Source organism: Pinus tabuliformis, chromosome X (assembly GCF_031772625.1).
Source record: "Pinus tabuliformis cultivar Carrire ecotype Pingquan chromosome X, CPIR1, whole genome shotgun sequence".
In the NCBI taxonomy this organism is placed as follows: domain Eukaryota; kingdom Viridiplantae; phylum Streptophyta; class Pinopsida; order Pinales; family Pinaceae; genus Pinus; species Pinus tabuliformis.
The window spans coordinates 759,171,298-759,243,386 of record NC_142308.1 but is presented as its reverse complement, the minus strand read 5'-3'; the positions used below and the strand labels follow the sequence as shown (position 1 = coordinate 759,243,386).

Sequence of the window (72,089 nt, the reverse complement as noted above, 5' to 3'; positions counted from 1 at the left end):
TTTGCAGGATCTTGGTGTAGCTGGGCCAGTGAAAGAGCAAGGAGCTGGGAGCAAGCAGCAAGGAGAGAAGATTGGATCAACCATTAGCGAAAGACATCGGTTAGTGGATCTCTTTCTCCCCTATTTTACTTTCATAAAGAAGAAATCTTAGATAGCTTTGCTTCGATTGTTGCTGAGGTACTATCACCCTTAGAGTGGGATAGGGTCATTCCGTATTGGATACTTTTCCCAACAACATTTATCCTCTCCCCCTGTGGTATACACAACTTGCCCAAATGAAACAGCAAATTGTTATGCATGTGATAGTCATTTTCCTCTACATGATTTCCTTTACTCAAGTTAGCATACGCATCTTTAAAGTCTTCATCAGATGCATATTGTTCTATGTAACTATCATGTACAATGGAATCATTCTTAAGTAAAGTAACAACACCAATAATAGGCCTTGAAAGCATATCAACAACCTTATTCAAAGTACCTTTCTTGTACCTTATTACCAAATGGAACTGTTGCAAGAAGCCCATCCATCTGAAGTGTCGTGACTGTTGTAACTTGCTTTGTGATTGCAAGTACTGTAAGGGTTGATGGTCGGTATGTATAACAGTTTCTTTGCCCATCAAATAGTGTTTCCACTTTTTGACGCTTTGTACCAACGCATACAACTCCTTATCATATGTAGGATAATTTACAACAGCACCATTAAAAGTTTCAGAATGAAAAGCAATAGGCTTACCATGCTGTAGAACAACTGCACCCATAGCATAATCACTAGCACCAGTTTGTATCTCAAATGGCTGTCTCAAATCCGGTAATGCAAGGACTGGAGCTGAACTAATCTTCTCTTTCAAAGATTCAAAAGCTTTTTGCTGCTTGCCTCCCCATTGGAAAGCATGCTTCACACTTGTCACTGCATGCATAGGAGCTTCTATAGAAGAGAAGTTAGAGATAAACTTCCTCCAATATTGAGCTGCACCCAAAAACTTCTTACCTCTGTTATGAATTTGGGAGTAGGCCACTTCACAATAGCCTCAATCTTAGCAGGATCAATTCTCAAAGCACCTCCTCCTACTATGTGTCCCAAATAAACCAAAGAAGTCTTTCCAAATTCACACTTTGACATTTTAAGAAATAACTGATTCTTCTTCAAAACATCAAGTACTTTTCTAACATGCATGACATGATCTTCTCTAGACTTGCTGAAAATTAAGATGTCATCTAAGTAGACAATAATGATATCATCAAGAAAAGGACGCAATACATCATCCATTACCCGCATGAAAGTTTCAGGTGCATTTCACAAACCAAACGGCATCACAAGCCACTCAAAGAGTCCTTGTTTGGTTTTAAAGGCTGTCTTCCAAATGTCACTTTCTTCAATTCTTACTTGATGATATCCACTGCGCAAGTCTAGCTTAGTGAAATATCGAGCATCTTTCAGCTGGTCTAGCAAATCATCTATCCTTGGGAGTGGGTAACGATTCTTTACCGTTATCTTATTCAAGGCCCTTAAATCAACACACATACGCCGAGTGCCATCTTTCTTTGGAATCAATACAATCGGTGACCCACATGGCGAAGTACTTGGCCTTATGAAACCCTTGTCCAACAAGTCCTTGATTTGCTTCTTTATTTCAGCATTCTCCATAATAGACATGTGGTACATGCCTATGTTTGGAAGAGGACAATCTGGATGCAAATGGATTTCATGCTGAATCTCCCTCTTAGGAGGCAAACCTGTTGGCTCCTGAAACATCTCATGATATGCATCAACTACATCATACAGATCTGATTTAAGTTTTGGATCACAATTTTCAAATGACTCATGATTCACATCAACCTTGGGCTTAATCATAAGAAGAACAAAATTCTTACTTGAATTGACCAACCTTTTTACCTGTCCTGCATTCACCATCACTATATTTGTCTTCTTGCGATGAGCTCTAACAATGAACTCCTTGCCATCTTTGAACAGATGATATTTATTTTCATGGCGATGAAAGATAGCTTTCCTGTCAAATAAGTAAGGACTTCCCAAAACAATTCCTGCTATATCAAAAGGTACCACATCAAGTTCAACTGTGTCAATAAAATGTGCAGTAATTGCAAAGCGCAATGTGCACTTTCTTGAAACTTGTAAATTTCCATCCTTGCAAATCAATCCAAGTGGATATGGCTTCGGATGTGGAATGGTCTCAAGTTTAAGCTGCTTGACCAAGTCCTCTGATATAAGGTTTGCTTGTGACCCACTATCAAAAAGTGTGTCAATTTTAGTATGTTTTGAAATCACCCTTACATGAAACAGTTCAATTCTTTCTTCCTCATTAGGAGCTTGTACATGGCAGTTTTAGGTACTAGTGCTGGCTTGAGTTTCAATTTCTTTTCCCTTCAAGTTTTTCAAACCCATGGCTGCAATTTTGGTTTCATCACCTGAATCTTCCCCTAAATCTTGTGGTGTAGATGTAGTAGCAGCAGTTTTCTGTTTCCCTTTGGATTTGTTAAATTGAGGTCTTTTTTCAAGATATAATTTCCAATAGTTTTTCTCCTCATGGCCTGGTTTAGAACAGTGTTTACAGATCACTTTCTCACTCTCCTGTTTGACAGATGCATTCTTTTTTCTCTTTCCCTTGGAGGCTTTCTCTTTGTTTTTCCCCTTGGGGGGCTTGTTTCTACCCTCTTCAAATGTGTTTTTTCCCCTTGCCTCTACATGGGTAGCTTGGACACAAACCTCGTCCAGGCTAGTAGGGTTAAACATCAAGATGGTGTGTCTAAGGTAGCTATGAAAGCCACCAATGTATTTCAGCAAGGTTTCTAGTGTCTGCAAATCTACCCCTAACAAGAGAGCTCTTCTCCTGAATTCTTGGGTGTAGTCTTGGACACTCTGACCCTTAAGTTGTCTGAAATTTTGCCAATTCATAACGGCTTTCTGCATGTGAGCAAGAGGATAAAACTGTTAATTTATGGCTAACAGAAATTCAGGCCATGTTAAGGTGACCTTACCAAATTTCTTGATCTCCTCTTTAGTCTTGGCCTCCCACCAGACCAGTGCTGCTCCATCCATTCTCGAAGCCAACTGAATCTTTGTGGCATCATCATGCATATTCTGGATCCTCAAGTAAACTTTCAATTGCCTAATCCAGTTGTCAAGCTTTTCTGCATTCACTTCACCATTAAACTTGTGGAGGTAAATCCTCTCTGCGGATAGAGACGATCCCTACTAGCCCAGACCGGGTCTAGCAACAATCACACAATGCTATCACGCAAGTCCCTAATTGCAAATACAAAGCAGATGGTGAGAACTTACTTGGATTCCAACGCTAGTATTCGTAGAAGAGATGTCGCCCTCGTTCCTTTTCCTTGGCCGGTCACGATCCCCACGATCTCTGCGATTGGACACCTGCACATGCAAAGAACAACACGAAAACAAGCGTAAAATCTAGTATATGCAATTATATATCAGTCAGAAAAGATATAACTCAACATCAAACATGAAACAATGAGAGTGGAACCATAATGATAGTCATCTATTATTAATAAATAACAAAGAAGAATACAACCATTGTTCTGACGTCAAATCCTCCTTTGGCTGGGTAGTCAGCTACACAAGTCTTGCAAAGCTTGTTGGGATGAGGAACAAGCCTCTCTCTCTTTGGGTAACAAGAATCTCCTTACTTAGATTTGGCCTTATGGGTGCAAAGAAGGCTCTTGCAGCTTCAAACTCTCTATCACTATGCTGGGACCAGAACTACTGTACCTAGCTTGCTCAAGGCATAGAGGCAAGCTTTTATAGATAGAGAAGAAGGAGATAGGATCAACCACATTATTTGTGGGATTGGCTTTATCACTTGGAAACTTCCATGAAAGGTGGCAAACCACTTTCCCTTCTATGGAGATTCGAAGCCAAACCATCCTAGCTCAACATAGATTCATTTGGTGAATGGGTTGAAGAGAACCTTCGGGAGTTTGGTGGTTGAAAACTTTACTCAATTCGGTTGGCGCGAGTGCGACTCTGAGACAGAGCGCTAATGGCGCGCCCTTTTTAGAGGATTTCCCTCATTGGCGCGGGCAGTGATCAGAGGACCCGCGCTAATGTAAAAAGAGTTGTTTTCATGGAGATTTTGCAGGAGATGTCTTCAGGGCAAATGAAGCTCATACTTAGAGGAATATGATACAAGTGGTTTCAGGTCATGTCACTTCTCACAGGTCCCGGAATGAGTCCTCCAGTGGATGGGAGAGGGGTAACAGGGACGGTGACAAATTGTTGTGTAACAGATGCCCCCTAAAGCATGAGGCCTGAGAGAGAGAGGGGTGAAATGCTTTACAAGAACATGCACGACTGAAAACACGGCCGCCGGAGAACCTGCGTAAAGAAGTACAACTGATAGCTCAAGTACATGATGTATGTGGTATGGGCACAGCCATCCATAATAGAGTACATAACGATCTAGATCCAAGGTATGGACGCAGCCATCCAGAGAGGATCGATAAATAGACTCAGGCATGGTCGTAGCCATCCAGTGAGTGAGTCATGTAATGATCATAATAAGCCACAAATCGCAGCCTGGATCCCAATAGACAAAAGCCAGGGTCTTGCGCTCCATCTTGACCCGAACAGAGTACAAGTTCAAGCATGCGAATACATGAGTTGAAGTCGAACATGCATGAACATCGTCTGATTACCAGTCAATAATGAAAACTGTTAACAGACGCGAGAGGTACCACCAATAATGACAATGGTCCTCAAGGTACTATAGGTACAATCTACGGTGTGTGAATCAATGAGCTGGCATCGAACACCCGTAGAATCATTCGATCGAAGGCCAATGATGAAAACCTCTCGTCGAACACGAAGAACCTGCCATTGAGGCATGCAGGCTCCAAGGCACCAGAAAGGAATCTCTAGATCAACTTCCTGGATAATGAGCTGAATTCGACAGGAAGTGACCTTGATCAAAGGTGGGCCATAGTGTTTCCCACGTCATTGACACGAGACAGAGGAAAGGTGTTGTGGTGATTCAGAATTATGTGAGGTATCAGAGGGAGGTTGTAATTCTGCAGAGGTCAACTTCTCTTGAACATATTGGCGGCACGATAGCAGACTTGGCAGTATTTGACATCAAATGAGCAGAGGTCATGGTGACAAGGCAATGAGTAGATGAGAGGTCAAATAGGATAACCCAAACCCACGGAGGCTAGTGTAAAACAAGATGAGATGTTCCCACCCAGACACGAATGCAGACTAGTGCCATGTTCAAGAGCGACATACTGCCGACACGACAATGATTATGGATCCATTTTCCCCACCATTGCTGGCGAGTACCCCAGTTATTTTTAACAAGCTTGATGGGGATAGCATATGCTTGTGGGCGTCATTATGACGGAATCCGATGTCATTAAGTTTTAACGAGTCTAACAAAGGAAGAACTCGGCGTCTTTTCCTGTTTAGAGAGTCTGAAAAGACAGCAGAAAAGTAAACTCCAGGGGGGTCCTTTTTCGTAAGGTTGTGTCTCTCGAGCCCGAAAAAGTATAAAACAATGCTAGAAAGAACCGCCCGACCATTACGATCGAGGAGTACTTTTCATGAGTAGTGATATCTGTTAGACTCCGTCTCATGTCAGAGATTGATTCTTCTTCAAAACAGGGTTTTGAAGAAGAAATCATTTAAATGTTGCTTTTTAGATTATGTAATTTGTTCTTCAGCTCTTCAACTGGCAGCTACTTCAAGCTCCTACCTCTGTAAAAGCACAAAGAAAACAAAGCATACATCAGATTCTACTGTTGATGAATTTGGTCAGGTTTTATCTTCATATGGTTTCAACTATCATGGCACAGAGGTTCCCTACAGTGGCACCCTTGGTACAGAGCTTACTTGTGAAATATTCATTGGTCCAGTTTACTATCAACGACTTCGTCATATGGTTTCAGATAAATTTCAGGACAATGTCTTTGTGCAATTATTTTGCTCTATCCAGTATCGTGTTGTGAAACAGAATGCTGACGATGCATTTTATGAGCTGCAAAATCCTCAAGAATAAATTCAAGCTTATGTGTTTGATGTGGTTCGAGCAAATGTTCCAAAGATGAATTTGGATGAATTATTTGAGCAAAAGGGCGATGTTGCCAAAGTTATGTTAGAAGAGCTTGAAAAAGCAATGGGGTCATATGGGTATAACATACAATAGATACTTGTGGTTGATATAGTTTCGGATCCTTCAGTACAGAAGGAAATGAATGAGATCAATGCAGCTCAACGACTTCAACTTGCAAGTGTGTTGGATGAAGTTAGAGAGGGGTCGCGTGGGGAAGAGAATTCTTCTGGAAAATTGATGCTGGAAAATTGATGTTGCAGATCCAGATCTTGATCAAATATTCATAGCCTCATATACCCTTCTCGCAGTCTATTACAGTAATCTGAATACATTTCTCTATGGGTTACATATCGCTTTGTCTAAATAATTCAGTGGTTAGATTCATAATTTGTGGATCGTATTGCCGAAAGAAATGGATCGCACCATAATTTTGACGCATTTTTTGTGGCTTGTGTAACTTGGATTGCACATTACCATGATTCTGAGGCAATATTTTATGAAGCTCACTTGCTCCATCTCCATCTCAGTTTGCTCAATTGCTTTCTGTCTTGGCAAATATATATGATTTTCTGCTGCCATTATTAAAGAATGGTTTTACTTTGATAATGGATAATGCCCTCAAAGTCTGCTTCTAATAATATGGAGTTTCTCGGGCAACCACGCTTGAAAACTATGGGTGCAAGAATTGTAAAATGTGCTTGGCAGTTGCTTCACATATGCTATCTTCGTAAAACATTCGGTCAGGACGATTATCAGTTTCCAACTACAAAGATCTTTCCAGCACAAGTAGAAGATCCAGTTGTTAGAGGAGATATTATAATACAAGTAGTTGGCGAGATGGCGGCAGGAAGCTCTGGTGGACTTGATGGTATCATTCGAGAGCATTTGAATGCTCTTTTGAGCTGCATCGATACCACATTGCGTTCCAACAAGGAATATTTTGAGGCCCTCTCTGCACGTATGCATAATTGGAGGGACAAGGATTGTTATTTGAAGGATTGCCCTCATCTGATCGTGGTGGCCTGCATTCGGAACGCGCAAAATCAATGATGAGATATCCAAGACAAAGTAATAGATAAATTGCAGAGAGGATCGGTGCGCGACCCGTCCACAGCTGTGCGCGACCCGTTGGGTGGGCGCGACCCGTCCAGGGGGTCCCAACCATTGCAAAATAACACGGGCGCGACCCGTTGGGTATGCGCGACCCGTCCAGTTCTGCACGCGACCTGTCAAGAGCTCACCCAGCATATACGAAAGTGGCAGTGACTATGCTTGTAATGAAAGCACTTAAAGCACAGGGACACCATTCAAAACCACCTGCAAACACCATTCAAAAGATTATTGCATTAAAGGAGGCGATGAATGAGATGGAAGATCACCTTCAAAAGTTAAATGTTGCATTGTTGAAACTTCGGACAATTTTTATATCTGGTCAAACCCAGGTTACCAATGAAGTTGTATTGTCACCTTTGGGAATGGCGGCAGTGCTGATAATATTCCCATTCAGATATGTGTCTGCTTTCATTCTGCTGGATGTGTTCACACGGAAACTTAAGTTTCGTCAAAAGATGATTATTCAGTTCGAAACATTTCTGAAAGAGTGGTGGTGCTTCCTTTCCGTGCCAGCAGTGAGATGATAATGCAGTCACAGTCACATACACATACACTTGAGGAGGATGGTCGTCTACAGGTCTTGGAAACTTCAATCACGAAGGAAGGATATAATCATTCAGATTGCATCAAAATTTGGTTTCAAATAAATAAGATATGCCCAGTTTGTAGTATGGAGGTCTCGAATTGAACAAATCATTGACATGGACAGCTACATAGTTAATTTAATACTTTCAGGATATAAGCTTGGCTATACTTGTGATTTTATTGGTAACAGCGTCCATTTTTATTAGGATATTAGGACAGGCTCTTCTGCATTGATTATCAACTAGCATTTGCACCATATGTTGCAAAGGAAACGCCGTAAGGCAATGATATAAAAAACAATAGCATAGAAGAAAGAAGTCAAAATTTTATGCAAATGACATAAGAAACAACAGCATAGAAGAAAGAAGTCAAATTTTTATGCAATTTTGTTTCTTTACCGGTGTTTATTTGTTATCATCAACAAATGGCTAGATCATCTATTCATATTACCAAGTGCTTTCAGTTCATAAGGTTTATCCTAAGGTCCTTGATGGATGCCAATACTGTCTTCTGACATTGCTTGATGAACATTTGACAAAGGATGAGAACAATGATGTAATTGAAATTCAAAGATTATGAATAAATAAGGAAGACCTTTATATAAGGGAAATTAACTCAATATGTTCATTTTAAAGATATGCTATCACCAATATTAATATTCATTAGGTTGAGGACAAATAGAAAATTAGCATTAGGTTTCTAACATCCAAATTATCTCACCATTGTTTGAATTAAGCACTCCTAGTGATAAAAAGAGTGAAAATATGTTAAAAATTGGATTCTATGAGCTTCTAGAGGCCATTATGTTGTCAAAGATTGCCCGAGGTGAGAATTAATCAAGTGTCGGATACCCAAAAAATCAGCCATTGGATTTAGTAAACTACAAGTAAAGCCTGTTCAAGGTGTAAGATCGAATTTACCATAATGAGCATAGACAAACTAACTAGTGGACAGGTAGTGAAACAAACTATGTGCTTCTAAAGGCATTATGTTGTCAAATATTGCAGATGCCCAAACATGAGAATTAAACAGGTGGATGATACTAGAATTTGAATGTGTAACATCAAAGTTCCAAATGGCTAGTTTATAAAGAGAAAATTAGTAAGAAAGGAGCAGGGTAATCTTATATAATTTCATTGGCTTCACATTTGAACATTATGTTGTTCTGAACCATGATACCCTTAATTCATATATTAATTCAATGGAGTTGCCCTCTGTCAGGCTTGCCTGTGCATGTATTTATTTATGTGAGGTTGTGGCTAGTATCACAGTCACATGTCTCTGCCTTTCGTTTGCATGGATCTATGCTGGGCCCTGGCCGACCAGTAGTCTGCTCTACTTTCCATTGGTGCAACAGTGAGACAGAGCCTTGAACAAAAGTTCAGTCTGGTAACGTAATAGAAAAGGCATATGTTCTTGACTTAAAGGGATGACCGGTTGGTGATCTCATATGTCGTTTTCCCATTTTCTGAGCATTCACATCCACCACTTCTTTAAGTATCGCTTGTGTTACAAACGAAAGTTAGATTGCTTCTTTGTGTTGAATGATCCACTCAGGAGATTAATTTGGGTGTTAGGATGTTTAGCCAGTTTATAATTGAAATCGTGTAGAAAATTAATGAGAATTTGAAATCACTATTTTATTTCTGAAACGAAAAAACGATTTAAACACATTAATTTTTTTCACCATATTCTGATGAGAACTGGGCCGTCGGGGCAAAATTGTAGTTTCAATAGATAATGCATCTCCTCAATCGCGTAGTCTAAACAGATCACAATTTTGCTCGAAAAAAATAGAAATTCTAATATGATTTTGAGAAAATCTCACAGAATTTTTTTAGAATCTCGGATACCACTGTCATTTTGTAAAACATTCTCCTAACACCGTCTACCAACCCTAGCTTCCCATAGCTAATTGTCATACTTGCATAAGTAATTGTATCTGGTTCAAGACCTTTGGCTTGCATGATCATGAACATGTTGTAAGCTTCATTAATCCTCCCAACACTACCAAGTGCATATATAACAGCATTGTAAGAAGACACATCAAAATCCAACCCAGAAGCTCTCAGTTTATCACAAGCTTCCAAAGCTTCAGCATGCATCCCCACTGCAGAAAAGATTGTCATTCTCAAGGCCTGAATACCATGTGGAAGCTATACAAGGAGCATAGATTTAAATTTCCCAAAAAAAAAATAACCTGTTACAATTTTACAAAATGTTAAAAGACACAACAGCATGAATACAGGGTATGCCAGCTTCCTTTTAAAAGTTGTGCACATGAAATCGAGCTCGAAACCAGATCTGCATAATCTTATATAATGTGACCATGATCTTGCAACTGATGCATGAACTCCCTCTCCTGGGTAACAAATCTGGCTAAAGCAAACTTCCCAGCACTTTTATAGGCATCTATAACTGCCTTGAACATGAATTCGTTTGGCTGAAAACCCTTCTGTTTCATTTTGTAAAACATTCTCCTAACATCGTCTACCAACCCTAGCTTCCCATAGCTAATTGTCATACTTGCATAAGTAATTGTATCTGGTTCAAGACCTTTGGCTTGCATGATCATGAACATGTTGTAAGCTTCATTAATCCTCCCAGCACTACCAAGTGCATATATAACAGCATTGTAAGAAGACACATCAAAATCCAACCCAGAAGCTCTCAGTTCATCACAAGCTTCCAAAGCTTCAGCATGCATCCCCACTGCAGAAAAGATTGTCATTCTCAAGGCCTGAATACCATGTGGAAGCTATACAAGGAGCATAGATTTAAATTTCCCAAAAAAAAAAATAACCTGTTACAATTTTACAAAATGTTAAAAGACACAACAACATGAATACAAGGTATGCCAGCTTCCTTTTAAACGCTGTGCACATGAAATCGAGCTCGAAACCAGATCTGCATAATCTTATATAATGTGACATGATCTTGCAACTGATGCATGAACTCCCTCTCCTGGGTAACAAATCTGGCTAAAGCAAACTTCCCAGCACTTTTATAGGCATCTATAACTGCCTTGAACATGAATTCGTTTGGCTGAAAACCCTTCTGTTTCATTTTGTAAAACATTCTCCTAACACCGTCTACCAACCCTAGCTTCCCATAGCTAATTGTCATACATGCATAAGTAATTGTATCTGGTTCAAGACCTTTGGCTTGCATGATCATGAACATGTTGTAAGCTTCATTAATCCTCCCAGCACTACCAAGTGCATATATAACAGCATTGTAAGAAGACACATCAAAATCCAACCCAGAAGCTCTCAGTTCATCACAATCTTCCAAAGCTTCAGCATGCATCCCCACTGCAGAAAAGATTGTCATTCTCAAGGCCTGAATACCATGTGGAAGCCCACTTTTACGTGCAACATCGAGCTGCTCTACTGTATCCCTTGGAATGCCTCCTCTCTTCAGAAGAATGCCCAGTGTTTTGTATGTATTCTCATTGGGTGAAGCCTTTAGTTTTAACATTTGATGAAAAACTTCAGCAGCCTCTCTCAATCTTCCATCTGCAATGAACATGCTAATGACGCTATTAAAAGAAAGAACGTTAGTAAGAAATCCCGATTCTAACATTTCCTTTGCAATTTCAGTGGCTTCATTAAGCCTTCCATTCTTTTTGTATAAGGACAACATCATGAAAAAAGAAAATTCATTTGCCTACTGCTTTTCCTTCAAGACTTTGAATACTTCTTGTGCTTCAGTCACCATATCAGTGCGAGCATAAAGGTCAAGCATACAGCCTGATAAAAAGGCATCTGGTTCAACACCCAATTTCTGTATGCGTTTGTACGTTTCTTGTGCTTCCTTCAAAAAACCACGTTTACTATAAACCTTAATCAAAGAACTATACACCACAGAGTTCCCTGCAAAACCAGCATTTTGCATTATTTGAAAGTAACATACAGCTTCTTCCACACATCCAGCTTCAGCAAATGCATTTATCAAGGCACCATAAACAAAAACATCTAGCTCCACACCTGCGTTAACCATCTTTTCAAACATCTTCTCTGCCTCTGCAGCTCGACCCGATCTTCCATAGGCGGCAATAACAGCACAAAATGATGAACCCTGGAGGTTGGGAGTGGATCATAAGCTCCCGGAAGAAACTTGGAAACTGAGGAGGCCAGGCTATAATGACACGGGGTAGCAGACCCCGCAATTACAAAGGAAAAGAACATATAGTAGGTAATGTTAAACGTATGTAACTGGTAAACAAGCTGCAATTATTAAACGGAGATCAGGTTGGCCGATACCACATATCCAAATCGAAGATTTATAACTCTTTATAACGTAGACAACTCCTTGAAATATGTAAACGATATAACATACGGGCAAACACAAGTAAGCAAGGAATTGAGTATACATCACATTATTTTCTGAAGATATAACCGAAGACGCAAACCCCGCACTGGGTATACATATTTAGCAAAGATTCAAAAACAAATTTAAGCAAATGGTGCCGTCGACTGCTGGCCATGGTAGCCATATCAAACCGCAGAATAATTAACCGGCACAGCTCTATAAACCTTCATCGTCACAAAAGAGAATAACAGGAAACTACATAATTTCATAGCAGAATAAGCTCTGGGTAATATCTGAAATGATAATCACATCGTCATAGCAAAATTTATTTACATTTGGGAAAAAACCCATTAAAAGCTCTAACCCTCTTCTAAATTGAGCTTTTTGGCTACGAAACAGGCATCCCATAGATGCAGAGAGCCATAGCCACGCTTTAAGTTTCCCCTCCAACCAGGGCAAGTTCTTACCCATAACTGGAAACTCCGCCACTGTAGACACGTCGCCCTACCAAGCAGGTTGAGCCAGTTCTGGGTCCCAATGTCCTGCGTTGCATTTCAAATACAGGAAAACTGATTAGGGTATCTGATAGGGCTTGAACGCCTACAGTCACGAAGAATAAGGAAATAAGAGCAAAGAACCAGCTGAAAGATAAAACCAAAGCTTTTTACCTGTAAACATTTCTGATCCACCGCCAGACCATCAAACAGGACCTTAACTTCAGCATAAGCAGTTTCAAACCAAAGAATTCTTCAGGCTGCCCGTATAACAGGATCAGGAGAATTTGCATCTACCATGTAGACTCTGCACCTTTGCAGATTTATGATTATCGCAGTAAAGAAGAAACAACAATTATTTTAATATAATACAATTTCACAGTCAGCCATATTTTCAATATCCTGACTAATTATAGTAAGGATATTTACAAATTCAAATAAAATTTTGGCCCCACATTGTAATGTACGACTCTGTGTATGTATGTAATTACAAGGGTAGAAGATATCAGAAAGCAAATTCATATGGCATTACTTCTGTCACCTGTGAAACACATTCATCTGTCTTTCCTTTCAAGCATTCCTCCACAGTAGCTCTTGAAGAGATCGGTAATTGCTCACATATCCACTCTAACAAGGATTTTTTATCCTTTGCAAAATCCCACATATACCAATCTAACAGTTTTGGAATAAGGACCTTCCTCTCAGCAGTAACACCAATAGCAGCCAGCAAATATTCCCTTTTGGCTGCTTCCAATTCCATTTCCACCTTATTAGATGTATACACCCACACCTGTCCATTGACAAAACCAAAGATTCAGAGATGTGAACACCTATTTTTGGAAATCCCTGTAAAAAGCATACAAACATGGACATAAAAGCAATGTTTTTCTGAGAATTTTCATTTTTATGAGTTTCCAAGTGTAAGTGTTAGAAAACATTTGCCCATATTTCAATCATGAACAAGGGGGATTTCCCACGAGGCTTTGCATGAGCATCTTCTGGAATATATATAGAGCAAGATGGTTGGTTGATTATACTGTCTTGTGTGCTTCAAATGCAGAGTTTAGGAGCACTTTGCATTGTATGCTTCAAATGCAAAGTCTGAAAGATGCCTTAATACATGCATTTACTCAAAAATTGTTCTACAATGTTAACTGATTGAATTAGACGCTAGACTGGAGGCCTGCATTTAAAGTAAACAGCCCATAATTACAAGTCCCACAACAATTTAACTTTATATGCATGCGGCATGTATGGCGTCCCACCATCTATGTTACTGGATCGGATCCAAGAATAGTGTTTCTGTGGATCTGCATCCAGCTCTGTTTCGGATACATTTCCAGAAGGATCCACACGAGATCTATTTATGGCTTGGAAAAAATGTCAAGCTAGCAGATCCTCCAACAAAAAGAACATATTTTAAAAATCACAAAGAAACATAAAATTAAAATAAAAAATGGCAGAGTGCAGGGCCCTAAAACCATAATTTCTCCCTACAAAATAGACCATCCTCCCATCCTAGAACATACAAATCTGAGATTTTGTAGCAGTCTGCATTTCTGAGTTTGTGAGAAAAATCCAGAGCATAACGTTTTCAAAGATTCTGAATTTTCTATGTTTATCATAGTGATATATATATATATATATATATATATATATATATATATATATATATATATATATATATATATATATATATATATATATATATATATAGATATATATTTGAGAACAATAATCAATTTCGAACATAATGTTTTCAGAGATCTGAATTTTCTATGTTTATGATTCACTCTCTCTCTCTCACACACACCCCATTTCCCCACATCCAGATCCTGACTTTTCAAAAACTCTGACAGATCCATCATTTCCATGCAACTTAGACCACTGTTTTTCTTTATGTGTTGGCTATTAGTTTGATTTTAATTTTTCCTTTCAAAGCTTAGGGCTCCAGCAGAAAACCATGGTTGATATTTTGATTTCAAATTTCAATAACTCATTTATAGAACTATTAGGCAGATTTATTCACGACACATGCACATAAGCCCAAGTGCAGATCTACTACTTATAGCAGGAGAGGACCAACTTCCACAACACAATGCAAACGTAATCAATGGCTCAGAACACTCTAAACCATAAACAGCCCGCATCATAACCTCCTCGTCAGATTTTCCATTTTTCCAATAGGCCTGGCATTCGGTCAACACAGAAAGGTCAGTTAGATACATAAGTTGGAAGAATTTGAAATATCTTCCCTGGAAAGGAAAATTATTAGAGTGAAAGGGTGTTCGAAGTATGAAATGTTCAATAGCCAATGCATTCATCAATTGCCCTCCCACATTAAGGACTGCCTGTAACCCTCCAATCACAGTACACACATAAATTAAATAACTGCAAAATAATGTCGATAGGAAATTCCACAAGTTCTTTGATAATCTTATTATCATTGTAGAAGCAGGGCAACCTGTCATTATATAAGTTACAGAAAGTTCCTTCAATGTTTGCACTCTGATACAGACAGCTACTGTGGTAAGAAATGAGCAATAAAGTCGATTGATTGCATTCTCATATTTGGCAATGTCATACCTTGCGCATTACCGAAACAACCTTCTGAGGTGTGCCTGGTATTCCGTGTTCAAGGAAGGCCTGAAGTTCTCTAAGCGTAAAAGTTCAAAAAATTGTATTAGTCACAGGAAGATGCATCCTAGAGTGAAGATCAGTTGTTTAGAAAGCAATAAATGAAGACTGGGAGAACCACTTAAAAAGTTGAATGAGTTTGTTTAGATAACAATAAACAGAAACTATACATGCAAACCAGGGGGAATGTTAGTATCATACATGCATCATGCAGGCATTGTAAATGTTGATCCAAAATGCTAGCTTCTGCTGATATGTCAAGCCCTTTTCATCTGCAGAACATAGTTTGCTGACAAGAAATCTGAAAGCACAGACTTATAAATTAGCCCAAACCTAAAAACGACTAAAAGAGAACATAAGCAAACAAACATGCATAATAGCATTATTTCAACAAATGACAAACACACCTTAATCTTCTGAATAAAGAAGCACAAACATGGACATAAAAGCAATGTTTTTCTGAGAATTTTCATTTTTATGAGTTTCCAAGTGTAAGTGTTAGAAAACATTTGCCCATATTTCAATCATGAACAAGGGGGATTTCCCACAAGGCTTTGCATGAGCATCTTCTGGAATATATATAGAGCAAGATGGTTGGTTGATTATACTGTCTTGTGTGCTTCAAATGCAGAGTTTAGGAGCACTTTGCATTGTATGCTTCAAATGCAAAGTCTGAAAGATGCCTTAATACATGCATTTACTCAAAAATTGTTCTACAATGTTAACTGATTGAATTAGATGCTAGACTGGAGGCCTGCATTTAAAGTAAACAGCCCATAATTACAAGTCCCACAACAATTTAACTTTATATGCATGTGGCATGTATGGCGTCCCACCATCTATGTTACTGGATCGGATCCAAGAATAGTGTTTCTGTGGATCTGCATCCAGCTCTGTTTCGGATACATTTCCAGAAGGATCCACACGAGATCTGTTTATGGCTTGGAAAAAATGTCAAGCTAGCAGATCCTCCAACAAAAAGAACATATTTTAAAAATCACAAAGAAACATAAAATTAAAATTAAAAATGGCAGAGTGCAGGGCCCTAAAACCATAATTTCTCCCTACAAAATAGACCATCCTCCCATCCTAGAACATACAAATCTGAGATTTTGTAGCAGTTTGCATTTCTGAGTTTGTGAGAAAAATCCAGAGCATAATGTTTTCAAAGATTCTAAATTTTCTATGTTTATCATAGTGATATATATATATATATATATATATATATATATATATATATATATATATATATATATAGATATATTTGAGAACAATAATCAATTTCGAACATAGTGTTTTCAGAGATCTGAATTTTCTATGTTTATGATTCACTCTCTCTCTCACACACACACCCCATTTCCCCACATCCAGATCCTGACTTTTCAAAAACTCTGACAGATCCATCATTTCCATGCAACTTAGACCACTGTTTTTCTTTATGTGTTGGCTATTAGTTTGATTTTAATTTTGCGTTTCAAATCTTAGGGCTCCAGCAGAAAACCATGGTTGATACTTTGATTTCAAATTTCAATAACTCATTTATAGAACTATTAGGCAGATTTATTCACGACACATGCACATAAGCCCAAGTGCAGATCTACTACTTACAGCAGGAGAGGACCAACTTCCACAACACAATGCAAACGTAATCAATGGCTCAGAACACTCTAAACCATAAACAGCCCGCATCATAGCCTCCTCGTCAGATTTTCCATTTTTCCAATAGGCCTGGCATTCAGTCAACACAGAAAGGTCAGTTAGATACATAAGTTGGAAGAATTTGAAATATCTTCCCTGGAAAGGAAAATTATTAGAGTGAAAGGGTGTTCGAAGTATGAAATGTTCAATAGCCAATGCATTCATCAATTGCCCTCCCACATTAAGGACTGCCTGTAACCCTCCAATACAGTACACACAGAAATTAAATAAATGCAAAATAATGTCGATAGGAAATTCCACAAGTTCTTTGATAATCTTATTATCATTGTAGAAGCAGGGCAACCTGTCATTATATAAGTTACAGAAAGTTCCTTCAATGTTTGCACTCTGATACAGACAGCTACTATGGTAAGAAATGAGCAATAAAGTCGATTGATTGCATTCTCATATTTGGCAGTGTCATACCTTGCGCATTACCGAAACAACCTTCTGAGGTGTGCCTGGTATTCCGTGTTCAAGGAAGGCCTGAAGTTCTCTAAGCGTAAAAGTTCAAAAAATTGTATTAGTCACAGGAAGATGCATCCTAGAGTGAAGATCAGTTGTTTAGAAAGCAATAAATGAAGACTGGGAGAACCACTTAAAAAGTTGAATGAGTTTGTTTAGATAACAATAAACAGAAACTATACATGCAAACCAGGGGGAATGTTAGTATCATACATGCATCATGCAGGCATTGTAAATGTTGATCCAAAACGCTAGCTTCTGCTGATATGTCAAGCCCTTTACATCTGCAGAACATAGTTTTCTGACAAGAAATCTGAAAGAACAGACTTATAAATTAGCCCAAACCTAAAAACGACTAAAAGAGAACATAAGCAAACAAACATGCATAATAGCATTATTTCAACAAATGACAAACACACCTTAATCTTCTGAATAAAGAAGCACAACTTGGTAGCCGACCCAAGTCAAATGAGTGTGCAGTGATATCATGGAAATGTTTGTATGGACCAATATCTCTCAGGATTGATTCAGAACAAACACCATAAGGATCTTTGAAATGCATTTCTTCTGAACATTCTGTAGGTATTTTACGGCTCAAAGGGCTTCTCGAGCCATAACTCTTTGACCTTGAAAAATTCAACCGTAAAACTGTTGATGATGTCTCCTTATTGGTTGCCAACGATGGTCTTGTTAGCTTCAAAAAAATACTCATCAAACACTTCACAATCTCTTCAGAAAGCTTGTTTGGTTGTGTGCTTTTCCCCTCTTCAAAAATATTCAGGGATGGTAGTTTCGTTGGTCCAAAATGAGTATTCACTGGAGTATGCTCTGTCTGGCAAATGTTATAATATCATACATAAATTGAATCAATATCTACTCATACGATATTCTGAAAGTGCAGGTGCACATAAGAAATGTAACTTATTTTTCACTTGAAATGAATTCATAATTCTTTTCTTGGAAAAAAAAACTATACTCTTCCTTCAATGTTTGCACTCTGATACAGACAGCTACTGTGGTAAGAAATGAGCAATAAAGTCGATAGATTGCATTCTCATATTTGGCAATGTCATACCTTGCGCATTACCGAAACAACCTTCTGAGGTGTGCCTGGTATTCCGTGTTCAAGGAAGGCCTGAAGTTCTCTAAGCGTAAAAGTTCAAAAAATTGTATTAGTCACGGGAAGATGCATCCTAGAGTGAAGATCAGTTGTTTAGAAAGCAATAAATGAAGACAGGGAGAACCACTTAAAAAGTTGAATGAGTTTGTTTAGATAACAATAAACAGAAACTATACATGCAAACCAGGGGGAATGTTAGTATCATACATGCATCATGCAGGCATTGTAAATGTTGATCCAAAATGCTAGCTTCTGCTGATATGTCAAGCCCTTTACATCTGCAGAACATAGTTTGCTGACAAGAAATCTGAAAGCACAGACTTATAAATTAGCCCAAACATCCCACTGCTCGAGCTTGCAAAGCGGCTGACTGTGTACCATGGCTTTTCTGTCACCTTCTTCACCGCCGAATGGATGGACGGCTCTCCTCACCACACCTTGCCATCTTCGTCAAGGGACATGATCCGCTTCATAGAGCTCCCTGATGTTCAGATCGAAGGGGATCGAGGCGCCTCAGATTGCTGTCCTCTCTCATCCATCCACAGACGCTTGGCCTCTCTTCGCTGACGCTTGGTTTCTAAAAAGGCTGATGATCTAATGGCTGGAGTTTATTCCATCGTCTAACAATCGATCTAAGGGCCCATAACGAGACACCGCGGCACGGAGGGGAGTTCCTCTCAGAGGGAACGCCTTACGGCGTAATTATATGTTCATGTAATTTAGAGAGTGAATGGCGGTTTGAAACAGCGTTTCATAACGTTCCACCGTAGCAATGTTATCGCTAATGGTGTTGCACATGTCAAACTGAAGACACGTGCAGAGGTCGGTAAACCGCAGCTGCGATTGTTCAGATGGGAACGTTTTTTAAAGGATCAGTTTTACATTTAAACAAAGACACCTGTCATAGCAGAGAAACAGGAACCGATGATCTATTTTGTGACTGCAGTTGCAAAGTGGCAGGGAACAAGATTCGATTGCCTATATTTGTCTTCAGCAATGGGATTGACACCTGTAATGCCACCGCTTCATCAGTTTTCAACAGTTCGAGTAGAAGAAGGAGCGCATTTTTATTTTCAGAAGAGCTGATTGTTTTCTGTTAGTTTATTTATTAATAATGATAAAAACAAATTCCTGGTCTTGGGGTCGATTTGTTTTCCCCCAGCTGTGTTTTGTTTCATATATTAAAAGGAAAAATTGAGTTAGAGAGAGTTAGAGGGGGAGAGTTCTGAGTGTTGAGAGCTGGAGGAGAAACTGAGTTTCATTGTACAGTCTATGATAGAGATTTTTGATGAAATTTCACAGCTCTGACTTCTGAGATTCCTGTGGTATGTTGATTTAGCATAAGTGTTTCTTGTGTTTCATATGTAATCTGTTATGTTCCATTTCACTACATGATCATTTCTAACTGAACAAATGAAGTGTTTAGGTAAGAATTCATGCCTGCCATGCTCTGCCTATAAGTTTGTTCATGTTTAATGTTTTCCTCTGTTTGACAAGGATTCATATCCTATGCCCTTGTCAGCTCCTCACCAGTCTTGCCATCCCATTTAAAATCTAGATTTGATGCTAAATTTCTTGCCTACCTTGCCTCAGTCGATAACTTGTGTTGTTCATTATATTTCTCTGTTTCAAGCTGTGATTTTGCCCATGCAGCCCAGAAAAACCCCGTTATTTAATTAAAAACCCCAAAATCAACTCTTTAATCAGTTTACTAGCCTAATATCAGTGTTACCTTGTTGGTCATCTCATCCCATTGAAGATCTACCGAGATTGACCGGAGAGAGCCTTCTCCTGCCCCGTAGGGCTAGCTACGAGGCTAAATGGTTTGATGTAGCCTTGAGGTTTGCCTTTCTCAGCCTGAGGTGAAATTACAAGCGCTAACAATATCGATCTGAAAAAGTAAAAAAGCGATCAACATCACGTCGTTTCGTAACCATTAACGAACCTGAAACGACAAGGGTCCGACAATCTTTTCGTTTTTTCACGGTCGGAAAAGGGTTTAAAGACGACCGCCTCTTGTTTATGTCTAACGAGTCAAGAGGGGAAACCCGACAATCTTTTCATTTTTAGCAAGTCAGAAAAGAGCTGAAAGATGACTCAATAGTGACTTTTTCGCGTATTTACCGAGTCTGAAAAAGTATAAAATATAACTCGTTTCGCCATCGAAGTTGCAAAAAAGACCTTTCATAGCACCAATAGCAAGCGTAAAATCCATTTTCGACCAAAAATACATTAAAATATTCAAAAAACAACTTTTTAACCCTAATTACAAGTCAAAAGGTCTATAAATATGTTGAAAATGTAAAAACAAAATTACTTTTACATTTTACCCTTTGCATAGTGGTAGTGGTCCATTTGGGGTGCAAACTTCGAGCAGCGATTACCGCCAATCCGGGCAACCATTTGAAATTCCGCCAGTTCCAGGTAAGAGGCGCTTCCTTTAGCTTCATTTCCACACTTGTTTTATGCATTTTGTTCCTGAATTGAGCCTCGGCAAGGGGGATTTTCAAATTTAGGGTTGCGCCCCATTGGCGCGGGTATCCGGCACAGGTCCGCGCCAATGGGGTGATTTACCCAAAGGTGCCGCGCCATTGGCGCGACTATTTTAAAAACAGTCGCGCCAACTGTGTGACCTAACTTTATATATGAATTTACCCATCAATTTTGAAATTTGTTCGGTTTGCAAGCCTACCAGGGTGTCACTAATGATGAATTCGTCCTTATGGGTGCAAGAAACAAGCAAAAATGGTGGTGGAATGGAAAGAACAGGAGCACGATGCCGTAGATGCCTTAGCCATAGCGGATGAGGGATGTATGAATGCTTTGAGAGACTGTGGTCTCAAAAAATTCTTCCTCACCTCTTATCTGCGAGCTCAACCGGAGCTATTACAGTTCATAGTGGATGCTTGGGATGTTGATGACCAAGTATTTTGCTTATGGGATCAGACCTTAGAGCTGGATGTATCTGATGTGTACTTCATTACTGGGCTGTCACGGAGAGGGGCGAGCCCTATTTTGACCGGAAGTAGGCCTTCCGGGGAGAAGATGGGTGAAGTGAAGGCTCGTGTGTCCCCAGAGGCACAATTTGGGAGAAACAGTGCTAAGGTGGATATCTCCACCATCCATGACTTGGCCCTTAGAGTGATATTGTTCACTATCACGCGTGCAGCTGGGGTACAGGCGCCCCATGAGGCAAGTAAGAATCATCTGTTACTAGCGACAGAATGCCTTAGCCCCACCATTTTTGACTGGGCTACAGCGGTGACTACAAATATCAAAAGGCAGCTTACAAAGTGTAAGCGCGGGGGAGTGAAACAGTTCGGGTATGGCTCGATTGTGGTGTCGTTCTTCTTGGAACGATTGCCACTTTTTCAGTACCAAGGAGCTGTAGTGGCGGACCCATTGCCACGAGAGCCCAGGATGGCTCGTTGGGCAGCATTGATGCCCAGAGGAGGAGGGGGCCAACAGATGTCATGGAGGCCCGAGTTCTTCATATGGCTTCGCCAGCAGCTGATCGTGGTAGAGGATTGGTCGTACGTGGGAACCAACTTCATGGGGGACCCAGACCTCCCACTGCAAGAGGGGGAGGAGTGGGAAGAGGAGCTAGGTATGATCTTCTCTTTTTGGTGTTTTATATATTTCATTTTTTTTTTTGTTAATACATGCATGTTCTGATGACAATTGTATGTATATGCAGATGTGGGCCCAGAGCGACTAGCCGGCTTATCTCCTATAGCGCAGAGGGACCAACCTGCAGCTAACCCTCAGGCAAGGGGAGCCGTGGGGGAAGAGCTGGTGCAGAATCTCGAGGGGCTTACCCAAGGGATTCCAGGCTATGCTAGATTGGCGGATGTGCCGTTCGCATACCAGAGGCACACGGTGGGGGTGCCGACCGGCATCCATCGTCTGTTGAGACGCTTGGTGCGCGCGGTGGCATGTTATCATGAGCACCACCACGAGTAGACTCCTAGGTTTCTTTCATGCATATTTTTTGAGGGACATGTTGTCCGAGGATGTATCAGGATGAACATGTATTATTTTTGGGTTTTGTAACGCACATGGTGCAAACATTATGACACACACATATATATATATACATATGCCTATGGTTTATTATTGTGCTTTTATGTGCTTGCTTGTATGATGTTTTGATTATAAATTACGCAAATGTCTATCTAATACATGATTGGCCAATGCATCAGATAATGTGTTTAATCGTCGTGGAATATGTTGATATGTGATAAAATCAAAATTCCTTTCTAAAAATTTAACATGTAAGTACAACCTTAAAATGTGACGGTCTCTGACGGAATATCGCCCATTGAGCTGATGGACAACAAGTTGAGAGTCTAGGTTAACAAGCAATGTACGAATACCGAGATTAATTGCCTCGGCTAATAATTCAATAATAGCACTATATTCAGCGACATTGTTTGTAGTACAACCTAAACACACACCTTGAAGATCTATCAACTCACCATGAGGATCGTAGATCACCCACGCTGCAGAGGACAAATTACGAGTGCTGCGGCAGGCACCATCAGCGAAAACAATGTAAGGTGCACCCGACATCTACACAAGAAGCAAAAAGACACAATAAGGGGCAATCACGCTTTCACACCAAACCGAAAACATGAAAACTCACACACACACACACACACACACGCATGTACAAATCGAAGCGCATGAATCATGCATAGTACTTTTTCAAGTACAGCCCATTGTAGGGCTTATCAAGAGGATTACCTTCGTAGTCAATTAGCTCATATGCCCCTTTTTGCAACACTCTCTTTACAATGTAAGGGCCTAGCCACATGGGCTCGAGTTTGCCTGCCCTGAGCTTGTCATTTGCTTGGTCGTATAGCAGGACAAGGTCTCCCTCAACAAAGGAACGAGGATGAATGGTATGGTCAAAATGAGTCTTGACTCTCTTCTTTTGAGCTTCGATGGCTAGAGAGGCTAGGCGGCGGGTCTCGTCCAACCGTTCTAGATAAAGAAGCCGTTCCTCCACCGGAGTGGTGTTGGGAAGCAACTCGACGGTAATTTTCAACGAAGGAATTTCACATTCGATAGGAAGGGTAGCCTCTAGTCCAGAGACTAGTTGAAATGGAGTGAACCGGTGGCATCCTTCACAGAGGTCCGGTAGGCCCATAAGGCAGGAAACAACATCAGATGCCAATTAGACTTATGCATGTCAACAGTACGTTGAAGCATCGTAACCAAAATCTTGTTCTCGGCTTCAACTTGGCCATTAGGCTGAGGATAGTACGGGGTCGAACTATCATGCGGTAAGCCTAGTTGGGTTGTCAATTCAGTCATCATGTGATTACGAAAATGTTTTCCGTGATCTGTGACGATGGCCTATGGAACTCTGAACCGCGTAATAACATGATTGAACAAAAATTGCGCCGTTGTATGACCGTCTTCGGTTAATGTGGGCATCGCCTCGGCCCATTTTGTAAAGTAATCGACGGCAACGATAATAAATCCATGCCCCCCGGCCGAGCGAGGCTTACAGGTTGTATAATCAATGCCCCATTTTTAAAAAGGGCCTACGGTCACTACAGGATGTAGCGGGGCCGGTGGTGCACGCATCTTCCGCTGGTATATCTGGCATGCATGACATGAGCGGACAGCAAGAATGCAATCCTTAAAGATTGAAGGCCAGAAATAGCCAGCGCGAAGGATTTTTTGAGCTATGGCATATCCGGACATATGGCCACCACAGGCGCCAGAGTGGCAGTCATTTAGGACTTTCTCAGCCTCCTTGAGGGTAAGACATCGGCGAAGAACAGAGTCAACGCTGAGACGGTACAGGGTGTCTCCTATGATCCGATAAGGTTGAGATTGATGACGGATCCGCCGCCGCGCATCTTTGGAGGCAGCGGGGCGGAAATAGGATGTTTGTAAATAAACAATAATATCCCCGTACCAGGGATCGAGGGTGCTGATCAGAAAAAGAGTTTCGTCCGGGATATGATCCTTTGAAAGAGAGGGTGCAGAAGGAGATGGCAAAGAACAGAGTAATTCAGCAAAGACCAGAGACTTCTTAGACTTGGCAGCAGTAAATTCCAAGTCAAACTCTTGGAGGATTACGATCCATTTCGAGTATTTTCCCCCCAGCAACTGACGCGACAAAATGTACGTCATTGGGTTGCAGTCAGAAATCACGATCGTGGTGCGCAAGAGGATATAATGCCGGAAACGTTGGACGACGTAGACAGCGGCCAATGCCAACTTCTCAACATAAGCCTAGCGAGTTTCCGTATCCATGAGGTTGCGGCTGAGGTAATAGATAACATGCTCATTGCCGTCATCATCATCCTGCACTAGAACCATGCCGATAGTGGTATCGGCAGCGGCCAGATAGAGAGTATAATCATGATGGTAGTTCAGAGGTCTCAATAATGGAGCAGAGACAAGGAGGCCCTTGAGTCGCTCGAAAGACTCCTGAGCGATAGCGTCCCAATGGAAGGGTGTATCTCGCTTCAACAACCGTGTGAAGCCCTTAGCCACCTCGGCATAATTCGGAATGAATCGTCTGAGGAATTTTCTTTGCCCTGCAAGCTCTGCAACTGCTGCAAAGAAGCAGGGGGAGGAAGATTCAGAATGGCCTCGACGTTGAGGGGATCCAGACGGATGCCTTCTCGGGAGACGATAAACCCGAGTAGTCGGCCTGATTCAACGCAGAAGACACATTTATGAGGATTGAGCCGAATACGGTAGTGTCGACAATGGAGAAAGACTTCGCGAAGATGGGAAGGATTGTCCTGATGCTTGACTGAATGAGCTAGGAGATCATCTAGGTACGATTGTACAATGTGACGAATGTCATGAAAGGCATAGGACATGGCACGTTGGAAGGTAGCGCCGGCATTCTTTAAACCAAAAGGGAGCTTTTTATAGGCAAAAGTGCCCCAAGGACAGATAAAAGCGGTCTTATGTTGATCAGCGGGCTCAATATTGATCTGGTTGTATCCAGAAAAACCGTCCATAAACGAGTAAATTTTGCTTCCTGCACATTCATCAATAAGCTGATCGATGAAGGGTGTAGGGAAGTTATCCTTAGGACAGGCGCGATTGATATCACGGTAATCAACACAGACTCGAATAGTGCCCTACTTTTTGTTCACAGGGACTATATTAGAAACCCAATCCGTCAGTGGAATGGGATAAATGAAACCAACCTTGAGAAGCTTTTCGACTTCTGCTTTGATGGCTGCGGCCTTTCGGGGTGCACAGGGCGTAGGCGCTGACGAACAGGCTTAGCACCTGGATCCGTAGGTATCTCGTGCACCACTATACTAGGGTCGATGCCAGGCATCTCTTCATAGGACCAAGCAAAGACATCACGAAATTTGCGAAATAGGTCAGTGTAGAGTTGAACTTCCTCTGGAGTGCAAGTGACTCCAATATGAATGTGCTCGACAATCCCTGGTTTCACAGAGATGTCGATGGGTTGGGTTTGCGTAATGTTTCCCATATTGCCCTCAGAAGATACTTGGTAAATTTGAATAGGTGTTTGAAGGGGTAAAGATGGGATACACGAAGCAAACCGTTCGAGACATGCGATCATTTCTTGATGGGCAGGGAGAAAAGAAGAGCGGTGGTGATGATCTGACCAAGGGAGCTCTTCAAGAGACATGGTCTCTATGATGGCTTCATCGGAAGGAAATATTTCCTTTAATGGATCTGAAGTAGCATCATCTCCAAGCCAAGGGAAGTGAACATATGAGTCGGAATCACTGCTCGGAAGAGCAGGTTCGGGAGGGGGAGCCGATGCAGCAACGATTTCGACGTAGTTGAGCTCGGCGGGACTCAACGGCATCATATCGCCCCAGGAGTCTATCTGATTAGCGGGAGGAAGAACCCACGGATCAGAACGTACGGAAATCATGTTAATAGGGGTGAGATTCGGAGGTGGAAGGGGAAAGACACCCATAAGAGCGGGATCCTTAAAGAGTCCAGCTCCCACACTCTCGAATGATTTAGAGGTATGCTCCACGAACGGCACATTACCTTCGGAAGAAGAGGCGAAGAAGGAGAGCTGGTCCACCGTGACAATCTTCCCTTGATGAGGGAAACGAATGACACGGAAAAGGGAGGAAGCCACGGCTTGCATGGCGTATGTCCAGCTATGTCCGAGGAGGAGGTTGTAGGTAAGATTAGCGTCGACAACTTTGACCTCCACTTCTACCGTCTTCCCTTCCAAGGAGATGGGCAAGCGTTGGAGGATACCGTAAGGACGGGACTCTCTTCCATCAAAGGCTTCTAACGTCATAGGAGACTGGCTCAATGTTGGAGAACCAATAGCTTTCCAGCAAGCAACAGACATGATGCAAGTTGAGGCACCTTCATCAATGACTGTACGATGAATTGTTTTACCATTGATGATGACCTGTATAAGGAAAGAAATTTGGTGAGGCAGTCTCGGCGTATATCCCTCGAGATCAAAAGAAATCAGATCCGAGTCAGCCAGGTCTATGCCACCGATGGCCGATAGCAAGGACTTCCTCTGGGAGGGGCAGCTCTGGAGGACTTCTAGAGCGGACATAGCAGAGGGAGCCTGGGCTAAGTCCTCAACAATGTTGTAGTGTTGAGCAGCACGGGCATTCGGGTTGTAGGAAGACTTCCGGAGTACACCTTTTGGAGGGGGTCGGATTGTCGTCTCAGTGTTGGGTCGTTCGATGTGGAGTGGGCCAGAACTGGATGGATGAGCGCTGGAGGGGACCTTCGGCTCTTTCCCGGCATGAGATGGATATTCTTTCGCTCGAGTGGTGACATGGATGGGAATCGTCCCTGCCATGAAGACTTGAGAGCCGAATGAAGAAGAGGGTTGCGATGGATCTGCCACCATTTGAGTTTGCTGAGAAGGGAAAGGTTCTTTAAGCACAGCGGGAGTCCCAGGAGCACCTTTCAATAATCGACTAACTTCGGACCGCCTAGGGCAGTCTTTAGTGTAGTGATCCTCATCACAGATAAGACAAGGATACTTAGGCTTACGTTTGGCTCCTTCCTCAGGTGGAGGTTTAGGGGAGTCCTGCTTGGGTTGTTCAGATTTATTCTTGGCTTTCCCTTTCTTTTTCCCTTTCGAGGATTTATCCACCGTGGTGGACTAAACGGCGTTTACCTCGGAGGTACTTCCAGAATTAGATTGACCCTGAGAAGCATTTCCATTAGAAGCATTCTGTTTTTTCTTCCCAGGGTTCGCGGATGATTTCTTTGAAGATGCGTTTACAGAGCCTTTGGATGTTCCGGGTCTCGGGGTGTCTGGAAAATAATCATATAGAGTACCTGACTGAGAATATACCAAGTCAAGGTACTGAGCTCGCGCGATAGCTTGCTCTTCAGTTACACAAGCTCCCATGGAGATGTCTCGTGCAATTGCAGGGACAAAGGAAGTCGTGAACCAATCGGTCAAGAGCTGATCAGGAATCCAGAATTTGATCAAGCGACGACGCCGTCTCCATTCATGTATATGATCGGATATATGCGTGGCCGTGTCCTGTTTGAGAGACGTAAGGAGATGTGTCCCTGTCTCATACCGAATGGGTAACTAAAAATGAGTTAGGAAAGCCATAGCCAACGAGTTGAAATCTTGAAATGTTCCGCGATTCAACTCAATATACCACTTAGCGGCTGAGCCGGTGAGAGTCCTTTGGAAGAGGCGGAGCCGGATGGAATCATCAAGCCATGAGTTGGATAAGCACCAAAGGTGATAGGTCATGACATGGGCTTGAGGGTCCTCACCAGCTTTGCCATCGAATTTCAGGCAATCACCGGGTATCTTAGTTGGAACTGGTGGCCAATATGGATTATGAAGGATGGGATCATTCGTTAACTTGGACACATCTGGAAGTTCCAACATCGCTAAGAAGGGAAACTGAGGATTAAAGGACATGTGTGGCTATGGAAGAGAGCTAGTACCAGGGTTCCAACCAGGTGGTGGTTGCCCCCATGGACTTTGTCCGAATGGGCCTGGCCCATAAGGGTTCTGCCCATAGGGATTTTGTCCATAGGGGTTTTGTCCATACGGATTCTGTCCATAAGGATTCTTGATGCAGACAGTTGACCCTGGGTCTACCCCCCAGCACCCCATGGATTAGCAACTTGACCTGCAGGTGCAACATACTGCTGCTGATAATTCTGGTAAGGAGTGACCTGCATCTGTTGATAATTTTGATAAGGGGTAAACTAAGTTTGCCCCTGGGGTTGCTGGTAGCCATACATTTGCTGAGCTCCATACTGAGCCTGATAAGAAGGTTGCACTTGGTAAGAAGGTTGGGGTCGTGGCTCACCTTGCATTTGATAACCAATTTGAGTCTGGGGCCTAGAAGGATGTCCTTGAACGGGTTGAGCTTGGACAATCTGGCCGGAAGGTTGGCTTGGTTGGGTTTGGGATGGAGTTGTTTGCCCAGAAGGATGTGCTAGCTGGGTACCAGTTTGTCCTTGAGCAACCAAGGGTTGTCCTTGCGGAACAGATGGTCGAGCGGGCTGGACGACTGGTTGACCTTGAGGTTGGCCAGCCTGTCCAGAAGGATGACTAAGCTGAGTAGTGGGTTGGCCTTGCTGTGCAGAAAGCTGGCCCGCTTGCCCAGAAGGATGACTAGGCTGAGCAGTGGGTTGGCCCTACTGTATGTAAGGCTGCCCCCCTTGCCCAGAAGGATACCCCTGTTGGACTGCCGGTTGACCTTGTGGAATATAAGTTTGCCCAGCTTGTCCAAAGGGATAGCCCTGCTGGATACCAGGTTGGCCTTGTTGGATATAAGGTTGTCCTGGTTGTCCAGACGAGAAACCTTGTTGGGTACCAGGTTACCCCAGATAACCAGAAGGTTGACTCAGATAGGTAAACGATGGACCACCAGCAGCCGAAGGTTGTCCCTGATAGGGTTGTCCTTGTGGGCCCCCAGATTGTCCTGGGTAAGACTGGCCATAATATTGCTGCCCTTGGGGGGTTTGCACATAAGGTGGCTGGCCTTGGTTAGGTGGTCCTTGAAGTTGTGCAGGCATTGCTTGGCCTCCATGGAAAGAATGAGTACTAGGGTCCCAAGCAATGGATAACGGTACCGAAACCTCAACAAAAGGTTGAGTAGGCAAGGGTTGAGAAAGTTGAAGGTATTGACCAGTAGAATCATAATAAAAGAGTGGACCTTGCGTGTTCGGATCCTGAACAGCTTGCCCATAGGCATCATATGGCCCCCTTCCTGGAATAGGACCAGAAGAGCGTGGAGCACTTTGTGCAGGGTGGACGACTCTAGGCGAGAGTGCCAGCTGGCCATTACTCACTTGACCGTGAGGGGGACCAGCACCAGTGTTCAAGGCTGAAGACGTTGTTACGGCACTAACAACTGGAGTTGAATGCGCTACACAAACAGTTGGATTCGTTGGAACTGAAGTGACAGGTGTAGTGTGGACTTGTGAAACAAAAGATCCTGTGGTGGGAGTGATATGGGGATCCCACATAGTCAAAGCGAGAGTCCTGGCACTTACCCTATCCCTCAACGACTGATAGCATGGGGGGAGCGGAGAAGTAGCTGGGATGGGAGTGTCGATATTCGACAACACAGGTGTCTCACTCACTCTAGGAGATGTCTCATCCATGTGAGAGGTAGACATTGGAGACGAAACACCAGGGGGGGTAAATGGAATATCGTCCTCGTCAGGCTCCCAGATGGGGTTCCAATGAATTTTGTAACCTTCGTCGTTTGGGGCGCGAGAGTTGATCGGTTGGATACTCGGGATAACAGGAAGAGTATCACTTACAATCGGTACCTCAGGAGCAGCGGAAGACGGAGATCCTTGATCACTTGGAACGGGAGTCGACGGTTCAGCCAGGATGACAAACTTCAAACAAACCTAAGGGAATCTAACGATAAAGGACCCTACTCAAACTAACGCACACAAAATCTAACCAGGTAATGTTTATCGTGGTCAAATGAATTTTAAGACGCAAAGACACAACTTGACCTTTTCATGTTTTAAGAGTCGAGAAAAGGACAAAAAGGTGACTCTAGTCGCCTTCGAATGTTTTGTGAGCCCGAAGTGACAAACTGCTCAAGTGAGCCTTTTCTTTTAAGGAGTCCGAAAAGGATCAAAAGTGACTACTCTGGAGAGACTAGGCAAAGGGTTTACCAAACAAATCCATAAAACTGCATATACACCTTGGCAATCATATGAAAACCAAGGACTTCCCGTATGGCAGTCAATCTTCCCGAATGTTGTGTTCGGTGCGTTACGGCTTGTAAGGCGGCAGACACGGCTTCCTGTGGATAAAGGATGATAACCTAGTGGGGTCTCCCCTATATACGCGATGGTACGTGGGAGCTCAAATCCATGCTAGACCACTATCGAGTCACAAAAGGAGGAATCACCCAACCGTAGTGTGAAACAACAGTGACTAGGTTTAACGACGCCAGAGCACGTCTCTAGCCTAGACCTCTAATTAGTGAGCATTATGTTCCAATGCATTTTTAAGTTCATTCAGTTCATTTTATGGTTTATCTTTAGTTAAGTTTCAGTTTCCGGGTCCTACCGTATGTAATCTCTCACAATTTCCCTAAATGAAAACTATATGTCAAAGAATATCATTTCATTCGATGAATGCTAACTACGAGAGAGTTAAGGATTTTTCAAACAAAATGACCACAAACAAGCAAGAATAACTCTATTGCAGCTAATGACAAATAAACGAAACTTTTCTTTTGTTTTAAATCACTTAATCAATGAAAAGCTTCTAAGTTCAATTAACTAATGCAACGTAAAAGAGATTATTCGTTTTTCTTTTCAATGGCAAAGTGCACCTAACAAATTTTGAGAGACAGTAACACCGAACAAAGATCAATTTCACTCAATGAGAACACAATCTAATCCCCAAAACACCAGAACAGTCCTTCAAACCAAGAAGAAAACACAAAGACCTCTATGAGCTATGTGATCTAAGCTCAAACGAAGCCAAGTGAAAACCAAGCGAAAAAGGAACAAATCACTTGAAAAAAACTTTAACAACTACCGAGCAAATGCAAAAAGTAATCACAAAGTCGACTGGACGATCAAAGAACCCAAGACTCCTACGGAAGGCTCGATGTACCAAACCACTAGATGCCCTAGGGCTAAAAAGTGTAATCGATAGAAAAAGGCAAACACCCGAAGGATGAAGGTCTAAAACCAGTCAAACCAGGATCAAACACACTCCAGTAATTGAAAAAGACACAGCAAGACACAAAATCCAAGCTCAGAGGGCTTAAGGACAAGCAAACTGAAAATTTGATAGGCCTGGCGCGACTATCAGGCAGCAACTCGCGCTTTTATAGGATTGGCGCGGGTTGTTTTTGAGCAACTTGCGCCAATTGGCACGACTGTAAGGCCAAAAAGCACGCTAATCAAGTTTGCTAAATCAAAAACAAAAGCAAGCGACTCAGGGCTTGAAGACAGTATCTAGGCAAACCAGGAAGTAAGAAACAGCAAGAAATCCAACCCAGAAAGCTATCTAAGCAATCAAAGTAAGAAAAACCAAAGAGACAAGACAAACTCCAAGTTGTTTAGCCCGTAAACCAAACTGGAGACTGACTGAAGTGGCATTGATCTACTTCGCTAATGCAAAGCAATAGCATTTCGAAGGCTACCTGGCCGTACTTCAGGCTCCGTCTACAGTTTACAAATCAAACAACAAGATCTCCCCAGTGGAGTCGCCAAATTGTTGTGGAGGTAAATCCTCTCTGCGGACAGAGACGATCCCTACTAGCCCAGACCGGGTCTAGCAACAATCACACAATGCTATCACGCAAGTCCCTAATTGCAAATACCAAGCAGATGGTGAGAACTTACTTGGATTCCAACGCTAGTATTCGTAGAAGAGATGTCGCCCTCGTTCCTTTTCCTTGGCCGGTCACGATCCCCACGATCTCCGCGATTGGACACTTGCACATGCAAAGAACAACACGGAAACAAGCGTAAAATCTAGTATATGCAATTATATATCAGTCAGAAAAGATATAACTCAACATCAAACATGAAACAATGAGAGTGGAACCATAATGATAGTCATCTATTATTAACAAATAACAAAGAAGAATACAACCATTGTTCTGACGTCAAATCCTCCTTTGGCTGGGTAGTCGGCTACACAAGTCTTGCAAAGCTTGTTGGGTTGAGGAACAAGCCTCTCTCTCTTTGGGTAACAAGAATCTCCTTACTTAGATTTGGCCTTATGGGTGCAAAGAAGGCTCTTGCAGCTTCAAACTCTCTATCACTATGCTGGGACCAGAACTATTGTACCTAGCTTGCTCAAGGCATAGAGGCAAGCTTTTATAGATAGAGAAGAAGGAGATAGGATCAACCACATTATTTGTGGGATTGGCTTTATCACTTGGAAACTTCCATGAAAGGTGGCAAACCACTTTCCCTTCTATGGAGATTCGAAGCCAAACCATCCTAGCTCAACATAGATTCAGTTGGTGAATGGGTTGAAGAGAACCTTCGGGAGTTTGGTGGTTGAAAACTTTACTCAATTCGGTTGGCGCGAGTGCGACTCTAAGACAGAGCACCAATGGAGCGCCCTTTTTAGAGGATTTCCCTCATTGGCGCGGGCAGTGATCGGAGGACCCGCGCTAATGTAAAAAGAGTTGTTTTCATGGAGATTTTGCAGGAGATGTCTTCAGGGCAAATGAAGCTCATACTTAAAGGAATATGATGCAAGTGGTTTCAGGTCATGTCACTTCTCACAGGTCCTGGAATGAGTCCTCCAGTGGATGGGAGAGGGGTAACAAGGACGGTGACAAATTGTTGTGTAACAATAGGTAATTCGAATTTTACATCAAGCTTCAAAAAAGGACTTTTTCCAGAGGATCTATGCTTATGAATAGAAGAAGACGAGGATGAAGAGGAAGAAGGTGAAGATGGGGGTGGTGGATCACCATTTCCTCCATTTCCTTTCTTAGAATGATCATCATCCTTCTTACCTCCTAAAGAGCCCTCTCCTTCATGTGGATGTTTGGACCCTTCTCCAACCAATTTCTCATTTCTTTCTTGGTACAATATCCTCACCATTTCAGTGAGGTCCAAGAAAGCCTTTCTGAAGACTCTTTCTTCTTCTCTTGGATTTGTCTCTATAGGAATTTCTCCTTCATGTTCAGACATCCTTGAAGCTTCTGCTGAGACTCTTGAGGGTGAAATTGAAGGTGGAGGTGATGGCTCTCTGGCCTTCCTTGACTGAGGATTCTCTCATTCTCTAGTCAACTGTCCTTCCCCTCTTTTGAGTTTCAACCTGGTAAGCATCAATACTTTGCAAGACAGTTAGAAGATCTTTGCACAAAACCCTGAGCTCTGCTACCAACTTGATCTGAATTTGAAACTACTTGAAATTTGTTTGCAAGGTATTCAATTCAGAATTAAACATGTTTAAAAGATTTCCATGTCTTGCAGAAAGAAAACACATGAAATTTTCAGCTGTTCATGACCCATTTAAGCATAGCAGAGTTATTTCCTTTTGCTATTTAACACATTAAAATGAATTTGATCTGAAAAATAAATCAACCACAAATGCAAAAGAAGTTGATAAAGCAGTTCACCCCCTCCAGGGCTACGCCTGCTGGGTCCAAAGCTCCCAACCGGGCTTGTCCTTGTTTTTATTAAATGCTCAAATTGAAAATATAGCTGAATAGAAGCATCTACAAGAGAAATAGATGGTAAAAATGGATTCAAAACACTTGAATCCTTCAGGATTGACTATTGTATCACCTCCAATGGATACCTGCAACCCTATACAGTCTTCACAAAACTGGGCCCTAGTGGCTCCTAGAACTTTCACGGCTCCAAAACCTCTGCAAATGACCTCGGATGGCTATAAGACCTGCACCAATGGCTTCAAAAGGTCGAAAATACCCAAAATCAAAAAAAAATTCGTCCAAAACCGACTTTCCTAGCCAAAGTTATGGCCATTTAAAGTTTCTCCAGTTTTTCCCTAGAAAAACTCCAGCTAACTTTAGTTAACTCCAGATAGCTTCGCCAATTATGGCAGGTCCGCCAAATTTGGCGCTCCTGCCAAAATTCCGCCAACTTAACTACAGTTACATTTAATGTTTAAGTGGTTGCCTCGGATTTCGTGCAGACGAAATATTCATTTTTTAATTTTTTTTTGAAAAATTAAAATTTCTAATGTTATGGACAAATTCTTCTTTTTGCCATAACTTCCTCATACGGCGACCGTTTTTCGAACCGTTTGTGGCGCCGGAATCAAGAAGACGAGCACTTTCCAGTCATTCAACTTTGAACCAGTTCTAATTACTTTAAATTTTGAGCATTTTCCGACACTTAGGACATGAGCACCTGATCAAATGATAACATGATTTAAACTTTGATGCATACATACCTCATCTTGATTCTCCTTTGATCATCCTTTGGTGTGGCCCTTCTTGCTTCATCTTAGCTTGCCTTCATATCAAACTTTTCTTGAAACCCATGAATGGGATTCCCAATGAGACATCTACTTTGGTCCATGAACCTTATTTTGAATATTCCATCATATGATCTTAAAGATCCTTGTCTTGCAAATTTTTCTTTTCCTTTGATGATGGAGGTCTTCTAAGATACTTAATCATGATCAAATCTTCTTTTATCATGGATGAGGTTTTATACTAGGTATGCTCCTTCTATATGAATATCTCAGGCTACATCTACCATGCTCCTATATTCTAGAATATATTTCTACCCATGCATTTTTGTTCTTCTCATAAATGCTACACCTACATGAGTGTCTATAAATATATGTACATCATGCTTGCTAGATTCTAGAGGGTGTTTCTAGCCATGTAATTTAATTTATTCCTACATGCTCCTATTAGACTACTCAAAAATTTGAAAGAAGTCTATAAGTAAAGATTTTGACCTAGTCATAGTAGAGTGTTAGGTGTGGAGCATGATTATTTAGAGGTCTTTGTTTTAGCTGGATGTATACCCCGGGAAGATTGTACACCCCTCCACACAGGGGGTGCAGGGGGGACTTGTCCCCCCCATGGGGGTCCGAGGGAGCTAATCCCCCCCGGCTGGGGGGTCAATGGGCCAGCGGGGGTTTCGGGGGCAGCGCCCCCGAAGCTAAAAACAGATGTAAAATTGCCTTGTACAGGTATAGTAATTTCTAGTCAATCTAGGCCGTTCATTAGGTGGATGATCTGATGGTAGAATTTATGTTTAGTTTAGGGTTTTTTGCCCTAGAAGGAAACCCCTCTCTTTGTATGAGGGTATTGTATTGAGGCTCTGTAATAGATGTGTATTCTCCTATACTTGTTCCTTTATATTATTATTGTTAGGTCGGCTTGGTTATATTGTGACTCCTTAAACCCCTATATATAGAAAGGAGGTTTTGTCATTTGAATCATCAAGGAATCATTCATTTGTGTAATGTAAAGGAGGTTTCCCCCTCAAAGAGGCTGAATTCTAAGGCATTGATCTATCTTTTTTATCTTTTTGCGAGTTGGTTTCATAACATTTGGAATCAGAGCTTTTGGATTTTAGGGTTTCGCTGCTCCAAATAGGTCATCGTGGCATTTTTGCTATAAAAAATTTTCTGCGATGTTTCAGAAGTGAAAAAAAAAACTCATATGAGACAAATCGCGCTGAACCTCAAATCTGAATTTCAGATATTTTTGCGCTATATTTGTGGAGATATGATATGAGGAAGTTGGTCTTTTTTCAGACTCCTGAATTACATTCCAAACAGGTGACCTGGGGAAAATAGTCATAACTTTCTCTCTAAGCATTAGATTGAAATTTCATAAGAAGGTACAGAAAGAGGACGAACTGTAGTTTCTTGTATATATTTTTCAAAGCCAAAAGTCAAAACAGGGACACGCGGCACACCGTACAAGTTCGCTCTACTGAACTAGTCTATAATCAAGTCACTGTGGGAGATTTGGCATAACTCTTCCTTGGAGAATCCAATTTGGATTAGACTGGTGGCATTGGAAAGAGGACACAGAGGGCTACTGCAGGTTGCAATTTCAAAACTGGATGATCCGAAATTACAGAGATACATTAGAGGCAATATCGAGCTCCTACAAAGTGAAAAAAGGTGTGTAGATTTTTTTAAATTCTTGCTTAAGCTTGGTTTGAAAAATTATTTTGAAGGAATTCAAAGGGCATAGTAGAGCATTATTATTGGTAACTAATGCCCTAAGGAAAGAAAATGCAAACACCTAGTAAGCAACCTGAAATCTCTAGCGTGACTCATGAAGAAGAGGAAGAAATGCTACATGATATATCAAAATTACAAAACCAAGTGCAGCAAATGTCACTCTCACAAAAGCTAACAGAAGCTAAGATAAATGGCGTGGAAGCTAAGATGAATGGCATGGAAGCTAAGATGGAAAATTTGAAGATAGATTTGAACACAAATTTGAATACAGACATGGCAAATTTGAAGACAGATTTGACAAATTTTCTACAAGAAATACTTACTAATGGTGAAAGGGTAGTAAAGGAAACTCATGATGTGAACAAAAGAAATGTTAATCATGATTTCATAGACTCTAATGTTGGATTGAAGACCCACCATATTCCAAAAATCGATATGAGGAATTTTGATGGCAAGGTTCCCGCAACATGGATATTACAGATGGAGCAATTTTTCGATCTCAATAATGTGCAAAACACACAAAAGGTACGTATTGCAACTTTATATTTGGAACCAAATCAGTTTGTATGTTATCAATGGGTTTGCTCTCGTAAACAAATTATCACTTGGGAAATTTTTACAGAAGAATTGACAGCACATTATGAGGATACAAAAAGCAACACTTTTTTTAGCCAATTGATAAGTCTCAAACAAAAGGGTTCAATAATGGAGCACATTGAGGAGTTCCAAAAATTGAACATAAGGGTAAAAAATATTCTAGAGGAGCATAGGATTGATGTGTTCATAGGGACTTTAAGGGATAATATCCAACATGATGTTCACCTTTGGGAACCTGATTCATTAGAGAAGGCATTCAGGTTAGCAAGAAAAATGGAAAGCAAAATTATGGCAACCAGGAAGCATACCACTCACAACTATAAAGATGGAAGTGTTTTTGCCCTTAGTCTTCCATAACCTATAAGGTTGACACCACAACAATTGGAAGAAAAAAGAGCAAAAGGGCTTTGTTACAGTTGTGATAGCAAATACACTAAAGGTCATAAGTGTGCTGAGAAGAAATTATTCTACATAGATTGTGAAGAGGAAGAAGAAAAGGAGCAAGAAAGGTCAAAAGAAGAGGATATACTCCAGGAACAAAACCTAGATAAAGAAGAAATGAATCCGCCCATATCTTGTAATGCATTGGCTGGAATTGCCACTCATCAAACCATCAAGATAGAAGGACAAATCAAGAAAAAAAAGGTAATAGTGTTGATTGATTCAAGAAGTACCCACAATTTTATTCATTGTAAGGTAGCAAAAGAATTGAATTGCTTCCTATATCTAGCACCAGAGTGTCAAGTGATGGTTGCAAATGGAGGAACAACAAATTGCTCTAGAAAGTGCCATAATATCAAGCTATCCATGGGAGAATCTTTATTGACTAGCCCAATGCTTTCCATTCCAATGGGAGGTGTTGATGTTGTGCTAGGAGTCCAATGGCTACAATCCTTGGGTACAATAGCTTTTAATTTTGAAGAACTTTTCATGAAATTTTCTGTGGAAGGAAAGGAAGTTGAATTAAGGGGTATTGCAGGGAAATCGGGAAATATAATCAACTCTAACGGTATGACAAAGCTTCTAAAAAAGGAACAAAGAAGTTTAATTGCACAATTATGTTCGCTGGATGTTTCCACATCGAAATCATCTATTTCTCCAGATCTCCAAAAAGTCTTGGACAATCATTCCAAGGTATTTGAGACTCCCAAAGATCTCCCACCTATTCGTGATCATGATCATGCTATTCATCTGATTCCAGGAAGTGTTCCTCCAAACATTAGGCCGTATAGATATCCCTATGCCCAAAAGAGAGAAATTGAATGTATGGTTGCAAAAATGCTAGAGGATGGTATAATTCAACCTAGTCAAAGTTATTTCTCTGCTCCCGTAGTATTGGTGCACAAGAAGGATGGATCATGGCGAATGTGTCCGGATTATAGGGAGCTCAACAAGCTCACTATTAAAGATAAGTTTCCCATTCCTGTCATTGATGAATTATTGGATGAATTGCATGGATCAATTTACTTCACCAAGTTGGATCTTCATTTAGGATATCATCAAATCAGAATGAAGACTGAAGACATTCTGAAAACAGCATTTAGAACTCATGAGGGTCATTATGAATTTTTGGTCATGCCTTTTGGCCTTACCAATGCACCTTCTACATTTTAAGGTTTGATGAATTCCGTTTTCAAACCCTTCCTTAGAAAATTTGTGTTAGTATTTTTTGATGATATACTAATTCACAACAAGTCTTGGAAGGATCATGCTGAACATGTTGACAGGGTGCTACAACTATTGGAGGAGAAACAATTATATGCAAAAAGATCCAAATGTTTCTTTGGAGTACAAGAGGTGGAATATCTGGGTCATATTGTATCTCGTGAAGGAGTTAAGGTAGACCCTAGCAAAATTAAAGCCATTAAGGAATGGAAAATCCCCACATCCATAAAGCATCTGCGAGGATTTCTCGGGTTGACAGGGTATTATCGCAAGTTTGTTAAGAATTATGGGAGAATAGCAGCAACTCTAACAACATTATTGAATAAAAATGCATTTTCATGGACTCCAGAAGCAACAAAGGCCTTCGAACATCTTAAAGAGGCAATGTGCCAAGCACCGGTCTTAGCTACACCGGACTTCACAAAAACCTTTATTATGGAATGTGATGCTTCAGGAAATGGAATTGGTGTTGTTTTAATGCAAGATGAAAGACCCATTGCTTTTGAAAGTCATCCAATCAAAGGAAAGTTTTTACACAAAGCTATTTATGAGAAGGAAATGTTGGCAATACTACATGCACTTAAGAAATGGTGACCCTACCCAATGGGAAGACACTTCAAGGTAAAAATGGATCATGATAGCCTTAAATACTTTTTAGAAAAAAGATTATCCTCTGAAGAGCAAAAAAAGTGGGTCACAAAGATGTTGGGTTATGACTTTGAAATCATCTACAAAAAAGGGAAGCAAAATGTGGTGGCAGATGCACTCTCAAGAAAGGATGAGGATTGTGGAAGCATTGTTGTGCGCCATTTCTATTGTCCAACCAGATTGGATAAACGAAGCAAGGGAGGAATGGAAGAATGATGAAGAAGTGTGGGCACTTATTCGAAAGTGGCAACAAGACTCCAGTACATCTGATACATTTAGCTGGAAAAATGATTCGTTACGGTACAAAGATCGCTTATACCTCTGTAAGAATTCCCAACTCAAGCAAAAGATTCTTATGGAATTGCACACTTCTCCCTTAGGAGGGCACTCAAGATTTTTAAGAACTTACCATAGGGTTAAGAAGGAATTTTTCTGGGATGGCCTTAAATCGGATAGTCAAAAGTTTGTGGCGAAATGTTTAGTTTTCCAACAAAATAAAGTTGAAACAATTAAGACCCCTGGTCTATTACAACCTTTACCCATTCCAAGCCAACTTTGGGAGGAGGTTTCAATGGATTTTATCATAGGTTTACCCAAGTCTGAGAGAAAGAGTGTCATCATGGTGGTAGTTGATAGACTTACCAAGTATGCACACTTTTGTGCATTATCACATCCATTTAAAGCGAGTACAGTTTCTACTGCATTTATGGAAACAATTCAAAAGCTACATGGAAACCCAAAGATTATTGTAAGTGACAGAGATCCCATTTTCACTGAAAATTTTTGGACAGAATTATTTTCTTGTCTCGATACTCAGTTAACTCATAGCTCATCTTATCATCCTCAATCTGATGGGCAAACTGAGATAGTAAACAAATGTTTGGAAGGATATCTTCATTGCTTTGTATCTGATAAACAAACACAATGGGTCAAATGGTTGCCTCTAGTTGAATGGTGGTATAACACTTCCTTCCATACAGCAACAAAAATGACCCCATTTATGGCACTTTATGGATATCAGCCACCATCCATCACATCATATTTAAGAGAAAATTCTAAGGTTCAAGCAGTGGAACATCACATCGAGCATCAAAAACAAGTCCTCCAACTCTTAAAGGATAACCTCATGTTAGCGCATAATAGAATGAAACAACAGGCATATCAACATCGCAGCGAAAGAAGTTTTGATGTAGGTGATTGGGTATTCCTACGGCTACAACCATATAAACAAATGTCCCTCAAGCAAGCTAAGAAGGATAATAAATTATCACCAAAGTATTATGGTCCATACAAGGTGTTTCAAAAGATTGGTACTATGGCATACAAATTGGAGCTTCCTGCAGCTTCTCGAGTGCACCCAGTTTTCCATGTTTCATGTTTAAATAAGGTTATAGGCGAAAAGCTCCCAGCTCAAACAATATTGCCAGAACTTGACGAGGAAGGAAAAATTATATTGGAACCGGAAGCAGTCACAGAAACAAGAACTCGACAGCTACGAAATCGATCAATTTCGGAGTATCTCATCAAGTGGAAGAACTTATCCACTGAAGATTCCACATGGGAGGATGAGAATTTTATACAGAAGCATCCAGAACTACTCAAGCGTTGAGGACAACACTTTTTTGAAGGAGAGGGGCATGTTAGGTCCCTATAATACTAGGGATTACCCCATTACTATTGTAGTTGTATCCCTTATTAATATTGTTGTGCCCCTATTGTCCCCATATTATTATTATTGTGCCCCATAGAATCCCTTTATTGTTATTTTTGTGCCTTTATATTATTATTGTTAGGTCAGCTGGGTTATATTGTGACTCCTTAGACTCCTATATATAGAAAGGAGGTTTTTTCATTGGACAAGTCCGTTTGGGTGATGATAAACCCTGTAAAATTGTTGGAATGGGTAAGGTTCTTGTAAAATACCAGAATGGAAACCAATGGCTACTAAAGGAGGTAAGGCATGTTCCGGATCTGAAGAAACATCTGATTTCAACAGGGCAATTTGGCAGTGAAGGTTGTGTGACAACTTTCACAGATAAAGCTTGGAAGATCACCAAAGGAGCCCTGGTAATAGCAAAAGGTGAAAAGGTTGGTACATTGTATTTATGTAATGGTATTTCTAACTTTGTTAATGCTTTGACTTCCAAAGGATAAGATGCAGTATTATGGCATCATAGGCTCGAACACATGAGTGAGTGTCGTGGCGGAAAAAGTCGTTTGTGCGGACACAACTGACCTCCCTAGGAGTCTAAACTCTCTAGCGACAAACAAGACAAAATGGAGTGATCTTTCTCTAAATATACCTTTTAAAACATGAAAACTACAAGTGTTTAGGCTTACCTTATTCCAAAACGCGGTTGTTGTAGTCCGTCCTTGCCGATCCGGATGAGCTCCTCCTTCAAGTCAATTCCTGCAACCACAAACAATCAAACAATTACCAAGCACTTGCATTTCATATAATAAAACATATATTTAACATGCAAACCAAGGAACACATGAAATAACTCATTAACACAAGCTATTGAGAAAAATAAACCAGTTTGTATTAATAACGAAACAAAGAAACTCTTACAACCTGGCCTTGGTGTTGTGCAAGTTCCTCCCAGGGTCCATCAAGGGTTTTCCTCTACTTTGACAAAGCTCACCCACTTCCAAGTAGAATCAAGCAAAGACAATCTCTCCTCACAAGGTTCTAAATGGGAGTCCTAATTCCTGCAGCATTTACCCAAAGAAAATGTATAGCTCCAACCTCCCCTCCTTCTGGCTCAATGCCTTTATTTATAGTGCTGTAAAGAGGTTATTCAGGTCCACCATCAATGGGATAATCCCCCTCTTTGGGTGGGATAGCTCCCTTATTGATGGGATAAGTTCCTCCTTAATAGGGATACATGAACCAACTGGAGGCGCATCCATTTCATCAAACCGACCTCTAGAAAGTTCTAGAAGTAACCACAAGTAACTTTTTTAAGATGAAACTTGCGCATTTTGCCTTTTACAGAAGGACGCACCTGTCCCTTAACATACAGAGCGTCCAAGGACGCAGCCTTTGTGAACATTGTGAGCGTCCCCGCAGGTAAGGCTTGAGAGAACCTGCGTCCCCAGAGATAAACACATTTTTTACAAGACTTTCTCTCTTCTTTGAGTTTGAGATGGATAGCAGAGGCATAAGACTTGCCTAAGAGGGTAGCATGACTGTTGATTGAGCCATACTAACTGTAAATAGTCATGGTGACATTTTTTAGTGTAACAGTGAGAAGGGGATGAAGATTCTTCAATCAAGGAATTTGTTGTCGGGTTTGAAGAATGTTGATTTGGACTTATGTGAGAATTGTGTTTTTGCAAAACAAAAGAGAGTTAGATTTCTCAGAGTTGGGAAAGAAAAGAAGAGCGAAAAATTAGAGCTTGTGCATACAGATGTATGGGGACCTGCTCAGGTATCATCTCTTGGTGGCTCTCATTATTATGTTACTTTTATTGATGATTCAACTAGAAAAACTTGGATTTATTGTATTCAGAATAAATCTGGTGTATTTGATACTTTCAAGAAATGGAAAGCTTTGGTTGAGATTGAGACAGGAAAGAAATTGAAGTGTCTCAGATCAGAAAATGGAGGTGAATATTGCAGCAAAGAGTTTGATAGGTATTGTTCAGAGCATGGAATTCACAGAGAGAAGACAGTTCTAAGAACACCACAAGAAAATGGTGTGTCAAAAAGGATGAACAGAACAATCATGGAGCATGCAAGGTGCATGAGATTGCATGCAGGATTGCCTTTACAATTTTGGGCAGATGCTGTAGATACTGTTGTTTATCTAATAAACAGAGGGCCTTCAAGTTCCTTGGATGGTGTCATTCCAGAGGAAGCATGGATAGGTAAAAAGGTAAACTACTCCTTTTTAAAGCCTTTTGGTTGTGAGGCCTTTGTCCATATTAATAAAGAAAATAGAACAAAGTTTGAGGCAAAATCAAAGAAATGTACCTTTATTGGATATGGTGTTAATGATTTTGGTTATCGCTTATATGATTATGAAAATCACAATATCATTAGGAACAAAGATGTAATATTCAATGACAAGGTCTTGTATAAGAATCAGTTGCAGGAAAAGAAACGGGAAAAATAAAACAAGGAATACATAGTTCTTAATGGGATCATTGAAAAAGTAAAGGTGCCAGAAAATAATAATAATCAACAACCACCACAATAGCAACTTGCACCCCAAACACCTGAAAGTGGTGTTAGAAGATCTACCAGGATAAGTATACCCCTTGAATGATACTCTCCTTCATTATATTATTTATTGTTGACTGATTCTCGTGAACCCGAATGTTATGAAGAAGCAATGCAGGTTGAAAGCAGGAAGAAATGGGAGCTAACCATGGAAGAAGAGATGGACTCCTTAATGCATAACCAAACTTGGGACTTGGTCAGGTTGCATGCAGGTAAAACTACTTGCAGAATAAATGGGTTTACAGGCTGAAGGAAGAAGATGGAGGAAAACAGAGGTACAAAGCTAGACTTGTGGTGAAGGGATTTGCACAGAAGAAAGGTATTGATTTTGATGAAATATTTTCTCCTGTTGTTAAAATGACTTCAATCAGAACTATTTTAATTCTAGTAGCAGTTGAAGATTTGCATCTTGAGCAATTAGATGTAAAGACAACCTTTCTCCATGGGGATTTGGATGAAGAGATATATATGCAGCAGCCACAAGGATATGAGATAAAAGGCAAGGAGAAACTAGTGTGTAGGTTGAAGAAGAGCTTGTATGGCTTAAAATAGGCTCCAAGGCAGTGGTATCTAAAATTTGACAAGTTTATGTCTGAACAAGGTTATACTAGATGTCACTCTGATCATTGTGTTTATCTAAAAAAGCAAAATGATGGCAGATATATTATATTGTTATTGTATGTAGATGACATGCTTGTTGCAGGGTCTAACATGTAGGAAATAAATGTGCTCAAAAGAAAATTGGCAAATTCATTTGCAATGAAGGATTTGGGAGCTGCAAAACAAATCCTTGGTATGAGAATAACTAGAGACAGGAAAAATCACAAATTAACATTGTCTCAGAATGAGTACATACAAAAGGTGTTGAAAAGATTTAATATGCACAATGCAAAACTAGTTAGTACACCTTTTGCTAGCCATTTCAAACTTAGTAAGGAGATGTGCCTAAAGACCCATGAAGACATGGATTATATGTCTAAAGTTCCATATGCATCAGCAATTGGAAGCTTAATGTATGCAATGGTCTGCACAAGGCCTAATATTGCACATGCAGTGGGAGTTGTAAGCAGGTACATGAACAATCCAGGAAAAGAACATTGGATCGTAGCGAAATGGATTCTCAGATATTTGAGAGGTACCACAAATTAAGCATTATGCTTTGGTGGTTCAAAAATTTCTCTACAGGGATATGTTGATGTAGATATGGCAGGTGACAGAGATAATAGGAGGAGCACTACAGGATATGTATTTACTGTAGGTGGAACAGCTGTCAGTTGGGTTTCAAAAATCCAAAGTGTTGTTGCACTTTCAACAACAGAAGCAGAGTATGTTGCTGCTACAGAGGCTGGCAAAGAAATGATTTGGTCACAAAGGTTTATGGATGAATTAGGTAAGAAGCATGATATGGGCACGTTATATAGTGATAGCCAAAGTGCCATTCATCTTGCAAAGAACTCAGCATTTCATTCCAGGACTAAACAAATACAGCTCAAGTACCATTTCATATGATCAATGTTGGAAGATGGAGAGTTGAAGCTGGAAAAGAGACACACTAGCCAGAATCCTGCAGATATGCTAACAAAAGTTGTAACCGGGGATAAACTAATAATATGCTCAGTTTCAATTGGTCTTCAAGGATTACGATGAAGATGAGAAACAACCAGGTCCAAAGAGGAGTCATTGTCCAGCAAATGAAGCAGTAGTGGAGTTGCTACAATCATTCTCCAAGTGGGATATTGTTGGGTGTGTAGCATGATTATTTAGAGGTCTTTGTTTCAGCCGGATGTATACCCCAGGAAGATTGTACACCCCTCCACACAGGGGGTATACCCCAGGAAGATTGTACACCCCTCCACACATGGGGTGTGGGGGTCCAGGGGGGTTAATCCCCCCCGACTGGGGGGTCCCAGGGCCAGCGGTCCCCCAATAGGAGTTTCGGGGGCAGCGCCCCCGAAGATAAAAACAAATGTAAAATTTCCTTGTAAAAGTATAGTAATTTCTAGTCAATCTGGGCCATTCATTAGGCGGATGATCTGACGGTAGAATTTATGTTTAGTCTAGGGTTTTTTTCCCTAGAAGGCAACCCCTCTCTTTGTATGAGGATATTGTATTGAGGCTGTGTAATAGATGTGTATTCTCCGAATGACAAACAGAGAGGTGAGACTGTGAGAGAAAACAGAGGATTATAGTGGATCTGTTGTAGGTTGTGTCTCTTCATTTTGCTGGATAATAGAAAGGAAGGACTGGCTATTTGGGGTGTATGTAGCCCAAACTAGGTGAACCACGTATATCTGTGTCTCTCTTGTTTTATGTGTTTTCTGTGTTTATATTTTTGCAATAGTTTATGTGTTCCATTGCTCTGTAATATATAATTTTCTAACATAGAGATCCGGAGGATCTTCCTTCTTTTGCTTCTTTACTTCTTCTTTCATCTCTTGATTTATGTGAGCTTCTTCCCTCTTCCTTTTATTATTTTTGTCATTCTTAAGCTTAGGATAATCCCTTTTGTAGTGTCCATATTCTTGGCATCCAAAACATTGGATCTTGGACATGCCTTTATTGTTTGTTCTTTGTGGACCAAACTTGCCAAATTTACCCTTTCTTTTGGCAATGGTAGCGAATGCTTGTTCCTTTGATCCCACATCTTCTTTTGCCTTAAGTCTGTTTTCCTTTGTTCTACATAGAGACCACATTTCATTGAGAGTGGTTGCTTCCTTCTCGGAATAAATGCTAGATGTGAAGTTTCCCCACTCCTCAGGTAGAGCATTGAGTACAACAATTGTCATCTCTCTGTCAGACATGACTTCCCCAAGTTCTTGAAGTTGATCTCTCATTTCAGAGATTTTCATGAAGTAGGGAGATATTCCTTCCTTTTTTATCTTCATCTTGTATAATTCATTCCTCAAATATATTACTTCGCTGGTGGTGGATACCAAGAATAGCTCTACTAGCTTATCATAAATTTCTTTCGATGTCTAAAACTTGGAGACACGGGGAATGAGAGAGTCTTTGATTGATTCTATCAGAATCATTTGAGTTCTTTTCTCATCCTTATTTTCTTGTCTAAGGCTTCAGTCTGCTCCTTATTAGGGATAGCGATATTCCATTTGACATGCTCTAGGAGTTCATATTCCTTGAGTAGTAGATTAGTCCTCTTATTTCACGCAAGAAAGTTATTGGTCCCTACCAATTTATTGCTTTCCTTGCAAAAATACATTGATGTATATTCAGAAGGGGACATGTACTTACTTTATAGATTTTGAGATGTAATAGAATTGTTTCCTCCTTGCAAGCTTGGTTTCTTGTCCTCTCTGGATATTGATGCTCTTCAAGTTGCCTTCTTCAAGTGGACTTGCTTGATGATGAGATTTGCTTGATGACTTGTAGCTTGATGTAGGTCCTGCTCCAATCTACTCTTCTTTATAGGTACCTTTATGTAATGCTCTTGTTCTAGGTTTGTAGACCTCCTTGGTGAATGATGGATTGTAGACCCTTCTTGTCCTTGAAGTGATTGAGACTTCTAGGCTTGATGCTTCAACTTTGTAAATGCTTCTCCTTGATGAGTATTCTTGAGTTTCCCTTTCCTTGATGTGTCTCCTTACCTCTAATAACATGTTAGAGAATCTAGGGAAAAGTAGTGTAAAGTGCTTATTCGTTGCTCGACAACAATTTGTGATGTACTTTTACAATTTATCTTCTTCTTCTTATTAGTGTGTGTGTTTCATCAAAGTGCTACCAAAACAAAATAGCAAGAACACAGTTTGGCTCTCTGCCAGGGACAAACCCTCTCCACTCTTAAGAGGGAAACCCTTTGTAATATTTTTCTTATTGAAGCTTCTTAGTTGAACAACTGCCAAACCCTAGACCCTTGACTATAGGATCCTCCAAGCACAAGTCAAATCCTTCCTCTTTCTACACTATATCTTCCAGCACATGGACCTCTGTCTTCCGACACTTCTGCTCTTTAGTACTTCACCCTTTTCTGTTGCTTGTCTAAATTAGAAAACCTTAGAATATTAGGGCTTCTCTACTTTGCTATAAGGAGGACCTTCTTCACTTTCCTTTGAGACCTTGTAGACCTTGTTATACTTTCAAGTGGCGTCTCTCAATATGTTGCCTTTATCTGTTGTCAAGTCTACAATAGTCAACTTCTAAAATCTTCACACACGTGGACAGGAACCCTAAAACAATCCTCCTTTCTTCACCTTCTTTTCCTTGATTCTTCGTTGGATGGGGGAGGCCTTGTAGGCCTAATTACTAGCCCAAACCATGAAAAATATGCTACTGCACTTTCACTGCTGATCTTGCCGCAAAATGTCATTATTTCTTTGCACATGTGACTGTTTTCTTCCCTATAAAATAGTCATGTAACTTCGTTGTCCTTCGTCCTTTCTTCGTTGTCCTTGTAACCCTTTTCCTGACTTATCTTCGTCCCTTTTTAGTCTTATATTGTATGCGTATTTCAGAGTGCGATTGTGTGTTATCTTTTGGAGTGGACAACCTCTATAAATAGAGGATTGCCCCTCCAATTAAGCCGACTTGACTGGCTCCCTTTAGGCCAACTTACAGTTTGCATTATAATTCAACTTTTATCTATCGTATTGTTCCTTGGAGACCACGTTGATGCTAGGAGAGGATTTGACCATGCTTAGAGGTGTTCCCTTGACCGTGTATGATGTTATACATGATGTAACATGCCCTCAAAGGGTCTTATCATAATCACATTTTGACTTTGACTCTCTAGAAGCACTTCAAAATGTGCTTGACCTATTTTCAATGAGCAAGAAACTCATTCACAAATAATACAAAAATAATTTCTCTTTTCTTTAATAAGTACAAATATCAAAATTAAATTTATGAAGACCTAGCCTAGTTACATTTCCTTCAACACTTTTCCCCTATCATATGTTTTGAACAACCAATATCAATTAACCATTCATTTTTCTTGCATTAGGTTATAAGAGAAAGACTACATGTTTCTTCTTTCAGTTTCCATACTTTTGGAGGAGAATTGGAATCTTGATTTGTCTCCTTTGGAGCAATCATCCTGCAATATTTCGCTATATGTCCAAAGTTATTGCACTTGTAACATTATACTTCACTACTCAATAAACAAAAGTTGTTGTAACTCCATTTAGAATCTTCATGAGGCCTTTGATGTAGCTTCTATTTGGGTAGCTTTCATAATTTGATATGTTTCTAGCATAAGCATTTCAATTTACAACTTTATGCCTAGAATTGTTGCAAGAGTAACATACACCAAGAAAAATGGTTTGGTACCTAAGACAAGAGGGTCTTCTAGGAAGTGTAGATCTCCAAAAATCTTCCTGTTGGGCATTATTTCTAGGTTGTTGCTTCATGGACATCCTTTGATCCTTAGGTAAGGGTGCGTGTTCCAGATTATTTATTGGTTCTTAAAATCAACATTTTTTTTTTGCTCATCCTTATTTCTTGTTATGGAGCTTGATCCTCTAACAAAGGTTGTCTTATATCCTAGTCATGTCTTTTCATCACATGACCTTTGACTATTGATGATTTCATCCTACACTTTAGAGTTGTTCATGAAGTTTTGTTGGACATCCTTCTTCTATGATTCCTTTTGGGGAGAAATTATCTTTTCTTCTAAACTTTCTTGTGTTTTGGTACTCTCTTCCTATTCCTTGTTAAGTGTTTCTTTAATCTTTTGTGTTTCTTCTAATTGAACTTTTATATTTCTGAATAACTTTTTAGAGTCTTCGAGCTTTTTCTTGAGATCATCAGAGTCTTCCTCTAGCTTATCTAGTTCCTTTTGCAACTTCTTAACATTCTTCCTTTCTACCTTCAGTTCTTCAAGGGAACTAATGAATTCCTTCTCTAGATCGACTACTCATTCCACATATTTTTCATTCTTAGAGGCATCTTGATTTTCAAATGCCATTAAGAATACCTATTCTAAGTCACTATCACTATCACTTTCTTAGTTAGATGAGGAACTATCTTCTTTTGAGTAGAAATTTTTCTTAGACATCTTGTTTTTACCTTATTTCCAATTCCCTCTCTAATTTTTCTTCTTCTTGGGTGCCTCTTCTTCATCATTATCAGAGCATTTTATATAGGGAAATTTTGCAATGAAATGAACAATTCTTCCACAATTAAAACATTTTAAGGGGATCTTGCCTTTGTACTTGCATGTTCCATTTTTTTAGTTTCCTCGCGAGGTTGGTTATTTCTTCATGTGAATCGTCATTGCAAGTTTGATTGGGCTTCTATTTTTATTCCTGCTTGTTTTTACTTGTCTTCATTAAGGCCTTGAATGTGTCTTCTATTTTAGATGAATCTCCTTGTTCAATCCTCATTTCATAAGCTATAAGAATCCCATGTAGTTCGTTCATACTGACATTGACTAAGTTTGGTCTATCTTCTAGAAGAGAAACCTTAGAATTAAATCTTGTTGGAATATATATTAGAACCTTTCAAACAATAACATTTTTGTTCAATGGTTCTCCCAATCCTTCCAGGTCATTTGTAGGTTCATCTACTCGAAGAAAATAATTTGCAATGTTCTCATCTTCTCTCATCCTTTCTCAAATTGTGCTCTAAAAGTTTGAAGTTTTTCCTGTTTGACCTTCTTGTCTCCCACAAATTTGTTCTGAAGCTTGCCATAAATATCCTTAGCGGTTTTACAACCCATTACCTTAACATATATAGATTTAGAGGGTCCACTCAAAATGACATTCTTAGCTTTAGCATCATTCTCGACACATTTCTTACCTGCTTCATCTGTGGGAGGAGAGGTCGATGCATTGTAACCATTTTCGAAGACGCTCCAAATATCATACCCTTGTGCAAGTATATATATCTGCATCCTTCCACTCCATAGTGCATAGTTTTTCCCATTAAACAATGAAAATCCATTCTTGGTATACTCCATGATCACCCTTCAATGATTATACTGCTTGTATAGGGACTGACTTTGATACTAAGAGGGGGTGAATTAATATTTCTTATTACAATCAATAAATTATTAATTTTCAAAGCATTAGAAATTAACACATCATAAGAACAATGCATAAGATATTTTTAGGTGGAAACCCTTCCACGAGAAAAACCACCGAACACTTTTCTAATATTTTAGGAGTAAAAAAATGCTTCAGCTCCAACTGAAAGGGAAGCTCCAACTCCCCGGTACTCTAGAAAATCATTGAAGTTTATCAAGCAACACTAACTCCTGAAAGGATGCTCCTACACCCTAATTTTACCAGCTTCTAATGGAAGGCCACTCCAATGCCCTGAAAGCTCCAACTTGCCCTAGCACCACCCTTCCACCCTAAAGTGTTTTCAAGCTCCAATGATGTAGGATCATTAGAGATTTCAAGCCTCTAAGTTTTCAATGTGAAAAGCTTCAAAAAAGGGTGTTTATTTTTTAGAATAATTTATATTCTTCTATGTAAATAAATTGTATTTTCTAAGTTGACATATTTTATGATTTTAGAACTAGATGAGTCATAGTTTTAGAAAAGTCATTAATAGGAAAGATTTTATGCATAAGGAAAAAGAAAATCTTCCTTATAAAGCATGAGGGATTCTAGGGATAGATTGAGTGATTTTAGAATTTAGAAAAATATGATTTAGGGAGTGATTTTAGGATTTAGGAGAATCTTATTTATGGAGTGGTTTATGGGTGATTTATGGAGTGATTTTAGGATTTAGAAAAATCTATGATGTTTCTAAATTATATCTATTGTAAGCCTATGGGAAATAAAAGAAGACAATAGGTGTGAGGAAAGGAAAAAATTGTCAAATGAATGTAGAATTGGGCCAAGAGAGGAAGAAATTTTTTGGGTATTTGTGTATGTATAGATTTTAGTTAATGAAATAGAGTTTCATACTTTCTGTGAATGAATTATGTACATGCATGATCGCTTGAATAATTCTAGTTTGTGTGAAATCTAGAATTAATATGAATTTGAGTCTCTGAATGGTTGTGTTCTTTAAATACAATTGAATAGCAAAGTTGGGTAGAATTCCATTTGGAATTCCAGCTAGATCAAGCTTGAATTTGGGTAGAATCCATAAAGATTCCAAATTCTATAAAATTATTTATGACATAGAAGTGGAGCTTGCAGGAAAAGTTGAATTTTCTTACATCAACTGGTATTTGAGCAAGGATATGCTCTTTGGGAAACATAGATCTGAGTGAGAAGGTTTTTGCAAGAACATAGTACATAGAACCTTATGCAAAGGATGGAAGAACAGATCTTTTGAGATCTGATGGGTTATTGGTCTTGTGTTTTTTTTACAATTAATTAATGTGCAGGTAGTATCCATTACAACAGTAAAGTTATGACAAAGGGAGGAGGAGCATACAAAGCTCTCAAGTGAATAAATTTGTGACAAAACCATAACAACAAATTAGCATTGTTGAAGAGAAAGAGGACATGCGAAAGTTCTCAATGAGTAAGGTATATGCAACAACCAAGACAGCAAGGAGTGCTTAGAAAGAAGGTTCAAGTGAAGTGAACCATTCGCCATGTTTAGAGGAGATATCTTGGTGACGTGTTGGCTAAATTTCAACTCACTAGTGGATAAGGATGTTGAAGAATATAACTAGTGTCGATCTTCATAATTGTACTTAAGTCATGTATTTATCAAAAGAAAGAAAAATAAATTTTATTATTAAAGAAATTGACTTATTAAAGCATGGGTTTCATGTTTAGGTCAATTGTTTATAGGTCAAAGCCTTCATTGCAGGATTCTAGGGTTTATGTCAAGTGTCATTGTCCATGTCATAACGTAAAAAACCCTTCTTGGGATTTGTTTTTCAAGAAAGAAAAAATATTTTATTGTAAAATAGGTCTTCTAGGTCTCCTCCACCAAGTCGGCCTCAACAAGGGAATTCGACCTCACAAACTCACTCTATATTGGAGCAACTCGACCTCATTTGAATCACTCACTCAACAAGTTCGAATTGTAGTAGTTGGAAGTAGTAAAGGGTGTGAATTTCAAGGAAGAAGAAGGAAATGGCTAGCGAAGGAGAAGGAAGTATTTATATAACTAAGGAAGTTGAAATTCTCTCTCTCTTGTCTTACACGTATGAAGAAACTGAAGCTGTAGGGCAGCCAAAATTGTAGCCTTGAAGCTGAGCCGAAATTCTGATGCAATAGGATTGAAATCTGTCATTGATTCAGTATTGATGTAGTATTGAAGCAACGTCGATGCAATATCGATGCAATTGATCTTTTAAGTTTGGAGGAACAGTTGAAATGTTGACTTGGTGGAGGAGAAAGGTCTTTGGGTCTAGGGTCTTGGTCTGTGTCATTTTGAATCTACTGAAGGAATATTTCTTTGACTGGGTTTTCCCCTATATATGGGTTTAGCCCTAACTGAGTGCCTACATTTGGTGTCCATTAATATTTGTGTCCTGCTTTTGGTAATTGCTTGATGCAATAAAGATAAAGGAAGAACATAAAGAATTTAATAAAAACACTAAGATTTCACAAGTAATTATCGACATAAGAAAATATTTATGCCTTTTTTATTTTCTAACATGGTATCAGAACTAAGGTGAAGAAGAAGGAAAAAGGAAAACTAAAGATTTGTTGAAAGAAGAGATTTAATAAAAGGATTTTCAAGAAAAGGGCCACAAAGGGTAGAAGATAGTAATATGTCAAACTCAATGAAGGGAGAAAAGAAACTAGAAGGAGCTTCCAACTACAAGGCCTAGAAAAACAAGATAGATCTCATCCTCGAAAAGAACAAAGTTCTAGATCTTGTTCAAGGAAAAATCAAGAAGTCTATAGATGAAACAAATGAAGCAGAGAAAGAAACATTCAAAGAAACTGAAATCTTGGCTATTAACCTAATAGTGGATGGAGTTAAGGACAACCTAATTCCATACATATCCAACATAAATTTCGCTTAAGAAATGTATGAGGCTCTCTCCAAATTATTCACCATAAAGAACATTGGTGAAGTAGAAAGCCTCAAGAATGAATTAAGGACTACCAAAAATCTTGGAGTGCCTTTGCATCACAACTTAACAGTTGGAAGGATACTCCAACATTTCAAAAAATGTGGAATGCATGTAGTGAAGAAGAAGCTCGAATATCATTGGTAATTAACAAGAAGGAGGATGAAGAAGAACATACCTCTAATGTATATTATGCTCATCACAAGAAGAAGGGAACCTTCAAGAAGTTCAAAGGACTAAAGAAGAAAGTTGACCTATCCAAGATTGAATGTTATAATTGTCACAAGATGGGTCACTACAAAATAAATGTCTAGAGAATCCAAGAAATAAAAAGAGAGATAGGGATCAAGCAAATATTACCAATGAAGCTCCACCGAAGAAGAATAAGATTGAATAATCAGAAGTCAAGGACTTATATTACTAAGTCCTTTATTACATATCCTTCTTAGGCTTGCATTGTTTTCCTTTATGTTTTGATTTCTAGAATTTGTAGGTATAACATGTCTTGTTAGAACATTTTTTTAATTATTTTGATGAGGTATAGGTATCCCTTGAGATTGGATTAAGAGGGAGCCTTCACCATTTTACCAAAGATAAGTATCTTGTTTTGAGTCTCCTCTTTTATGTTTGGTTTCCCTCTCATATCGATATATGTTTGTATTATATGCTAATAATATTTTTCTTTGTATTTTCCTTGGTAGGAAAAGATTGCAGAATACACAAAGGTTGTGAAAGAGACTTCAAAGGATAGACTTGAAGCATGGTAGTAGTTCTATTTCAAAGGAAGCCCTTCAATAATTAATTTACTACAAGGTTTGTTAAGGACAACTCAAGGTATGTCTTAAAATATAAGCTTTATTATAAAATTCTCTTCATGTAAAAGGTATGTTCATTCTCTTTTGAAATTTGCTTTACATTACTAACAACGTTATGTCTAGGGTTTTGAATCACAAAGATTCTTGTTAGGGTTATTAATCATTAGATTTAATCTACCCTCATGATATTATTTTATCATTCCTTTGTAACCCTAACCTTTAGGATTCACTATAAAACCCTAGCCTCTTGTTTCTAACGGTATGCCAATAATAATTATGAAACCCTAGTCTACTTAGGGTTGTTGATGAAATCTTAAAATTATACTCTTTTCAATGTTTAGGGTTTTGGCAACGTTATAATACCTTAGTTCTTTAGGGTTTGATGTTAATGTTTAATTATGTATTGAAACCGTAAATCTTTAGGGTTTGTGAACAATACCCTTGTAAGTAAGATCCTAGGAATGAAACCTTAGGTGTGTACTCCTATGATCGAAACCCTAGCCTAAATGAAATTGTTTGATACATAATTTTGATGTATTAATGTGTGTGTCTTGGGTTTACCTAGTAGATATGGATATTGATATGAGATGTTAGTGCATGAAATACTATATATGTATATGCTAGCATTCTAACCTAATTGTTGATATTTTATGAATTCTAGAGTTTGTAACAAACCTTAGTAGAGTCTAAAATTGTTGAAACCTTAGATATATAGTAGGATTGTTTTTTGATTGAATTGTTGATATCTAAGGCTTTGTGTCTCGAATATGGAGTCTAAGGGTTTGTGAAAAAACCCTAGTAAGAGGTTGAAGTCTAGTATGTGTCTCTTGTGGATTATGAACCTAACTAGGTTTAGGTATTTGATGTCTAAAGTATTTAATTGCTTTGATGCTTCCATTGTATTGACATAATAGTTAACTTCATGCTTCTATATATGTATTTTGGTTGTACTTGCTATTCAAGTTTTTGTAGGTACACAATCTTCAAGATGATGAATATGTGTGTATGATGTTAATAAGCATGATGAAGGAAGTTATATCAAAGATGATAATCAATATGGTCTTGATGCCATAAGAAGGAATGAAGTTGTGAAAGGTTCTTCGATGTTATAGAAAAAGGAAGTGGTTGATCTCCCTAAGTTGAGAGGGAGCCTAGAAGGAGTATATATTCCCAGTTGAGGGAGGGCATATTATGACAATGAATACTTTGAAGTAAGCAAAAGTACGATCAATAAATGTTCAAGGAGTTGCAAAAAATAGACTTGAGAAACTCTAAGGATGTATTTCGTGTTGCTGAAGAATTGAAAGAAGGAGAAAGCTTCCGACAAATTATATATGAATAACTTGATGATGAAAACAACATAGGGATTATTGAGGACCCTGAAGGTTTGTTTTTACTTCTATGTAATTGAAAGTTATTTCTGATTGGGGTTTGTGTTTGTATAGGTAAATCTCTCCACAAGAAGATTAAACACTTTGGAAGCATGCTTTGAAAAATGGATATATCTGGTTTACTTTATTAGGGAGAGATGAAGCATCTAATGGAAAATGCTTGGGAGGACATTTGGTCAACCTATGTGTTGATATCTATATCTCTAAGAGGGAGGGTGGCATTGCTCATGGAGCTCTGACCTTGGATACGCACCTAGATCCTTAGGTTGGTGGTTAGCAAGTAAACCTAATGGTACCTAGATTGGTTGAAAGCTTGAATCCATATTAGTCCCACCTGGATAGATTACCGTGGTCAGGTATCTAGTCTGCAACACTCAGTGTGCTATAACTCTTTGTAGTTCATTTTGAGATATTCCATGTACCCCTGTATATTTGGAATTATGCATACCTCCCTAGTTAAGAGGGAGGGTTGAAGAACGTAACTAGTGTAGGTCTTCATAATTGTTTTTAAGTCATGTATTTGTTAAAATAAAGAAAAAGAAATTTCATTATTAAAGAAATTGACTTATTAAAAAGCATGGGTTTCATGATTGGGTTAATTGTTTATAGGTCAAAACCTCCATTGTAGGTTTCTATGGTTTATGTCAAGTGCCCTTGTCCATGTCATAATGTAAAGAACCCTTATTGGGATTTATTATTCAAGAAAGAAAAAATTATTTTATTGTAAAATAGGTCTTCTAGGCCTCCTCCACCAAGTCACCCTCAACAAGGGAATTTGACCTCACAAACTCACTATATATTGGAGCAACTTGACCTCATTTGAATCACTCACTCAACAAGTTTTAATTGCAGTAGCTAGAAGCAGTAAAGGATGTTAATTTCAAGGAATAAGAAGGAAAGGGATAATAAAGGAGATAGAAGTCTTTATCTAACTAAGGAAGTCTAAATTCTCTCTCTTTTCTCATGCGTGTGAAGGAACTGAAGCTGTAGGAGGGCCGAAATTGCAATCCTGAAGCTGGGCCGAAATTTTGATGCAGTAGGTGTAGCGTACCTCCTAAGCCTACCCAGAAATTTAGCCTCTATACCCCCTATTCTGGAAAAGTTTCTTCTTTTATACTTAAGATTCAGCTCTTGGCAAGAGTACCTTGATTCCATAATTGTATAATGTTTTATTATTTATATAAGGTGGATCCATGACGTGGAATTTGTCCATCTATAAGACATTATGTCAGTCATCCTTTGTCATACTTTACGAATGGAAGTGAGGAGTAAATTTCAGCATACAATCAGCAACACTTTTTGCCAACCTCACACAAGCTTTAATGAACATTGATTTGAACTTAAGGTAACCAGCATGGCCACATGGCTAAGAATATTGATCACAATCCTACATGCATAGTCCCTTTTATGTAACATGTGAAAGAAAATAGACTAGCCTCATAGGATACCATTCTTTTGACATGCATGGCTTAGAAAACACTGAAACTTTGATTATAACATTTAGGAACATTGTCCCCTAACTGGTTTGCATATATCCATATCTTATGCCATTAGTTATTTCACACCTTAATCTATATACGACCATCCCATAGAGTTAATTTCTTAACAACATTAATGAAATCATAGACATAAACACCCTACCATTATCATACTCAACAAAGGTTGTCATATACAATGGTCACATGTAATTTCTAGCATAAGTAAAAATGGCTCCATGGCCCAGGTAATGTTATGAAACCAACTCCAAAAAGATAGAAAAGAAAGATCAAAGCCTTAGAAATCAGCCTCTTCGAGGAGGCAACCTCCTTTACATTACAAAAATGAACAATTATTGGATGATTCAAATGAAAAAACCTCCTTTCTATATATAGGAGTCTAAGGGGTCACAATATAATCAAAGCCGACATAACAATAATAATATAAGGGCACAACAATAACAATAAGGGCTACAATGACAATAGTAATGGGGAAACACTAGTATTATAGGGACCTAACATGCCCCTCTCCTTCAAAAAAGTGTTGTCCTAAATGCTTGAGTAGTTCTGGATGCTTCTGTATAAAATTCTCATCCTCCCTTGTGGAATCTTCAATGGGTAAGTTCTTCCACTTGACAAGATACTCTGAAATTGATCGATTTCATAGCTATCGAGTTCTTGTTTCTGTGATTGCTTTAGGTTCCAATATGATTTTTCCTTCCTCGTCAAGTTTTGGAAATATTGTTTGAACTGGGAGCTTGTCACCAATAACCTTCTTTAAGCATGAAACACGGAAAACTGGGTGCACTCGGGAAGTTGTAAGAAGCTCCAATTTGTATGCCATAGTACCAATCTTTTGCAACACCTTGTACGGACCATAATACTTTGGTGATAATTTATTATCCTTATTAGCTTGCTTGAGGGACATTTCTTTATATGGTTGTAGCCGTAGAAATACCCAATCACCTATATCAAAACTTATTTCACTGCGTGTTGATCTTCCTATTGTTTCATTCTATTCTGTGCCAAAGTTAGGTTATCCTTTAAGAATTGGAGAACTTGTTGTTGATGCTCGATGTGATCTTCCACTACTTGAACCTTAGAATTTTCTCTTAAATATGATGTGATGGATGGTGGGTGATATCCATAAAGTTCCATAAATGGGGTCATTTTTGTTGTAGTATGGAGGAAGTGTTATACCACCATTCAGCGAAAGGCAACCATTTGACCCATTGTTTCTATTTATTAGATACAAAGCAATGAAGATATCCTTCCAACATTTGTTTACTATCTCATTTTTCCCATTAGATTGAGGATGATAAGATGAGCTATGAGATAACTGAGTACCAAGACAAGAAATAATTATGTCCAAAAATTTCCAGTGAAAATGCGATCTCTATTGCTTACAATAATATTTGAGTTTCCATGTAACTTTTGAATTGTTTCCATAAATGCAGTAGAAATGGTACTGGCTTTAAATGGATGAGATAATGCACAAAAGTGTGCATACTTGTTAAGTCTGTCAACTACCACCATGATGACACTCTTTCCTTCGGACTTGGGTAAACCTGTAATAAAATCCATTGAAACCTCCTCCCAACGTTGACTTGGAATGGATAAATGTTGTAATAGACCTGGGGTCTTAATTGTTTCAACTTTATTTTGTTGTCAAACCAAACATTCTTCCACAAACTTTTGAATATCATATTTAAGGTCATCCAAAAATAACTCCTTCGTAACCCTGTGGTAAGTTTTTAAAAATCCTGAGTGCCCTCCTAAGGGAGAGGCATGCAATTCCATAAGAATCTTTTGTTTGAGTTGGGAATTCTAACATAGGTATAAGCGATCTTTGTACCATAACGAATCATCTTTCCAGCTAAATGTATCATATGTACTGCGAACTTGTTGTAACTTTTGAATGAGTGCCCGCACTTCTTCGTCATTATTCCATTCATTCCTTGCTTCGTTTATCCAATCTGGTTGGATAATAGAAATGGCACAAAGCAATGCTTCCACATCCTCACCCTTTCTTGAGAGTGCATCTGCCACAACATTTTGCTTCCCTTTTTTTTATATGATTTCAAATTCATAACCCAACATATTTGTGACCCATTTTTTTTGTTCTTCTGAAGATAATCTTTGTTCTACAAAGTATTTAAGACTATCATGATCTTTTTTTAGCTTGAAGTGTCTTCCCATTAGATAGGGTCACCATTTCTTAAGTGCATGTAGTATTGCCAACATTTCATTCTCATAAATAGCTTTATGTAGATACTTTCCTTTGATTGGATGACTTTCGAAAGCAATGGATCTTTCTTCTTGCATTAAAACAACACCAATTCCATTTTGTGAGGCATCACATTCCATAATAAAGGTTTTTGTGAAGTCCGGTGTAGCTAAGACCGGTGCTTGGCACATTGCCTCTTTAAGATGTTCAAAGGCCTTCATTGCTTCTGGAGTCCATAAAAATGTATCTTTCTTCAATAATGTTGTTAGAGGTGCTGCTATTCTCCCATAATTCTTAACAAACTTGCGATAATACCCTGTCAACCCAAGAAATCATCGCAAATGCTTTATGGATGTGGGGATTTTCCATTCCTTAATGGATTTAATTTTGCTAGGGTCTACCTTAACACCTTCACGAGATACAATATGACCCAGATATTCCACCTCTTGTACTCCAAAGAAACATTTGGAGCTTTTTGCATATAATTGTTTCTTCTCCAATAGTTTGAGCACCCTATCAACATGTTGAACATGATCCTTCCAAGACTTGCTATAGATTAGTATATCATCAAAAAATACTAATGCAAATTTTCGAAGGAAGGGTTTGAAAATGGAATTCATCAAACCTTGAAATGGAGAACGTGCATTGGTAAGGCCAAAAGGCATGACCAAAAATTCATAATGGCCCTCATGAGTTCTAAATGTTGTTTTCGGAATGTTTTCAGTATTCATTTTGATTTCATGATATCTTGAACGAAGATCCAACTTAGTGAAGTAAATCGATCCATGAAATTCATCCAATAATTCATCAATGAGAGGAATGGGAAATTTATCTTTAATAGTGAGATTGTTGAGCTCCCTATAATCCACACACCTACGCCATGATCCATCCTTCTTGTGCACCAACACTACTGGAGTAGAGAAAGAACTTTGACTAGGTTGAATTATACCAGCCTCTAGCATTTTTGCAACCATATGTTCAATTTCACTCTTTTGAGCATAAGGATATCTGTAAGGCCTTATGTTTGGAGGAACACTTCCTGGAATCAAATGAATAGCATGATCATGATCATGAATAGGTGGGAGACCTTTGGGAGTCTCAAATACCTTGGAATGATTCTCCAAGACTTTTTGGAGATCTGGATAAATAGATTATTTCGATGTGGGAACCTCTAGTGAACATAATTGTGCAATTACACCTCGGTGTTCTTTCTTTAAACGCTTTGTCATTCCATTAGAGCTGATTATATTTCCTAGTTTCCCTTCAATACCTCTTAATTCAAATTCCTTTCCTTCCAAAGAAAATTTCATGAAAAGATGTTGAAAATTAAAAGCTATCGTACCCAAGGATTGTAGCCATTGGACTCCTAGTACAACATCATCATCGCCCATTGGAATGGAAAGAATTAGGCTATTCAATACATATTCTCCCATGGATAGCTTAATATTATGGCACTTTCTAAAGAAATTTATGGTTCCTCCACTTACAACCATCACTTGACACTCTAGTGTTGGATATAGGAAGCAATTCAATTCCTTGGCTATCTTACAATTAATAAAATTATGGGTACTTCCCGAATCAATCAACACTATTACATTTTTCTTCTTGATGTGTCCTTCTATCTTAATAGTTTGAGGAGTGTTAATTCTGTCCAATGCATTACAAGATATGGTCAGATTCATTTCTTCTTTATCTAGGGTTTGTTCCTAGTGTATATCCTCTTCTTTTGACATTTATTGTTCCTTTTCTTCCTCCTCTTCACAATCTATGTAAAATAATTTCTTCTCAGCATACTTATGACCTTTAGTGTATTTGCTATCACAATTGTAACAAAGTCCTTTTTCTCTTTTTTCTTCCAATTGTTGGGGTTTCAACCTTGTAGGTTGTGGAAGGCTAGGGGAAACAACACTTCCATCCTTATAGTTGTGAGTGTTAGGCTTCCTTGTTGCCATAATTTTTCTTTCCATTTTTCTTGCCAACCTGAATGCCTTCTCCAATGAGTCAAGTTCCCAAAGGTGAACCTCATGTTGGATGTTATTGTTTAAATTCCCTATGAACACATCAATCCTATGCTCCTCTAGAATATCTTTTAGTCTTATATTCAGCTTTTGGAAGTCATCAATGTGCTTCATCATTGAACCCTTTTGTTTGAGGTTTATAAATTGGCTAAAAAAAGTGTTGCTTTTTGTATCCTCATAACGTGTTATCATTTCTTCCGTAAAAATTGCCAAGTGACAATTTGTTTACGAGAGAAAAGCCATCGATACCATACAAACTAATTTGGTTCCAAATATAAAGTTGCAATGTGTACCTTTTGTGTGTTTTTCACATTATGGAGATCGAAATATTGCTCCATCTGTGGTATCCATATTACAGGATCCTTGCCATCAAACTTATATCGATCTTTGGAACATGGTGGGTCTTCAATCCAACGTTAGAGTCTATGAAATCACAATTAAGATTTATTTTGTTCTCAACATGAATTTCCTTTACTACCCTTTCACCATTAGTAAGAATTTCTTGTATCAAATTAGTCAAATCTATCTTCAAATGTTCCATGTTGCCTTTCAGTTTTTCTTCTATACCATCCATCTTAGCATCCATGCCATTCATCTAAGCTTCCATGCCATCCATCTTAGCTTCTATGCCATCCATCTTAGCTTCCACGCCATCCATCTTAACTTGCAAGCCATTCATATTAGCTTCTATGCCATTCATATTAGCTTCCACGCCATTCATATTAGATTCCACACCTTTCTTTAAACCATCAATTTTAGCTTATGTTACCTTTTGTGAGAGTGAAATTTGTTGCACTTGGTCTTGTAATTTTGATATATCATGTTGCATTTCTTCCTCTTCTTCATGATTCATACTAGAGCTTTCAGGTTGCTTACTAGGTGTTCCCATTTTCTTTCTTTGGGGCATCAATTAATGATAACTATGTTTCACTATGCCCCTTTGAACTTAAAACTAATTTTTCAACCCAAACTTATGCAAAATTTAAAAAAAAAATACACACCTTTTTTGCTTTGTAGAAGCTCGATATTTCAATCTGTTGTATCTTTGTAATTATGGATCTCCCAAGTTTGAAATTGCTTCTTTCCATAGCCCTCTGAGTCCTCTTTCCAATGTCACTTGTCTAATCAAAATTGGATTCTCCAAGAAAGCGTTATGCCAAATCTCCCAATATGACCTGATTATATGATTTTCTAGTAGAGCGAACTTGTATGACGTGTCGCGTGTCACTGTTTCTACCTTCGGATCTGAAAAAGATACACAAAATGCTACAGTCCATCCTCTTTCTGTAACTTCTTACGAAATTTCAATCTAATGCTCAGAAAGAAAGCTATGACAATTTTCCCAAGGTCACCTGTTTGTAATGTAATTCAGGAGTCTGCCAAAACCCTAACTTCCTCAGATCATATATATGAAACTATAGCGAGACAAGATCTGAAATCTGGAACCGAGGTTCAGAATGATGTTTTCTAAAATGGGGTTTTTTTTTATCTTCTGAAACATCACAGACAAAAAGTTATAGCAAAAATGCCACAATGACCTGTTTGCCTAGAATCCAAAGCCTCTGATACCAACTGTTATGAAACCAACTCCAAAAAGATAGAAAAGAAAGATCAACGCCTTAGAAATCAGCCTCTTCGAGGGGGAAAGCTCCTTTACATTACACAAATGAACAATTCTTGGATGATTCAAATGACAAAGCCTCCTTTATATATATAGGAGTCTAAGGGGTCACAATATAATCAAAGCCGAAATAACAATAATAATATAAGGGCACAACAATAACAATAGTGGGCTTCTATGGGGCACAGTAATAACAATATGGGGACAATAGAGGCACAACAATAACAATAAGGGCTACAATGACAATAGTAATGGGGGAATCACTAGTATTATAGGGACCTAACAGGTAATGCAACTACCTGCTAAGTCACCACTTTGGAAACCAATAAAAATATTTATCTAAAACTCAACTCCTAAAAACATAAGCATAGATAAGTCCACTTATGTATAGTTACCACATGTAACTCATTTAATTGTTCTCATGCTTACATATAATGCCACATATACACATATGAGCTAACACTTTAACCACATAAAAATATCAAGAGTAACCATACACCATTTTCCATGCAAGTAATAACTAACCAGAATGGTGGAGAACATCAATAGATTTACTCATGTATAAGCATTCCATACAATTCATTTAGACAACTGAAATTATGATAGAGAGGGGAAGAAAACAACATACAGACATTCCACACATCATGAAACCAACTAAAACATCACTTGGAGAGCATAGCACCACCACCCAACCATGAATCACCTTTGATTCCCCCCGAGCCGAGGTTCTTGCCATGGATCAACTGTCCTCAATTGATCAATGCACTAGGTATTTAATACCCTCTTTCATGATTTAGTTTCCATTAGCAGTGTCCCACTTTTATGGATTTTTCCATTTTCCTAGGTCTTTTTCGGAAAAGCTCATCTTTATCTCCCACAAGGCTTTTCCTCATAAAATCTTGCCTTTATCTCCCACAAAGCTTTTATGTTTGATGGATATTTATCTCCCATCCATCCAAGCTTATCTAGAATCACATCTAGAAGCTTTATCATGAAAGATTTATCTTTATCCCATTCCTCAATGGGATTTGGCAAGAATCTCATCTCTCTTGCTGCTCCACCCTCCAAGTGAGTTATTTTATTAATTTATTTAATAACATATTTTCTTTTCATATTACATATCATACCTAGATTTCCTCATCTTAGGCTTAAAATAGTTTAACCCACAAAGGAGGGGTATCACACCTAGCTTTCCTCAGTTTAGGTTTACTATAATTTAACATGCAAGGGAGGGGTGTTACATACTCCTCCCCCTAAACATTACATCGTCCTCGGTGTATCACTGCATCATGTCCTCGTTCACAGATAGTTGGTTTCTGAATCCACAGCTCTCATGGCTCGGCCATATGATGTACATCGGTCACAAGGAGTTCTGCCAGCATATCTCCTTCCATAGATATTTGTAACATTGTTTTCAAACCATCCGTGAGAAGTTATAGATGCATAAAAACTATGATAAATATCATGATCTGTTACTCAATATTACTAAAGCAGTTATTGCACATTTTTCATTTTATCTCAAGAATGTAGGTTCTCTTCTAGCATTCTTCCAAGCCTTTGTGTTCTTATCGAACACCTGCTTCTTACAGTTTCTCTACATAAAACACATCTGTTAGCATATTTTCCACAACAATATGCATGAAATTTCATAACAGATTAGTTCACATAACCATATATATTCATCATAATCGTATGTATGCCAAAATACAATTAACCACGGTTACTTATCCTTGAACCACTCGTTAATTTCCTTCTTTTGTGCAACTTCCAGGTCAGTTTCTCTACTAGACATCTACCCAATGTTTTCATGCATACCTGCACATAAGGTGTATTATACACACCAATATACATATCATGTTTCAACCATGTAACACATGTATTCATATGGGTATCGTATGTACTCTTTATACATAGTACCATCTATGATACATCCCATCGTACCATCCTCATGGCATCACTTGCATGACATAAGCTTTATCCACATTTTTTCCACTATGTTAGTATCATGTCAAACATTCCTCTACCTATTTCTGGTAAATAGAACAACTGTGCTTAGTTTTTTAAGGAATTTTCATGAGCATGGTTCATTTTAGAATCAAAGAAAGATTTATGTCAAGTGAAATTCATTTTCAGATTCCATGTGGTTGTAACGCAATATCAATAGTACAATATTGTATTCATGCATATTTTCATCTTAATCATACCTTCTACTTAATGTTCTAAAGCAGACTATTAACTCATAGATTTTTTAAGTTTAATAATCATCAAATCATACTTCATTCTTAAATAATTCATCTCGTGTGATTTACTATTTCCCTTTTTATGCCTCAACAACTTGTTGGCCATGCATAATTTAGTGTAGATATAATCTCATTTCCCCTTCATGAGTTATACATGAAAGTTTTACTACTTTCAATCCTACACCTTTTTAGTTGTAGGTACTTATGATCTCAGGGTATTTACATGTTAGCTCCTCCTCTTTAACATTAAATCACCCTTAACTAAAAGATTAGTTATCCATTTTATGAATTCCTATATGGATTATGCAACATTTCTTATGTTATTTAGACACATTATTAATGCAATCCAAACAATAGAACCTCCCAAAATTGCTTGGTACTAAATATGCATTTCAATTGGTATGACCTCGGTCTATTTAAATAGATGGTTGGATACTATTTAATTGACCCAATGGTTCATAACATGCAATTTATACTTCTTATTAATTACCATGGCTTTTGTATTGTTGTACTCAAGGATACTTATAGGTCCCACTATGCATATGCATGGAAAGATGCATATAATAAACTGTTAAAGTTAGGTTCCCCTTAATCACACTTTCTTCCAACCGAAGAACAAATCACATTGTATATAGATGCATTAATTTGAAAGATAATGCATACAGTTATATAGTCTTATATTGTAACATGTTTTCACCATCTTATCACTATTTCAGGAAAACCTTTACCCTGGTATAATACTTAGGGTGGAACTTGCTTATTTAACCCCCAACCTCTCATGAGCTATATAATTTCCCTTTGGATTTTTTTATTTATTTATGAACCATTTACCTTACCAAGGTTTAACATTTTCTTCCTTATTTAGGTTGGATTTTTGTTTAGCCATGTCCTTTCATAGCAATTATACCATTCATAACTTGTTTTTATAACATGATGACCATAGTTTAATCTTTGACCAAAATCAATTAACCACATATTCTCTAATAAGCATGGTAAATTTATTTTCTTGTTTTTATCATAGTCTAGTTTTATGAGAAAGTGTGATTCTTTCACACATGAAGGCAACATATGTAAGTGTGTCACTCAAGTAATCATATCTTCCTCCTATATGCATTACTTGTTATCGATCTTAAACAAAATCGAACAACATTAATTTTAAGTCATTTTCTCACTATGGCACATAGCATGCTATAACAACTTAGTTATAAGATTCTTTTCATGACAATAAGGATTAGTTTCTTTTAGTTTCTTCATTCAGCCCGACTCTTAATTCTAACACATAATCATAAAATTTTCATGCATACGTTGCATCCTTATCATTAGCACACAACAAACTAAGCATATATGCTAAAAATGATAACCTCAATATATTTCAAGCAACTCAAAATCCCATTCACGGATGAAAAATTCCAATTTCTACATGCTATGCATATTTGTAAGCATCACTTTTCAAAAACTTAATTTATTTTTGACAACCTATATATTAATAGATAAAAAAAAATAAACTCCTCCTTTATGAGGAACCACCATAAAAAAAATACTTATTAACTTGTTAACTGTTTGTTTTATTCTTCACATTCTATTTCCACCAACATATGGCAGTAAAACACCCATCTCATGAGATACAAGTCTCTACTTAATTCACATAGCAATTTGTGCAAGGTCATTAACACAAGTCCTGATTTTCAAACATGGTAAGAGGACTATACATCAAGTTAAACAACATTGATTCTATAAATCACAACCCATCAATCCTCGCACAAAACATCTATGCAAAAAAACATACATTCTATCACAACAACTTCTCGTAAGGACAATATTCTTTTACCAACATAATCATTTTATCAATCATGCTCTTCCCTTTGGTAGAACATACTCCCTCCTTAATAGGCATTGGGATCGCATCCATCTTAATGGTTGTTGTACAATGGCTCCTATATAAGAGGCCATAAGTTAATTAATGAATCCAAGACTAATGCGGGGCACATGGTTAGTACATATTAGTGATAAGCCCTCACTCCACAGAAACCTCTACATTAAAATGCTATTACAAAAACACCATAGTGAATAACTATGTTAAAAGAGTCTCCTTTTAACACACAACTACAATTTGTGTACAACCTTTGGCATGATGAGAATTATAAATCCTTATACCCTGTTATATGCACTACATCTACAATTCTTATGCTATGAGACATTCTAGAGTGGATGATGATTACATCATCATCACACATACCATACCACAATTATCACACACCAACAAAAAATTATCATTGCTCTTTTCTAAAACACTATGTGATATAATCTCAACATTGTGGCATTCCTCACCTCTATGCACAGTCTCACTATGGCCTTGATCTTTACTATAATTATTATTTTTCAAGAGTTCTCAACTTGATTGATTAACCACATAATTTGAAACAGAACTTACCACTAAATTACTCGATCCATTGCTTATGTTTTAGCACTCTTGTTTACATTCTTCGTTGTTCGGAGACTGCACTAGTATTGAGGCCAAATATATATATATATATATATATATATATATATATATATATATATATATATATATATATATATATATATATATATATATATACATGTCTGTTCTTAAGCTTCATCCTTGCCTTATAAATCGATTTTATAATCCACAGTAGGTCTTTATAAGTTTAATGTGTACATGATTTCTGGCAGACAGAACAAAAAAAAGTGTTCACCACTGATATTCAAAAAATAACCCATGTGTAAGCAAACAAGAATAAGTGTGAATCAACAATATGTTGCAATGTTGAATGATGAAACACTTGAAGGCAAAGGGTGTAGACCAAATGAGAGTCTGGCATATTAGACACAGATCGCCCATAACAACAACATGTTATGCTAGATCGAATCAAACAATCAATGCGGTTTTCAACTTCTGACTACGCATGCCATTGTCATGCTCTCAATCCCTTTTTCGAGTAGATAACACCTTCGAAATAAAACAAACAACTGACAAGTATTCAACTCAAATTAATCTGCAGTTGAATTAATAATAGATTCTCTGGGCATCCAACCATTCATCGGATGCAAGTGATGGATTAAATCTAGAAGAGAAAACACCAGACTTTGGCTAAACCTTTCGGTGTATATATGAATGGCACCACTATGCTGGTTTTTTAGAAATATTATTGTGAACAGCATTTACAGCATAAGATGAACCTCAAAATTATAATTTAAACATGGAAAACTTTTATGACAAAACAATTTATTTTTTTCCTGACAAAACACTTTTTTTTTTTCCATTCGAGATCTACAATCTCATGGGCATTTATCTGACTTCCAAACAGCACTGTTCACACTTAATATCATCAACTGAAAAGATTCAAAACACACTTAATATCATTAACCGAAAATATTCAAAACAACATCATTCACACTTAATACCATCAACCAAAAAGAGGCATATATATATATATATATATATATATATATATATATATATATATATAATTTAGTTTAGGTTTAATAACCCTCAGAAGGGAACGAATCACCACTGCATACTCTATGTATTTGTCACAGTTGTTATCAAAGCGATTCCTAGGACATCGATCTCCACACATTGATTCCCTTATCTCAGACATTCTTTTGCTGCAACTAATTGATACAGTTGAGAGGTTTCACGGTGGATTAATTCTACGAAGCATGTGTGATGTCCCGTGCTTATCAACCACAGATTAGTTAACATGTTATAATCTGCAAAAAAAAAAAAAATTATAAATATATATATATATATATATATATATATATATATATATATATATATATATATATATATATATATATATATATATATATATATATATATATATATATATATATATAGATAGATATATATCCTAATTCAATCCTCCTCAAATTATTAGAAACACAAAGTAAGGATACTCACGCCATCTTTACCTCCACAGGACTGATGGCATGGTCCTCCTTATTTCATATTTACGGTCGAGGGTAAGCATTCTTCTACTTGTAGCCTCACATTTAGGCTCAATTCTCACAGCTTGAGATCGAGATAGCTCGTCCAAGACCGAGCTCACTTATTTATGCGTTGCTCTAATGCATAGGAGTGTTAACACACGCTTGACTGTAAGGATAAGCATTATCCTTTCTTCTCATTCTTATCAGTATGGACACCTTAATCTGAATACAAGTGGTGATGAGGATAATCATCATCCTAATGCTAGCAGATAGGTATTTTCATCTATTGAAGAAACAATGTTATGGAAAAGCAAAAACATCGTTTGCTTTTGCATGTACATGGTGATAAGCAGCGTTGAAAAGAAAAACAACAGTATAATCTAGGAAACAACACTACATTTTTCGGGGATTCTTCATGCAACATTATCAGAAAAAATTATTCCAACACATCCTTATCGACACGTCTTATTCCACTAATCTTTGTCCTCATCCTATCCATATCCTTATTTAGAAACATCGTGCCTACTTTTACTTAGCCCGTCATGCATACTTGATAACAGTATGTTTATCACTTAAAATACGTTATGCTTATCGCTTAATCTGATAAGGTTTGGATAATCATATCCTAACCTACGTATTTAACTCCTCGTTGACAAAAGGTTGCAAGTTGAATTACGACTTTTCTTTAAAATTTCTATTGAAATGGTATCGTTGGCTTGTGGCCAAATCACTTACCTTCAAGATGGTGATAAAACAGCACCTGTCATATGATGGTCTTTTCTCTGTTTTTTTTTGTTGGCATGCTTTGCGGTTTTTTCCTCATACCACATGGTCTATGACCACCCCGAGCAGCTTTCTACCAAAATTAGAAGTAGTCGTTTCCTATTTAATTAACCGAATTTAAAACAACTCCAAAAGTGTAGAAATTTTGAATAATAAACACTTATTCACAGAGATTATCCCGATTATACACTATTGCAGAATACATGCACAATACATAACCTCCTCTACATTGATCATCAATTGAGCAACATTAAAAACAATGAAACATCAATCGCATGCACACATTAACACAGTATGTAACCCGGGGAAAGCTTACATATGAAAACCCCACACTATCTGTATATTAATGATTGAGAACATGTAACCTTACATAGTACAATACTCCTCACAATTATCCAACACTATCTCCACCTGTTACACACAAAACTAACTCAAATCTGATCAATCACAGGTTCAAATCTCCCCCGCTACTTTGCCTGCCTCTATTGCACAATACCTGCTAAGAATCACTCACACTGGAAATCACGTGAGCATAGGCTATCTCACTGGGCATATACTGGGAAATTATCATGGGCATACTTAATACATTGCTTGTGCAAGATCTCATGCACAACTATAGTCACAACTGATAGCAATCTCAACCTCTAACACCTGTCTCCATTGAACTGTACATGCACTAAGTTAACTGATGTATTCTTCAGTTGCATTATGAGTTAATAATTAATTCACATAACTCATCACTAGTCTATTTGCAGTTAGACTAATTACAACTAGTTTAACAAACTCAAACTGAACACAACTCCATCAACTCCACATCCAACTCCACAGAACTCAACCACATGAGTTCTAACTGATGTCCTGCATGCAATAGCTCAACTGAATCATAAGAAAAGTGTATTTCCTTCTGACAGTTGCATGTGCCATATCTGTAGCTCAAACTGAAGTGCTCCAAGAGGATAAGATAATGTTTATAGTGTAAATATTATTATGAGACAATAATATTTGACTTTTCTATTTTTGACTAGCAGTCTAAAAATAGACTCTAATCACTCCTGCTGTGATCCAAAAATAGAAGTCCATCTATTTTTCCCAACATGACCAATCATCCATAAACAGCATCCTGCAACTCATAGACCATGATCCATATGTCCAAAAATATACTTTGCGCCATGCACAATACATAACCTCCTCTACATTAATCATCAATTGAGCAGCATTAAAAGCAATGAAACATCAAATGCACACATTAACACAGTATGTAACCCGGGAAAAGCTTACATCTGAAAACCCCACACTATCTGTATATTAATGATTGAGAACATGTAACCTTACATAGTACAATACTCCTCACAAGTATCCAGCACTATCTCCACCTGTTACACACAAAACTAGCTCAAATCTGATCAATCACAGGTTCAAATCTCCCCCGCTACTTTGCCTGCCTCTATTGCACAATACCTGCTGAGAATCACTCACACTGGAAATCACGTGAGCATAGGCTATCTCACTAGGAATATACTGGGAAATTATCATGGGCATACTTAATACATTGCTTGTGCAAGATCTCATGCACAACTATAGTCACAACTGATAGCAATCTCAACCTCTAACACCTGTCTCCACTGAACTGTACATGCACTAAGTTAACTGATGTATTCTTCAGTTGCATTATGAGTTAATAATTAATTCACATAACTCATCACTAGTCTATTTGCAGTTAGACTAATTACAACTAGTTTAACAAAGTCAAACTGAACACAACTCCATCAACTCCACATCCAACTCCACAGAACTCAACCACATGAGTTCTAACTGATGTCCTGCATGCAATAGCTC

General features: G+C 38.6%; 1 protein-coding gene across 1 annotated transcript; it reads right to left on the bottom strand.

The window, feature by feature from the left end:
- Positions 1-12,771: 12,771 nt before the first annotated feature.
- LOC149142080 (uncharacterized) lies at positions 12,772-50,687 on the bottom strand. The gene is made up of 9 exons (XM_089451397.1): positions 50,528-50,687; positions 18,720-18,790; positions 18,468-18,527; positions 17,812-18,224; positions 17,606-17,705; positions 17,354-17,413; positions 17,052-17,119; positions 16,838-16,964; positions 12,772-13,382 (listed from the first exon to the last, which is right to left on the bottom strand). The coding sequence occupies exons 1-9, from the start codon at positions 50,685-50,687 to the stop codon at positions 13,098-13,100; spliced, it is 1,344 nt and encodes a 447-aa protein (XP_089307523.1). The 3' UTR covers positions 12,772-13,097.
- Between the last annotated feature and the right edge of the window lie 21,402 nt (positions 50,688-72,089).

What these genes read in the sequence shown, in the direction of transcription:
- LOC149142080 (XM_089451397.1), bottom strand. Translation starts at nt 50,687, where the DNA reads ATGGAGTATACCAAGAATGGATTTTCATTGTTTAATGGGAAAAACTAT. An exon ending in TTGTTTCGGTAATGCGCAAG is followed by an intron (nt 17,120 to 17,353) that starts GTATGACACTGC and finishes GGAGGGTTACAG; the next exon opens with GCAGTCCTTAATGTGGGAGG. An exon ending in GAAGTTGGTCCTCTCCTGCT is followed by an intron (nt 13,383 to 16,837) that starts GTAAGTAGTAGA and finishes GTCAATGGACAG; the next exon opens with GTGTGGGTGTATACATCTAA.